We start from the raw sequence: 68,103 nt of genomic DNA on the forward strand, positions 1-68,103 counted from the left end.
CAAATAATCAATAAGAAATAATATCAGAATAACTAATCTCAACATAATTAATCTCATGATAACTTGTGTTCAAACCAAACACTATAAGAATTGAGTCAAATTTTATTGTCAAAATGAAAAATGCGGACAAATTTTAAGGGGCACTTATGACTTTAGCCATTAATGGGCATGTAGATGTTACATTGGAATTATAAAATTTGCCCTTCAATCTGGCGTCAGCTACGCATCTAGTCTCCTATATTGTCACCGCAATCTTGTTCTTGTGGTCACCTCCCCTAAGTTCAAATTCTGAGGTCCATTTTATTATCACATTATTTTTTAATAATATACGCAATATAATACTGGGTGAACTCTCCCTTTACTGCTATAGCACTACTACTCTACTAGTCTTACTACTGCGCTCTCTTGTGTGTGTATATATATATATATTCATGCCCGTTGAACCCCAAAAATTATGGTTCAGCTTCCCTTTTCTCAGATCTGCTACTAAAAGGTACACCTGCTTTCTTTCTTTTAGATTATTTTCAAATTTGTCAGATCTGACTCTTTCTCTGTTTAGTTGTGCAATTCTTTAGCTACTTCTCTTGTGCAATCAATTTTTATTTTTAGATTTGCTCAAGATCTGAATCACTTTTACCCTTAAAGATTGTTGCTTTGCATCACTTTTCCGTCCCATATAGATCTCCCGAATTAACAAATTGATTCTTTTGTTGTATTATTGTTTCCTTTAAGATCTACTGGTGATATCAATCCTTCTAATACTCTGAGTAAAAGCAAGATAATAATTAATGACTATTTAGAGTTCCCTACATAGTAATTCCCTTACTAAATATAAGGTCATAGATTTGATTTTAAAAGTATCAATGTTCAACCTCCACTGTTTTAAGTGGACACAAAATTCAATGATTTACTAACATGTTAAGTTGCCAGAATTGCGTGAGAGTGATTCAAAGATTTTACTCTTATTATTTTCATTTTGTACCACAGGTGGTGAATAAAGGAAAATTGTCAAGGACTGATAGAATTTACCGGAGAAAAGAATGGCATTAGGAAAGTATTCTAGAGTAGATGGCAGAAAGTCGTCGAGTTATTGCTCCACTGTGACTATAGTGGTATTTGTAGCTCTCTGTTTAGTTGGGGTGTGGATGATGACATCATCATCTATTATTCCAGAACAAAATTCAGATTTGTCCTCACAGGGGAAAAAGAATGACGTGTCAACACACGTAACAGAAAGTAAAGAGAATAACAACAACGCTGGTGATGAGAGTAATCCAACTGATGAGGGAAAATCAAAACAATTTGAGGATAACCCAGGTGATTTACCTGAGGATGCAACAAAAGGAGATGCCGCAGTTAGTCAAGAAGAAAATCGTTCTAATCCACAAGAAACAGAATCAACCTCAGAGGTGAAACAGGAAGAGAAATCGATAGAACAGAAAGAGGATACTGGAGACTCTAAGTCGGAAACTCAGTCTGAGAGGGGGACAGATAATTCAGATGACAAAAAGGAAGATGGGCAATACAAAGTAGATGATAAGGATTCCGAGGCTGGGGAGAAAAACAAAAATAAATCTGTTGGAGAAGAGATCGAAGAGGGTGCTGATGAGAAAGAATCAGTCGAAAACTCAGCTGAACTGAATGATAAAAAGGATCAGGAGGTAGACCAAGGTTCTGATGAGAAGGCTGATGGTCAGAAGAAGGACCAGTCTTCAAGTGAGGTATTTACTTCAGGGGTTCAGTCAGACCTTTTGAATGAAACCACAACTCAAAATGGAGCATTTGGAACTCAGGCATCAGAATCAAAGAATGAAAAGGAAATGCAGAAGTCTTTGGGATCAGATAAAGAAAGTAGTTACACTTGGAAACTCTGCAATGCCACTGCTGGGCCAGATTATATCCCTTGCCTTGATAATTTGGAAGCAATTAGGAACCTCAGAAGTACAAAACATTATGAACACCGAGAGAGACACTGCCCAGATAATCCTCCGACTTGTCTTGTTCCACTTCCTGAAGGATATCAACGTTCAGTTGAGTGGCCTACGAGTAGGGAAAAGGTGATACGTTATTTCTGGAATGCTGTTTGAAGTTGATTCTATCATTTTTATTGTCCTTGAAGTTAAAAGTATTGCCTTCCTGCAGATATGGTACCACAATGTTCCCCATACAAAGCTTGCAGAAGTTAAAGGACATCAAAATTGGGTAAAAGTTAGTGGTGAATACCTTACCTTCCCAGGTGGGGGAACCCAGTTTAAGCATGGTGCTCTGCACTATATTGATTTCATACAGCAGGTTAGCACTTGCACTTATTCTTTGCTCTGCATTTGCATGTATGTTTGTATTTCTTAAAATCATCAGAGGACAGGCATGTACTATCTGTCAGTTCTTGCTGCTGTTTCTGATTTGTGCATGTGCTCTTTAGTAGATTGTTCAATGTCTATTCTTTATATATTTTCTTGCCTCTTTCTACTTACCTAAACTAACATGTATTGTCTCCATTATTTTTACTCATTACTCGAAGTACTGTCGCCTTTTTTAGAACATAAAACCTTAAAGAAGTTCTTGGTGATTTTTCACCCAGGTTAACCTTAACATGAAACAAGCTTGGAGTATCAAACAAATTTATAAAGTTTTTTAATGTTCTTGCATGGCGTTCGATGCTTTAGCTGTTAGAATGTTGAGTGTTAGTTTTAGAGCTGTAGAATGAGAATATTAGACTGGTAATTTCCTAATTAGGTATTCCACATTGTCAAATATCAGTATTAGGATGGTAAAGTCTCAAATAGGATAGTGTCCCACATTGCAAAATATATCATGTTTATTTGATACTTATAAACAGTTGTGTCATGTATCCATCAAATATCAAGTTATCTTATTATTTTCACACAATTTTTACATTATTTTTGCAGTCTGTTCCAGAAATTGCCTGGGGCAAGCGAACTCGGGTTATATTAGATGTTGGATGTGGGGTTGCCAGCTTTGGGGGTTATCTTTTCGAAAGAGATGTTTTAGCAATGTCTTTTGCTCCTAAAGATGAACATGAAGCTCAGGTTCAGTTTGCTCTTGAGAGGGGTATTCCTGCTATATCTGCTGTCATGGGTACAAAGAGGCTTCCCTTTCCCGGTCGAGTCTTTGACGTTGTTCATTGTGCACGTTGCAGAGTGCCCTGGCATATTGAAGGTTTTTTTTTTTCGCATTCTACCTATTCCTGATGTCTTTTCATTGCTATGAGTATTGAGGTGTCAAGTGTAAAGTTCTTCTATTCGGTAGGTGAACCTTTGAGAAGAACATAGGTATCGGTGTGTGGACTTCCAGCTCCGGAAATATTTCTATATCCGCAATCAGTTTATCTCCATTATTTTGTCTTACAACTGATGAAATTGTGAAACTTGATTTAAGATTTAACTATTTTGATCTAAAAAATGTAGGGGGGAAACTTCTCCTGGAGCTCAATCGTGTACTTCGACCTGGTGGATTATTTGTGTGGTCTGCTACTCCTGTCTACCAAAAGCTTCCTGAAGATGTTGGGATCTGGGAAGGTACTTCACTTTAACCAATTCAATTGATCCATAACTTGGTTAACTAGTCTTGCTGAATGATGGTCCCTTTTTTGGCATTTTGACAGCCATGAAGAAGTTGACAAACGCAATGTGCTGGGAACTTATTTCAAAAACCAAAGATAGAGTTAATGGAGTAGGGATTGCTGTATATCGCAAGCCTACTTCCAATGAGTGCTATGAACAAAGATCAAAAGACGATCCCCCGCTTTGTCAAGGATCTGATGATCCAAACGCAGCCTGGTATTATTCTAAGAGTGATGGGAACTTCATTTTTGGAATTAATGTCAATTATTTGGCTGTCTAGAACAAATATTCTTATCTAGTACAAATGCTGGAAACTATTTTCCATCTTATCTATGGGAAATTGTGTTTTTTTTTTGTTTTTTTTTTGTTTTTTTTTATGGAGAATTGCAGTGAGATTTTGCATCTATGCTTAAACATGATCTAATGACTGGATGCTTTCCTTCAGGAATGTGCCTTTACAAGCTTGCATGCATAAAGCTCCTGTTGCGACATCAGAACGTGGATCTCAATGGCCAGAATCATGGCCAGCCAGGGTATCGAAATCACCTTACTGGTTATTGAGTTCCGAGGTTGGAGTATATGGGAAACCAGCTCCAGAAGATTTTACCGCAGATTATGAACACTGGAAACATGTGGTTAAGAATTCATATCTTACTGGAATGGGGATAAACTGGTCTACTGTGCGGAATGTTATGGACATGCGTGCTATCTATGGAGGGTAAGTACAGTGCTATGTTACTCGCGTCCTACCTGTAGATCTTCTATCTCTCTGCCTATTATATCTAGCAAAGAAGTTTCGGTTGAAGCTTGTTGCTGACCTAGGTTTTATGAGTTGGAACATTTTTGGTTTGTTTTCAGAAACTGTTGGAACTTTTTTGGTCAGATTGTAGTACGCGGGTGGTGCTAAAATGATTCTCTCAGATTTCTTTACAAGTCCCTGTGTTCTCTCAGAAAAGATTATACCAGTTGTGACTAATTCTATAACATCTTTTCATTGTATTCAATGGCTTGTGATGTTAAACTTGTGTCACCTTGCAGATTTGCAGCTGCTTTAAGAGACTTGAATGTGTGGGTTATGAACATTGTCTCAATAGATGCTCCAGATACGCTCCCACTTATTTATGAGAGAGGTCTTTTTGGAATTTATCATGACTGGTGTGAATCCTTCAGCACTTATCCCAGATCTTATGATCTTCTCCATGCTGACCATCTCTTCTCCAAGATTAAAACAAAGTAAATATTTCACCTTTAAAAATATGGACCCGTTCATTTTCTATTTCTCTATGTTGGCTGATAGTGCTTTGGTTTTTAAAACTCGTAGGTGTGGTTTACCGGCAATAGTTGCTGAAGTTGACCGCATTTTGAGACCAGAAGGGAAGCTCATCGTGCGTGACAAGGCAGACACCATAACCGAGTTAGAGAGTATGCTCAAGTCTATGCATTATGAAATCCGTATGACCTATACCAAGGACAAGGAAGGGCTGTTGTGTTGCCAGAAAACAATGTGGCGCCCCAAGGACGTCGAGACACTAACTTATGCCATTGCTTAGCATGCGCAGGAGTTGTGTTGGCTTTCATGCCACGGTGACTATATAGTTTTCTGATTAAATTCTTGTAACTGTATTCTTGTCAGTCTATCACGTTCCATCCCTTAGTAATTAGTAGTATCATTATAATATTTGTAATATTATGTCATTAGTTTTGGAGAAGGTGAACATTCTTGCAAGTGTAAATGCCATTGGTTTAGAACGATGGTAAAACTCAAAAGCACCACAACGAAATTCAAGTTTTTGCGCTGAGTGCCCTCCAAAAGGAGTGGTCTTTAATATTGACCCTTCATTTTTAAAATATTTAACTTCTGCTGTTACCTTCATTTAATCAAAATTTTGTGACGCAAATACCCTTCCATTCCAAATAACGTAGCTTTCTTCTTCAACTCCTTTTCTTCTCTTCCTCTGCAACTTCATCCTCCTTTTTATTCTGTCTTAAGGTATTACTCTCCCATTTGAAGGTTCTATTGACAAGATGTACGAGTCTGCCTCCTCTATTCCGAGAAACATCTAATGCTACCCAAGAGTTGACAATTGCTACTAATATATTCCACCATTGTTTATGTAATTTTCTTAAATATTTTCTCTAATCGCTTCTGAAGATCCACCTTTTGGTTGTTAATTGCAAATCTTCAGTTGTTGTGGGCATTATTTTGGAGAAAACGTACAGTTTTATGCTTGTATGTTAAATGTTTTAAAAGTAGGGGTATACAAAAATCGGTTTAACCGAATCAATAAAAATGTTGTTGGTTTATCATTATCGGGTTATTGGGTTAACGGTTTGTAAACGGTTTTGCAATTTTTTTTTATCGGGTTATCGGTTCGGTTTTCGGTTTTAAGGATTTAGTTAATGGTTAAACCGATAAGCCAATAAGCTTATATTAAAATTATTTTTTTATCCTTAATTATATAATAGTGACTTTAAATTCTAATTTTTAAATAAAACTTATATTTCTAAATTCTTAACCCAACGCCTATTCCCTGACTCTCATTCTCATACAAAATTAGGGCTTGCATGCTTCTCTGCCTATCTCCCTCACTTTTATAGTAGTCTCGGTGCTGCTATTTTCTATAATATGAAGTTGTTGGTTTCTTTTTCTTTTTGAGAGATTGCTACAGTGATACAACATTCAAGTTTGCTACTTAACGGGAAAGAAAACAAGTTTGTTTTAGCAAATAGCAATAACGTATTTGAATTTGCTTCTACAACATCCAAGTTTGCTACTTAACGTGAAAGAAAAGAAGTTTGTTTTAGCAAATAGCAACAACGTATTTGAATTTGCTTCTGCTTGTAATTTGTGCAAACTTTTAATCTTTTATATATGAAGGCAGTGTATATATGAACAAATGAAAACAAGAGAAAGCAAAAAATATTAGAGGAGCATTTTCTTATCTGTTAAACCGAAAATTGAACCGTTAAGGACCAAAAATCGATAAACCGAAATCAATAACAAATATCTTATTGATTTGGTTATCGGTATAGTATATTTAAAAATTAAAAATCAATAAACCGAACTGATAATACACAAAATCGAGTCAAACCGACTGATAAGCACCCTTAAATCTAAAGTAGATTTTAGATAGGTTAAAGCATAAAGGTGAGGTTTATCCCACCCATTTCAAGGGGAGACGTGCCTTTCCCCTTTTTAGATAATATTTCCTTATATTTTATTTTTTATTGTTTTTAAAAAGAATTATTCTCATACTTTGTTTAAGCGTGAAAACGTGTAAAATTGTAGGTTATTTAGTATCAAACTAAGTTGTAAGTGTATATATTAGTTGGACAAAACGTGTAAAAAATAAATTGAACAATCATCAAACTAAGTAGGCGTTTGGCCATAGAAACCAAATAACTTTTTCACTTTTTTTGGAATTTTGGAGTTGTGTTTGGTCATAGTCTTTGCAAATAGTATTTTTTTTAGTTGTAATGCACTTGTTTTGGTAGTGAAAAACTTGAAAAATAAGTTTTTCTTGTTTTTCAAATTCCAAATGTGAAGTTGTATTTGAAATTTTCATGGCCAGACACTAATTTTTGAAAAAAGTGAAAAAAAATTCAAAAAAAAGTGAGTAATTCTTATGGCCAAACGGGTCCTAAGTTTGCCTTATTGGGCAAAACTTGTAAGTGTATATAATAGGAAGTTTTGCCTTAAAAAGCTTAGTTTTATATGGGCAATTCGCAGAATTGCCCTTCTTTTGGGGTGGTCTTTAAATTTTGCCCCTCATATTTGAAATCTTTAAGTTTTGCCCTTCGGCTAAACCCCATGGGTTCCAGGTTCGAATCCCCACACAGTCAAAAATTTAAAAATAATTCGCAAGGCAAAGTTTAAATTCGCTATGCCCCCACCGGCATACACTTGTGAAGGAATTACCAAAGTTATGCTGGACCCGGCATACTTATGCCTTATGGGCAAACTTGGCATAAGTATGCCGGGTCCGACATAACTTTGGTGATTCCTTCACAAGTTTATGCCGGATCCGGCATAAAAGTTTACCCATTAAAAGTATGCCCCCAACGGCATAAACTTGTTAAGGAATTACCAAACTTATGCCGGTCCCGGCATACTTATGCCTTATGGGCAGACTTGGCATAAGTATGCCTGGTCCGGCATAACTTTGGTAATTCCTTCACAAGTTTATGTCTGGTCCGGCATAAAAGTTTGCCCATTAAAAGTATGCCCCACCGGATGAGGATTTACATATCCAGAAATATTTTTGCAAGAGAATATTGGTTGATTTAATATTTCACCATGAACAAAAAGCTGCAGAATAAAGTAAATATGAGTCAGTAGAAACTTTTAACGGTTCTAAAAATTGTTTCCTATTCCACTCCTCACGAACATCCATGAATTGATATCAATATAATGCATAGAACTACAGAATTCACGTAGATATGTGTGTGTGTTTGTATGCATTAGAACACACCTCCTTTGAACCGACTAACTCTTAATGCCGGATCCACCTGCTCCTATTCAACTACTTCGACTAGTTTTTAAATCAATCCTAAAAAATATAGCAAAATCTAGGCCATATGCTACAGCAACAACAAGAGAGATATAACCAAGTAGTGAAGCACAATTTGACTAAGAAAAGATTGAACTGAACTAAATGTTTGAACTATCTCACATCACCTCACGATATCCAGCTTTATCAAACGTGAATAGTGGGAAAAAATACCGAAGCTTATTAGGTTGTTATGCCGGATCCGGCATAAACTTATAAAGAAATTATCAAAGTTATGCCGGATTTGGCATACTTATGCCAAGTCTGCCCATAAGGCATGAGTATGCCGGGTCCGGCATAACTTTGATAATTCCTTCATAAGTTTATGCCGGGTCTGGCATACATGCGACCCAAATCTTGCCTTCCAGTTTTCTTTTTTAGTTTATGCTTGAGCGGAGATTCGAACTCACAACCTCATGATTTCTGCGTAAACGCTCAGTGTTGCAATGCGAAGGGCAAAAATTAAAGACCAGCAATATGAGGGGCATAATTTAAAGACCTCAAATATGAGGGACAAAATTTAAAGACCACCCCAAAAGAAGGGCAATCCGCGCAAAAAAATGGTTTTATATTCCAAAGTTAGTCAAGTCAGGCCTTATGACATAAGCATAACTTTATATTCCAAAGTTAATCAAGTCAGGCCTTAAGACATAACTTTAAGGCAGACCTTAAAGCATAACTTTAGATTTCAAAGTTAGTCAAGGCAGGCCTTGTCACACCCCGACCTCGCTGGGGTGTGATGGGCACCCGACCCTTACTTAGGGCCGAGCGAACCCTCAGACTCTCACTGCACATAAAATCACGTCAACTCTTTTTTTTACTTTAAAACAAATAATAAAGTACATAGCAAAACTTTTCTTTCAGAAATATTCTTTCTCGTGGCTTTCAAGCCGAACAAACTTGTGATCATACAAAATTCATTACGTACACAGACCGACAACCAATACCCACGACACTATCTGCAAAGTCTCTAATAAGATCCCAAAAGCATAACATACAGAATCTGACTCGGCAGAACTCCGGGAACAAATGGAGCTTGCCATCTGCACTGGAACATCTTCCATCTGTCCTCAACTCAACTGGGAGTACCTGCGCGGCATGAAACGCAGCCCCCGAATAACAGGGGGTCAGTACGGAAATGTACCGAGTATGTAAAGTGGAAATATAACAATATAAGCAAAACCGAGCCAGAAGTATAGAAATAGAACAGGTAGTATCAGATCCAAGTCCGAAACGGAAATACAGAGTGTGTGGCCAAGACCACGATATATATCATAAGCACGGGGTGTAGCCGTCTGAATCGTGATATGAAACAGAGGTACAAAGCCTAACTGGCAGGATCATCGTGCGGATCGGGGCACAGAGTGCTACTGACATACCCGCAACCGAAGCTAGGGGTGTAGAACTATAGCCGACTGAAGCATAGTCCGACTCAATCATGCAGAAGCAACACCAACAGAATCATTCTCCGAATCCGCTGTCCAGAAATGTAACAGGCAGAACCATGCATGCAGAATCATAAACTTACACAAGCACAGGTAGTATATATATTTACCTCAGGTTTCAGCCCTTTAGTGAGGGGCGCAATGGACAGTGCACTGGGGTGTGCACGAATAACCAGGTCGCCACAGGGTCGCCTCTAGTGCACAAGTCATACCCAAGAGGTTCCAGCAGGCAAATACGGCAGTTAGAATGTCAAAATGCTTTACTTTCTTTTGAAAAACATTTTTGTTTCACACATATAAAGGAATCAACGCATAATTTCCGCGGCCATAAGTCCAGCGGTCGCTACCACGCATACCGCGGCCAAGTACCCAGCAGTCACTATCACACGTACCGCGGCCAAGGGTCCAGCGGTTATAATCACACATACCGCGACCAAAAGTCCAGCGGTTACAATCACACATACCGCGGTCGAGGGTCCAGCGGTCACAATCACACATTTGACATACCGCGGTCAAGGGTCCAGCAGTCTATGTCAGGCACAATCACAAGTGCGGCAGACGCGGTCAAGGGTCCAGCAGTCAATGCCACACGTCCGGCAAGACGCGGTCAAGGGTCCAGCTGTCAATGTCGGACACGCCGCGGTCGAGGGTCCAGCGGCCAATATTACATATGCGCATATTCACATAACCGGCCCAGGACTCGGTAAAACAGAAAACAACCATACAGAATGCCAAATTATCACTTTCCCAACATAATCACACATGCCAGGATCATACATCACACAAGATTCAGGTATCCCAAAATCGTATATCAGTAAGTACGGGAGGTAAGTAGTTTATCCAAAATATCAGGGTAATATTTTCAAAACGTTTTAGATGTCAAAAAAATATTTTATAAAGCTCATAAAGGTGGTCATAGAACCTATCGTATAGTAAACAACATAATAACCAGGAGCTACCTGCGAGCTCCGGACACGAGTACATTGGCTAAAGCCATACAAAATATATATCAGGGTTTCTGTCCCCGTAATTGTTTCCATGAACATTAAATCAATTCAGGTTCGTTAAAATAACTCCTGTTTAGTAGTCGGAACAATAGCCATAAGTTTCCTCGACTTATCGTATGGGAATAAGACAGACAGAACAATAAGAGAGGCATCAGGGAATAGCGGGCCAAGTCGAGGCGACGGACAAGAATCACGCCCATTAGACTCTACGGAGTCATCCAGGAAGGTCTCATAGTGATCGGGTTACATTTGTACAAGTTATGGAGGTTTAACCACTTTTCTAGCAAAATGCGCCTTTTGAAATTCAATTGAATTGAATGAATAGTATCAAAAATCAATCTCGAGTTTCTATGAGCAGAATCGCCCCCGAGGCTCCGATTTTGACCTAGTACATCTAGGACATGCCAAAGAACAAAGGAGAAGACTTTACATACCTCGATTGCGCCTTACGCTCGCTTGGCTTCAATTCCAATTTCGTCCAGAATCTACAAATGGTCATGTTTACCAATTGTCAATTTCAAGCTTTTCGAGAATCTAAGCTTAATCACATAATTGCCTACCGAAATTTCGGCAGCATTTCCCCTATATATATGACATCCCCGAGACTTAGCTCGGCTTAATATATCAACACAGCAACCCAACAACAACATCACTAACAACAACAAGCATTACAAAACACATAGTATGGCATAACTAGCCTTGTTTTCCACATGGTCCAACAACTTCCACTTCAACTTCACAAACCCAAACTAGTATCAACATTTCCATATTCATCATTAATCAAGACCATTACAATGTGATTTGGAAGTATTTCATATCATTTCTATACAATATTCACATGATATACAAAATATACAAATTTTCCACCAAACCATAATCCATCCAAAACTTCAAATCTTCAACATACATATTCATAACATATTTCCACCTTCCAATTTCATCAACCATAATCATAATTATCTTAACAACTTCATTTCCATAATATCATAAAATCATATTAAAATGACATAATCTTCTACAATCAATTTCAATGCCAACGGACGAATTTATATCGCTATTTTCCCGTTCTATTCCGTTGAAACTTTAAATAAACTTGTTGGCAATGAAAAAGAGCCTTAATCATACCTTAAGTGCACAGCTACCACGTTCACCCTCTTATTTTTAGTTGATTTTTAGTTCAAATCGAAGGCAACGCGACGTAGAACACTTTTCTCTTCATGGGCTTCGGGATTCGGGGCTCAGATTTTGATCAAACTTTATTTATCTCTCTAAGTCTTTCCTCCCTCTCTCTCTCTATAGAATTTTCTGGATCTTTTCTGATATGAAAATGTGGAGGAGAAGGCTGAAACCTCCCTTAAATAACAAGGAAATGGGCCTGACCCGGATTGGAATCGGGTTGGGCCCATTTCACTGCCCAGCTTGACCTTTCCGCCTTAAAATGTTCATATCTCCTTATCCCGATGTCACCTATAGGCCCACGACCTACCGTTGGAAAGCTATTTCAATTATCTACAACCTTTACCTCTGGGAGTTTTCCCAAATTCCAGACTTATAATGCCGTTTTTGCCCCTCCAAGTCAGGTCATCCGAAAACGTTTTCTTAAAAAATTCGTTTGGAGGGCTTCCACTTTGATTTGGCCCCAAGGCCCTTCACAAGTTGTGTTTTACTTTACACATGCAATTCATATAACTTGTCACGTGTCCCAAAAACATATATTGACGTGTGGGCCCCATCTCAGTTAATAATATGACGTTCAAAAATACTGGATATAACAGGCCTTAAGGCATAACTTTAGATATCAAAGTTAGTCAAGTCAGGCCTTAAGGCATAACTTTAGATATCAAAGTTAATCAAGTCAGGCCTTAAGGCATAACTTTAGATATCAAAGTTAGTCAAGTCAAGCCTTAAGGCATAACTTTAAATATCAAAGTTAATCAAGTCAGGCCTTAAGGCATAACTTTATATATCATAGTTAGTCAAGTCAGGCCTTAAGGCCTATCTTTAGATTCCAAAGTTAGTCAATTAAGACCTTAAGACATAACTTTAGATTCCAAAGTTAGTCAAGTTAGGTCTTAAGGAATAACTTTAGATTCCAAAGTTAGTCAAGTTAGGCCTTAATGCCTAACTTTATATTTTAAAGTTAGTCAAGTTAGGCCTTAAGGCATAACTTTAGATTCCGAAGTTAGTCAAGTTAGGCCTTAAGGCATAACTTTAGTTTCCGAAATTAGTCAAGTATAAGGCCTAACTTTAGATTCCGAAGTTAGTCAAGTTAGGATTTAAGGCATAACTTTAGTTTCCGAAATTAGTCAAGTATAAGGCCTAACTTTAAATTCCGAAGTTAGTCAAGTTAGGCCTTAAGGCATAATTTTAGTTTCCGAAATTAGTCAAGTTAGGTCTTAAGGCATAACTTTAGTTTCCGAAATTAGTCAAGTTAGGTCTTAAGGTCTATCTTTATATTCCTAAGTTAGTCAAGTCACAAGCTTATTATTTTTTGAACAAAAAAAAAAAATTCATGGCTGATTCAGTCAGAGTCTTTGTTCACCGAAACAAATGAACCCATTTGCTAAAAACGCAAACACCTTTTTGTTATAAATAAAAAATTAATCCATCTATTTCTATTTCTCTGGTGGCTCTACAGAGAACAAAATTTGATAGGAAGTAAAGATTTCGCACATCAAATTGATGAACAACAAGTGGTGATATTCATCTCCACTTGAATAATATTTTATGTACACTTTGAGGCACTTCAAACCAAAAAGTCTTGGGGTTATTTAGTTATTGGCCTCCAAGTGCACGGTAAAATGACAATTGCTATGACTTTTACGCTAGTTTCTTTTGTCATTTTGAACTGGAAAAAAACTCTAAAATTAATGTAATAACTTTAAAAGCAATAAAAAAGTCGATTCCTGACAAAAGGAAGTATAGTATTTTTATCTTTTGGTAGGCTCACAAAAGAAAGTATTAAAGGAGTATAATATAGTTAGTTATCAAAATTAACCTTAGAGCGAGTAAACAGGTGGGAGTCCATGAAAATTCCTATTATCAGGCCTAACTTAATGCTTCTCACGCCATTTACGTTAAAAACCATCCTCACTATTGTCTCAAAAACGCTGTGATGATATTTAGAGAAAGTCATGCACCACTCTGATATTAGTGATGTGAAATTTCAATAATAATAAAAAAAAAAACTATTGTCTGAAAAACATGGAAGACGGAAGGCAGGGAAATGGGCCAATTAGTCCAGAAAGCACTTCAAAAATCACCATCCAGCAGACAACCCCTCCTACATTCAATACAATTACTACTAGTAAAGAACAAGATCGGTTCCTTCCAATAGCAAATGTGGGGAGAATCATGAAGAAAGTCATCCCGGGCAATGGGAAGATGTCGAAAGATGCAAAAGAGACGATGCAAGAATGCGTGTCGGAGTTCATTAGTTTCGTGACTGGAGAAGCATCAGAAAAATGCCAGCGCGAGAAGAGGAAGACCATCAATGGGGATGACATTATTGGGGCAATCCAAATCCTGGGGTTCGAGGATTATGTGAACCCACTGAAGCAATATCTTAACAAGTACAGAGAACTTGACGAAGGTGAAAAGCTAAATATGCCTATTAGTAGTAATAATAAGCAGCAACACTATGATCCTAGTTACGACAACGTCTATATTGATTCTCCCAGCTCAGCTCAGGCTTCATTTCTATCAACAACAGACCAATCGTTTCGGTTGCCAACATTTTCACAGAACTCAATACAATCCCACTTATCTCAACAAGAGCAGATTGACTCTACGGGGCATTGGTAAACTGATCGATATACATGATCGAATTGTTGAATGATCAGCAGATAGTACGTGTTACGATATCTTACACCATCTGCTTAGGATTTGGCACGTTGTAATATCTATCTCGTGCATATAAAATCACACACACAGAAGCATATTTTGTTTAGCTAGAAGCATACAATACCTAATTTGGTTGATCTAATTTTTTTTAAATGTAGTCACAAATCTGTTCACCAAATTCTTAGGTGCACTTTGAAGTTGGTAAAAAGGGAATTCAAAGACAAAATAGAAGAAGAAATATATACTTGATTGCCTTGAAAAGAAAGTGAGGGAAACTTCACCTTTCTCTTGAGGTGCATCTTTACAACTTTATATTTAATAACACGAGTACGTAAGCAATTAATGTCGTTCTTGTTAGCAATTTTATCTATAATTTGTCTCCTTGGGCATGTTTTCATACTTGAGCTCGTGCATGATAGCTATTGAGTCTCTTATGTTTGTGATAAAATCTTGCAAATACACGACGTGTCTCGGAGGAATGAAAGGTTATTAGAGTGACAGATCTACAAAAAAGAAATTGTACTCCAAATGCAAAAAAGATGGTTATCATTTCTTCTATATGGGGACAAAATAATTAAACATGTTTGAGCATGAGTATTAGTGATGGAAACACTAAGTGGTCATTTGGTAGCTGGTTAGAGTTATGTAGAAATTAGTTATGAGGGAATATATGTATTATTTTATGCAGTGATTAGTTATGCATGATTTAGTTATTCATGTATTAGTTATTTCATATTCTATCCAGAATAAAATTATACACAGATTTCCTCATAACTTATTTATGTATTAGTTATTCGGGTTTCAAAATTGCAAACCAAACACTGTATTAATTTTATACATGAATAACTTAGCTCCTGACAGCTACCAAACATGGTAACTTATGCAAGATTTAATACATGAATAACTTGTCTCCTAACTAGCTACCAAACTGCAAACTATCTTACGTTTCGACAACAAACTAGCTAGACACGATAATTTAACAATAAAAGATACTCCCTCCGGATCAAAAAAAGTGTCCACTTAGCCTTTTTTTCTTGGGTCAAAAAAATGTTCACTTATTAAATCAAGAAACAATTAACTTTATCTTTCCAGATTTGCTCATATTAAGTGTTATGTGATCAAATCCTAATGCCTATTTAATTAGGGGTAATTTAGTCAATTTTATATTTTTTTTCTTGAAGTGAATAGTTTCTTAAGGAGTGTGCAAATGGTTAAGCAGAGTCTTGTTTTGATCCGGAGGGAGTGGTAAGTAAAGAGTTTGAATGGGAAAGTTGCCTCCAAAAGTAATTTTTATAGCGATGATAGTCACACGAGTAAGGAAAACAGTTGCCACCTTTTATGAGTTTCTAAAGATAAATGTTTCAAAAAATACTAATTTGTCAAATCAATTACATGAATAAATTTTTTTGTTAAATTCTTTATCTTCGTTTTAAAATTTCATAAAAATATTTTACTTATAATATTAGTATTAGTTGTCATTTAATAATTATATTTAAAGATACTAGTTACGGATAAATTTCATGGGGGTGTAAGTGGTAGAGTTTTATAGTACAAGGACGGTAAGTATTTGGTTTTAAAATAAATATACAGGGGATGCATCTAAAACTAAATCATATTACAAGTGTGTTTAGTGAAATCAGCCCTATTTTTTATTTATTAAAATGAAAAGTCTTTATACTATATATTGTCTTTATTGTTGTTATAATATTTATTTCAAACGTTCAACCTCCCCCCACACCCAAAAAAAAAATAAGGGCAAAATTAATCATTTTTCTCTTATTTTGTAGCAATTGTTAGTAGCAAAGATATTATTTAACTAGTTTACTAATGGTGAGGATATTTTTCTGTAAGAATATATTTACCCCTTTTTCCCATGTTTAAAATTTAGGCTTAGAGCATATGCAGCCCCCTAAATTTGTTTATTTTTTTCATTTTGACACCTCAATTAAACGTTGTTCCTATTGAATCTCTGAACTCGTCTTCAAGTGTGTATCAAAACTTCTGATTTTTATTAGAAGCAGAGATTAAATTGGAGAAATGAAGGTGGAGTAATATTTTAGACATGTGATAAGCTATTATTTAAGTCATTTGATGTGTCAGTTTCTGCTAGTTGTGCTTTTCCATTGCCACCTTAATTAAGAACTATTCTTTTTTCCTTCTCAATTGCTGCTAATCTTAGCTAAAAAAAGAATAATTAAATTAGAATATATATATATATATTGCTAAATTGAAGACATATTATGTTTGATAAATACATTTAAAAATGAGTTCAAAAATTTAATATAAATAATACTTAATTGAGGTGTCAAAATAAAAAAAGGTGGACTCTTATGGGCCGCATACGCATCAAGCCTAAAATTTATTCAACTTTTAGATCACAGTAAACAAACAGAGTGGAAAAAATTGGAGAATCATAGACGTGGGGGCATCATAAAATAAGGGTGGGGAAAGGAAATTGAGATGGGGAAAATGGATGATGTGAAGAAATGGTTGGAGAAGGAAGGAGGGGATTATGAAAGGGGAGTGGATTCGATGCCTTGGAGATTCGTTGAACCGTTTGTGTCACATGGGCTGAAGGTGGACCTTGTTGAGCCGGGTCGGGTCGTGTGCTCTTTCAAAGTGCCAGCTCGTCTAGTGAATTCGGGTAATTTCCTACATGGGGGAGCGACGGCGACACTGGTGGATATATTGGGTTCAGCTGTAATTCATACAGTTGGCGCCCCACTCACCGGTGTCTCTCTTGAGATCAATGTTTCCTACTTGGATGCTGCTTTTCTCGGTGTCAGTTCTTCTTTCTCAAATTAATTTCGCTTTTCTCTTCATCATTTGCTACCTCTCCCTAAAACCTTCTCCCTGAAGAAAAACTAACCTGTAAAAGAGAGAGCCATATAGGAAAATGAGTTACCCATATTATGATTATCTTTAACAGGAATAAACTGTTTCATGGCATTGTATTGTTGATCTGATGGATGTATGGTCATATGTAGGTCACTTTTACTTGCACAGCTTCATTAAGTATACTTGGCAGAATCAGCAAAACTTAATTAATCTCAATGCTGTTGAAGGTCACTTTCAAGTCTTAACCAATAAGTGTGTTCTGGTTTTAGCAATGCCACAAACTTTACTTCATAAATGCTACTCTAGCATGTCACACCAACATAGGCCTTCTTCATTCACCAATGCAACATTGCGTTTTGATTTAGAAGCCTTGGCTTTAATCGACTTGTAGAATGTTAATGATATCTTCAAGGGAAGAACCTCATGGTGATCAAAAAATGAGGAATTAGAATAAAATGTAATTTCATTCACAACCAGTGTTTTAAAAGGCGTTTTTGGGGCGAGCCTCGGGGCGAGCCCTGAGGCGGGGCGTACCAAAAATGCCCCGGGGCGATGGGTCGGGGCGAAAGTCTCCAAAGGCATACGCCCAGCAATTTGATACGCCCAGCAATTTGGGGCGTACGCCCGGGCGTTTGGGGCGTACACCCGGGCATTTGGGGCGAACGCCCGGGCGTTTGGGGCGAGTTTTTTTTTGTTGGGGCGTGTTGGGGCGTAAGCCCAGAAAACTTCTTCAAACTAAAACGAAATTTGTTAAATAAGTCCTTAATATAATGCCCAAATTCTCAAAAGTCAACATGTAATTACTCAAATGTTTTAAAAAGGAACTGAAACATTAAATTTAAAAGTCAAGACCTTTTTTATTGCTAGAAATTAGAATGTCTAATGTATATTCTTTTCCAACTATTTATCTTGTCTTCTACTATCTCAAAAAAGTAACGAGCAGTCACTTGTACTTGTAAGTAGCATATAATAGATTGCTCTAATTAGTTTTTTTGTGGGGGTGGAGCATATATATATATATATATCACTTATTTATAGTTTTCTTCAATTTTTTACGCTATTTCACCTATTTAAAAGTATTTATTATAATTATATCATTTTATAAAATACTAAAAATTAAAACCCCATGGGGCTTACGCCCCGTGCCTCGGGGCTTACGCCTCACTGAGGCAGACGTAAAACGCCCCGCCTTACGCCTTCGCCTTTTAAAACACTGTTCACAACTAGACAATATATGGATTTTTATCTTGTTATATCGGGCATCTAATATACAATTTAACGCTTTGAACAGAAGTGATAGTCGAGTAGGCTTCAAGAGACTATTATTCACCCTAATATCGTGAATGTAAAGCATCAGTGGCGGATATAGGATTTTCACTAAGGGGGTTCGAAAAATAAAAATATAGTGTCTGGGATTTGAACTTGGAACCTCAATGTAAATTTTGAACCCCCTTAGCCACTGAGCCAACCTCTAGTGTTTAGGGGATTCAAAATCTATATATGTACATAAAAAAAAAATTACCTTATATATATAGTGTAATTTCTTCCGAGTGGGTTCGGGTGAACACTCTCACCCCGTTCACCCTCACCCCCTCCTAGATCCGCCCCTGTAAAGCAGTACTATGAGCTGAAACTACCAGCAACTTAAAGCACCTAATCTTAGTGCTATCAGTTGCAACATAAATATAAGTAAAAACTTATAATTTGTGATGGGTTGTCAATTACTTTGTTGAAAAGAAAGAAATAGGAGGTACTTTGTTCATTGTAGCAGCAAAAAGTTGCACCAAGCAGAGGACTTTCATTGGCGACGGACTTTATTTCTTGTATTAATGTGCTTGCTGAATCTCATCCTTCTATTTGTTTTCGGTTGATTGGTTATAGACCTAAAATTTTGTTTCTTTTATTTGCTAAAACTCCTAAGATGACTTGTTATAGCCAAATTTAGTAGTTGCTATGCGTTTTCGCATATATTATTCGATTTTAAGGGTTGTATGCAGTGGCGGAGCGACATAGAGCCGAGGGTGTTCATCCGAACCCCCTCGGCGGAAAAAAATACTATTATTACAAGGTTAAAATTATTTTTTATGTATATATAGTAGACGTCGAACCCCCTTAGACCTCTTTGTATTGTATGAGTCAATATTCTCTAATTTTCAAAAGGATACAATGCAATATCCTCATTCAACCATTGTTTATCTTACATAATCAGGAGGAAATCGAAGTTGAAGCCAAAGTATTACGTGTTGGGAAGGCAATCGCTGCTGTCACTGTTGACTTGAGGAAGAAAGAGACGGGGAAGATAGTTGCACATGGTCGCCATACCAAGTATTTGCCTGTCAATAGTAAGCTTTGAGCTACATATACTTTTGCAGCTCACAGACATATGCTGGCCTTTCCAGTAGGCTGCCACCAATGATTCCCATAGAAGGGACGTGCATCCATAAGTAATTTCGGCATGTATTGTGCAAACTGACATTCAAGTACAGAATCATTTTTATCACGACGTGAAGTTAATTACAAATCAAACCCTTTACCGCTTTTGTGAGTAAGTTCAGTTACATTAATGTGACAAATGACATTTTACCTTGTATTACAAAAGTTTGTTTTTTTGCTTTTACTACGAATTGCGCTACGTCCTGAATGGATATTTGCTCTGCTGAAGAGGTCTCTTGACAACATATCCCTTCTATCTAGAAAGCCCTTTCCTCATTTGGAGCCTATAATAAAAATTCCGTGCATTCAAATCCTAAACAGGCTATGTACTGCGACGTACATGAAAATGGATAATATGGTTGAGACTGATACTTCTTTTTCTTTTCTTTTTTTGTTTTGTTTGTGAAACTGGTGACTTTATCTGATGCTCTTTTTCTTGAGGCGTGAATTTCTATAGCAGTGTAGGTTCACGGTATTGTAGGTATTCAAAAATTTCCGTCCAATGAAATTTTGCACAATCGGAAAATTAAAATCAGCACAAAGGCTAACATCTGGAAGGAAGAAGAAGCAGATTTAGAAGAAAATTGTTCTTCGTTACTGTACCAAAATCTAAAGTTCTAAGCTTGAACAAATAAACCAGCCATCATCCATAAAGCAGGGGAAGGGATCAAGTTCAACACCTAATCCTTGTAGCAGTAAATGTCATATAGTTGGACAGGAACTCGTTTAGATTAGTGGATGGTTTATACATTTTCTCCCCTCTGTACGAGTCCAAGTGCTTCTCCTAAATTCAAAGCGTTTCTAATGGTCCTCCTTCCAACGCCTCCACCAGTGCCTTTCCTCATCATTGCAGAAAATTCCCCGTAGTCTATCTGTCCATCCTGCAATTTGTAAGTGTGGAAAACATAGAAACAGATATTAAGAATCAACACCAGTCTATTAACATCAACAGAGGATGGAAGGACAAGTTGCACGCAAATTGAACTGAAAATTGATAAATAAACCGAACTCATGTAATCATTGAAAAACTAAGTTAGCCAGTTGTGCTGATAGCAGCAACTCAAACAAAAAACTAAACCTTTAACGAGAGAGAGAGAGAGAGAGAGAGAGAGAGAACTACAGCTCTATTTAGCTGAACATAACCAATGGAAAGACCATTGCATGGACTGGTACATGACAGTGTAAATCAGTAAACTCGTCTTCAGCATTGGTAAAGGCAGCAAAGATGAGACTCACCGTTGACTATTTCAGCATATATTGCACAAATTTCCTTCTCTTAGTTGGCTAAAAGGGAGAGAAAAAGGACAAAAAGCAACTCTCCAAGTCTTAAATCACAACATGGTCAATTTATATATTTTAATATATTCTAGTGTTCCTATGGTAAACTTCTTTTATTTTTATTTTATGAGAAAGGTAAAGTTTCTACGGTAAACTAACGTATGACGGAAGAACTGAGCATTCAACTAAAAACCTTAGGGCAATCGATTAAGTGAATCAAGACCTTTATTAACTCTCTCGGACACCATATAACTGGATCTGTGTGGATTTGGGGCTCAAGCGCGGACTTTAATGTTTATTTATGGGTGTGCGAATGAGCTCGGAAAAGATTGACTCTAATATGATGTGAAAGGTTGAGAGCATCCGACCCTCAAGACAATCGGCAGTGTTGCTCGAGATCTTCATAAGCCCCTTTGGATGTCTTTTAATACGTTGGTGGACATTATGTAACTCAATCAATATATATGTGCATGATTAAAACCATAAGAGAATAGAACTTACATTATCTTGATCAATGTCTTTAATTATTTCATCAAGATTGAGCTCGCTTAGACCAAATTCTTTGCAGGCTTGCTCAAGTTCCTCGATAGTTATGTATCCACTACCATCTTTGTCAAAGAAAGCGAAGGCTGATACTAGATTCTCTTCTCTTTCCAGTTTGTTTAAATGAACAGTAGCAGCAATAAACTCCCCATAGTCTATTGTTCCATTGTTGTCAATGTCTGCCTGTTAAATAAAACATGGTTGGATCTATGAGCGGAAAATTATACTGCACATAAACATGAGTGGGTGGATAAAAGACAAGGTGGACATATCTCTAAGACACAAAAACATGATGAGGAAACTTCTTACCGCATCCATAAGATCCTTGATCTCAGACTCCATTAGTTCAGAACCTACTCGCCTCAATCCCTCTTTTAGTTCCTCAAAAGTTATCGTTCCACTATTGTCTGTGTCTAACATTTTGAATAGCTCCTTGAGGCCACCAATTTCTTCTTCTGATAGCCGTTCGGCAATCACCTACGAGTAATAAGAGAATGAGTAAAACAAGAATCAAAGATATAACTCAATAAGACATTGAACATTGACTTAGATCGACAGTGACTGGACTTTTCAAAATAAATATCATTTAAATAGCAAAGAGAAGCACCACGATCTTAATTATAACTTCCATCCAGAAAGAAAAATCTTGAGGCCCGTTCAACAACAATGTCAGCAAAAAAAAAAAAAAAAGATTAAATAAGTACAAAAACCAACTACACTAAGGAAAGGGACCACTATAGTGTTAATAGGTTTTTGATCTTGCAATTTGGTATCTATATTTTGGAAAGACAGAAAGTACAAAGTCAGAACTTGATAAAAACAATCCAAGAAACCAAGATAAACCTTAGAGATTTGTATGTCAGTACTGTGAGGTTTAGATAATCCCTACCATTACTAATTTGTCTTAAAAGACATTATTTAGTAATGGAATGAGATGAGCTCAACTAGAGTGGGATGTATATAAGTTCCTTTGGGGACATCCGATAAAATCAGAATGATACAGAGACTGGAATGTATATAAGATTCAAATAGAGAACCCGACTAGAGTATCATCATGGCATGGTAGTAGTTATTGTTCATTTACTTACATTTTTAGTAGTGAATTTGCTACAGGCAGTTGCTTTCTTTATGCAGTAGCACTAGCAATAATTCCATCCTTCAATGTTTTTATAATTGATCAAATGTAAAATGTGATTCTATTCGTCTTTTAATAATCCAGTTAAGTGATCATTCCACTATTTTGTGAAGTGTGAGGAATACCACTTCTCCACATTCACTGTATTCAAAATGCTATCCTAACTATTCTGCGAGAACTATAAAATAAAGCAAGATATCCATCCATGATCATCAGCCCTCAGAAAGCAAGTCAGCGCTTTTAAGGGACATTAGCATAGAAATTGTAGTCACTTTGGACTTGATATGGCAGCATGATACAGAATCTTATTCACAGAGTATTCACGGTCTAAAATCCGGTGATTCATCATCCAGCTTTTTAAAGCTACAACAGTTAAACAAAGGAGCTTGTTCATTCCAAACTTAACATTTAAGGAGGAAGCTTCAGTGTCTTTTTTCCTTCATGCTCTTAACTTTTAGATAAAGAAACGGGAACACTTTAAACTTTTGCATAACTATGTTACGCCACAGAAATACACTTGTTAATAGTTTCAAGAAATGCTATTTCAGAAATTTAGTATTTCAAGAAGCAGCAATGAGTTCTTGAGCTTTATCTTATGTTCACAGGGGCAAAAGTCCACTGGACGTCATAATTCAAATAGTTTCACTTTTTAGATGCCATTAAGTGCCTAGTTAAAACTTTTTCAACAGACCAGAGTAATAAGGCAGACAGCCTCAAGAAATCTATCCAAGCATCTTTAACTCACTTACTTCAGTTTTAGGGCTTTCCCTTTACACCTAATCTACAAAAATGAAACAAAATAAGGCAGCAACGTTTTATCAACTCTGTGCAATTTATATCATAGGTAAAAACCTATAAAATGCATGATCTTCTCTTCCAGCACTCCACATGAGAAGTGTCCAAAGTTTGACTTGGCTCTCAGGGGGGTCATAACTGTAGGTACCCTTGTTCTTATGAAGGATTTGTTATAACATTATGCAGAAATGACAATAAACATGGAGGTAAGAATCTTATTTCTACTCTTCTTTACTACTTTTCTGCATTTTTCTTTTTCTTTTAAAACTGCATCTAGATCCGATTTCAGTTTCTTTACTACTGAAGTTCTTGGAATCCTCCTGCAACCCCTCAATTAATCTCTCTGCCCTTCACACTAGAAAACTTTGTGCCAAAAGTTGTTCCAGGCATGGAGGGTTTTCACGATACAGACACATGTAGCCTGTTTGGATGGGCTTATGCCTATAAGCTGCAAACAGCTTATAAGCTAAAAAAAAATAAGTTGGGGTAGTCTAACTTATTTTTTTTGGCTTATAAGCTGTTTTCAGCTTATAAGCTGCTTTAGATAAGCTAAGTCAAATGGACCCAATTATTTTTTTGAGCTTATTTTAAGCACAAAATGACTTTAAGCTGGCCAGCCAAACACTCAAAAAAGCTGAAAACAGCTTATAAGCAACTTATAAGCCAATCCAAACGGGCTCTAAGTAGATAACAAACTTTTCAAGATCTTACACGCAAAGCCATTTTCTTTAGTTTGTTCATTGCTGAGAATTGCTTGAGGCGTGAAAGAACTGCAGAGTCAAGAGGTTTATCAGGGGTCATTGAGTCATCCACGATCCACGGATGGCCTGAAAGTCACAGGAAACAAAAATGTAAACTCATTGTAAAAGCAATTTGTTTCAACATATAAGGAGGTAACAGCATTTTCCAGAGCTAAATAAGTCTCAGTTTTCACAACTCCAAGGACTTACACAAAACTTCATGGGCAGTTAACCTCCTCTTTGGATTTCTATCAAGAATTTTGCGTAACAAGTCCTTTGCACTATCTGAAATTCCAGGCCAGGGTTCAGATTCAAAATCTAGTTTGCCTCGCAGAATCTGACGAAAGATTCCCATATCAGTTTCTGGAATCAGGAAACAATAAGAATGATAAGCTAATATGAGCATGAAAGACGAACTTTATAACAGACTTTACTTCCTCTTGAACGCACATAGAGATATGAACCTGGCAATTACAATACCTGCCCAAAAAGGTGGAACACCACTAAGTAATATGTACAAGATAACTCCTGCACTCCATACATCTGATTCAGGTCCATAATGCTTGCATAAAACCTCTGGGGCAACGTAGTAAGGACTTCCAACAACATCCGAAAATGTTTCACCTGATAATAATAAAAACATCAAGGAACAGAACCGCTTACTATTAAAAGGTCAGTACTCCTAAGTTAAGTAGAACAAAAATCAGCAATTCTCAGTAGGGCAAATTCAATGACTAACAACATTTGAAAACATCATATCAGCAAGTGAAAGCAGAAGCTAAGTGTTAGAGACAGTGAAATAAAACAGAACCTCACCAGAAACATACAGCAGTAGGAACTAAAGAAGTAAAGTCAACAGAAACTTTTCATTCAGCAAGACCAAGTTGAATAGAACAATAGCATCCAAAAGGAAAATGACACGGGACAATTTGAAGAGATACTCATAACAAGACTAGAAGGACCAGTAAACAAATCGAAGTTACAAAAGTCATCACCAGATCGAAGATACGGCTATCATTTTCATGTTCAAGAACACTACCTCAAATGTCTGGCATCGACCAACTGGTAAGCTATATATCATTAAATCGGAACACTAGTAATAAAGCAATAAAAAAAGGACAATTTTAACAAACACTTTTGCTTCTGTAAAGTGCTTCTTAGAATTGCACATACACAAATCGTGTTATAATGTAATCAATAAATCTCAACATTTGCCCTGTTGACCCAAATGTTCAGGAGAAATGAGAAGTGGGAATTACCAATTTAAAATAACAGATTAAGACTTTACCCACTCCCAAATACCTATTCTTCTGTCATTGTATATCCATATAAATTCAAACCATGAACAAAGAAAAACTCTAGCTCGTTCTTAAAAAGATAGAAGCAATAAAATAAAACCTTATTAGTCAAATTAGAGCCTTGGCGTAACTGGTAAAGTTGCTGCCATGTGACTAGGAGGTCACGGGTTCCAGCTGTGGAAACAGCCTCTTGCAGAAATGAAGGGTAAGGTTGCGTACAATGAGGGAGCTTAGTGCACCGGGATGCCCCTTTTTTTATTTGTCAAATTAGAGAAGTGTCTCACTTATCAAAATAATTAGAGAAGTAGCTCTCAGATAGTAATCCCTGTGTAACTGTCCACATGAAAAGAAGTATTTCTCCATCATGAGCATTACCTCAAAGTAAAGAGAATCATAGTTTGTAAATCCAGCTGCAAACTTAAAAGGCATTATACTCAACATCTTCTCAGCAATTATCAATGATCAAGGTACCACTGATTTGATATCTAATTCGTTTGTGAAAATCATGAATTCCTATGCTTACAATCTAGTGAACCAACACTTAAAAGTAAAGACATGCTTTCCTCTCCCGGCCTAGAGAACATCGACAACAGCAAAATGTAAAAACACCCAAAGTATCCCTTGTTTGATAAAAGGGAAAGGAAAGCAAACCTGGCTTGTAGAAAACAGAAAGGCCAAAATCAGTGGCCTTGAGAGCAGCATCCTCTTCAGAACTGAGAAACAAGAAATTCTCTGGCTTGAGATCTCTATGCATGACTCCTAATGAGTGGCAAGCCTCGACCACCCCAACAATTGTTTTGATCAACTTAGCTGCTTCTTTTTCACTATACAGCCCCTTTTCAACAATCCTATCAAAGAGCTCCCCACCAGCACAAAGTTCCATAACTATATGCACATATAAAGCATCTTCATAAGTACCCTTTATTCTTACAACATTTGGGTGCTCAGACAAATGGTGCATTATCTGAATCTCTCTCCAAACATCCTCGTAATCTTCCTTACAGATCAGCTTCTTCTTTGGTATAGTCTTGCAAGCATAAAGATCGCCAGTGGATTTTTCAGTACAAAGATAGGTAGTTCCAAACTGACCTTGGCCCAACTTTTTGCCTATAGTGTAAACAGTGTCAAGGCTTTGGGTTTTGTAAGGAAGAACCCAAGAATGCTTAGGTGGGGTTGATAAAGATGATTTCTTTGGCTTGGGAGGGTCTTGTGAAGCTGAGGAGGAATCCATATCAATGGAGATGTGGTCCTCTGAATCTTGATTGAACAAACTACAAAGTTAATAGGAGTACTAATTAAATTATAGGGGAGGATTTTTCCTCTTTCAAGATTTTTTACCACTCTAGATTCGCTCTCTTACTGTGTGCTGACACTTCGGTCGGAAATATGAGTGGACATCTACGTTTACTCTCATTTCTCCTTTTTCTTTTATTTTCCATTGACTTTAATAAGTGAAATACCCCTCAATGGCTCAATCTAACAATTTTTCAACAAATTAAATTTTCTTTTATTTTATTGCTTTGTCCCACACTATTTCTTTTTTAGTCTGTCCTAAAAAAAAATGGCACCTTTCATATTTAATTAATGAGATGATTTCTAACCACACAAATATCTTATAACTTATTTTGGACCAAAAATTTCAAAAATTCCTTTAAACTTTGTAACCCATCAGATACCTTGACATAAATTCGGACGGAGGGAGTAATATATTTTTTTAAAACAAAATAGTCACTCAACTATTAATTTCAAAAAAGATATTAGTTTCAAAAAAGTCACTCAACTACAGATAATTAGTGTTTTGACATGAAATGGGGAATATTTGGATGAAATTTTATAATAAGAGTCACGGGTTAATTTCATGGCTCATTATGACACATTATGGAGTAGTAATATATTTTGGTGTAGTAATTTGAATCCTTTGTTTATGAAATGGGACAAAACAAACAAGCAGTTTAGTTTCTTCTGGGAGATTTATCTACTCCCTTAGCATATTTTGACTGAAACTGCTCATGTATCAGTGTGCCAAATGCAGCTTTAGTTGCATCCACTAATGGGATAATTCAGAATATTTTGGGTTGCGAATCCTTGTCATCAACTTTTGTTGTTTTATACGACTCTGTTTGTTTGATCAAGTCGCAGTGGATAAAACATGTTTTTCTTGTGTATAATAATACTGTAGTATAATGCATAACCAGGGAAGTTGATAAGAATTATATCATCCAACACAACAGGAAGGCATATAACAGAGTTTTTCAAAATTATTGCATTAGAATGTAAAACGTTTTTCTTGGTCTAATAATAACACAAACTGCATGTGAAGTAATGTTATCACCATTCTTTCCCTTGTCAACCATCAAAACAGAGCTATTCCTGTAGTAATTACATCTCCAGTGACCAGTCCCGCAGCTTCTTTATTTGTCCGACACCTTAAAAAATGTGTATGATAGGATTATATTGTTGATGCCATCCATTTTGGGGTCAGTTTCAAACTCGGGATCAATGTAAAAAAACACCTACAGATGCAAATTGATTACAGTATCAATATTGGTAGGAAAAGAGGGATTGACGTAATAAAGAAAGTGGATGGGTTACTTACAGGCATGTCAATCTGCTCTCCTGGAAGCAATCGCTGTTCCTCAAAGCAAAAACACTGTATTTTATTGAAATACACTGCAGCCTGAAGACACAGATTTTGTTTCGCATTAGAAACTTCGATGCAACTGCCCAAAATGGATACATAATACTTCCGCACCTACTTATCGAAGTAAACAAGCATATGCCAACGTTTAGTGGAAGCAACTAGATTAAAGAAAAAAAAATTACTTTTTAAATAGCTTCATTTTGTACACAACGAGTAGACGATTAAAATGAAAATACAGAAAAGACGGTGACTATGTTCCTCCAAGGCATGCAACCAACATCGAAAGGATTTCAATACCATATACTGACTTAAAAAAGTGATATCGTGAGACTAAAACCTAGACTTAGGAGTAAGGTAAAAGAAATGAACATGCCTTAAATGATCTAGGTCTTTTTTTTTTTTTTTTTTTTTTTGATGAAGTAAGGTGTTTCATAGATAGGCATCAAGTAGATGCAGAATTACAAGAGAAACAAAAGGGCTCACAGAGTGCACAAGCAATAGTTGTTAGCTTCTTTACAATACGCCATACAGTCAATCACCTGCTCCTTCACTGTGCAGTGGCAAGGGACCTATGGAATATGTTCTGCTGTATTTTTGGCTTACAATGGGCCATGCCACAAAATGTGAAAGAGGCTTAAGCAGGCTGGAATTCATGGAGTTGATAAGTCCATCAAGAAAGTTGGGTGATGATCCCTGGAGTTATTTTTTGGAGTTTATGGACTGAAAGGAACCGTAGATGTTTTGATGGGATTTCAACTCCAAACCGCTCTCTTGAAGCTAGTTGTCTATTTCTTCTGTTCAGTTGGGTTAATCTAACCCCTGTATTTAGCACTGAATTATCTTCCAGTTCGAGGCCTTTTTTGTTCAGATTATCTATTGTTAACCATGATTCCTGGACGGCAATCCAACAAAAGCAGATGATCTTGGTAGGCATTTTGGTCTTCCAAATAAGTTTCCAGGGCCAAACCTCAGTGATCTGATTCTGGCAGCATATATGATGATAACAATCTTTCACAGTGAAAGAGTTATTTGTTCCCCATAACAATGTATCAGCACATGTGTCATTCATATTATATTTCTCCACATTAGCAAGTAGTTCAAGCAGACTCCCCATCTCCCAATCCTGCACATATCTCCTGAGCACTACACTCCAGCTTAATGATCTAGGTCTTTCATCATATAATACATCTTTCCAGAATACAAGGATGAGAAACTTTCAATTGCGGAAGAAGAAATTGCAAGTTGTATCTCACATTAATCATCTCTGTTTTGGGGCCACTAGGAGGAGATGACAATGTCCCTTGAATGGGCAACCCCATTTCGGATCGACAGCTCTTAATTGTCTCTTGTAATTCAAAAGGACTAGTTGAAACAGTGTTCCTAGGTGCTGCAAAAATTGCATCCTCAATAAGAGGAGGACCAGGCGGTAATGGACTCAATAAGCATGATTATAAATAAAATCTAATGTTGGGATAGAGCTGTTTCTTTAGAAATTGTGACTGATTTTCTGATGACGAGACTAAGACAGGTATCATTCCAATTATACAAGAAACCAATATATAAATTATCTGGACAGTTATTGAGAAGCCACACACATGCTGAAAATTATTTTGCAGTGACCAAACTACAAAGTTTAATGGCACATCATCATTTTTTATGCCATTTTATGCTAAGCTATTCAGAGCAATGTGATTTTGAGCAAAGCAACAGAACAACAAAATATATGAAATTCAATCATATGACATCATAGCTCAATGTTTTTTGAGATTTTTTTTTTTTTTTTTTTTTTAGTCTTATAATATGTTCTTTTGACAGGAGTAGACTCGAAATAGAAAACCCTGCTTAATAGAAAAACTATTAATATGATACGGAATATCCAAAGTTTTGAGATGTACCAAAGAGGAAAGCATTGGAAATATATAACAACAGGTGGAAGGAGTGAGGAGTTCTTTCTTCAAGTTCACATAAGCTGCATAAAGTTTGTATTGGGCGGTTGAGAACTAGGACGGGGTGGGAAAATACATTGATGTAAAAACATATACCTTCATGGGGGTTACATTGTATGTTGATACGCCTGTAATAGGAGCCGAGCTTCGATTTTCAGCAGTGTAAAAGGCAAGAGCGCTCTCCCCTGGTTTTACCTTTACCTGTATCACAAGGCAAGGAGAATGACATCTAGTGGAACATAAGAAGTATGCTAAACCTTAAGTAGGTTGACTAACTATTTATGAGCATAACACATGCCTATAACAGAAAAGGCACCTCTCGCTGTGTTGGAATAAACTTCCAAGGCATTCCATCCGCTACATCAGCATTGAATTGTACAGCAATCTCCCTAATGCCACATACAAGAGTTGAAAAAAAAAAAAAGTGATATGGAACAGCAAAAAGGAATCTTCATTCACACATACCACATTAGAAATTCCACTAGCCTCAAATATTGATCCCAAAAGAAAAGATAAATCGAGATTAGGAACTTAATTTGCTTATATATTCTGGTGTTTCAACTTCAAAACCACACTCTTTAATGGTAAGACTGCAGTTTTCCATTGCTGAAAATTGGAATAAATAATAAGATAGCGAAAAAGTATCAAAATTTAATCTGACAGTTTCACAAGTTCTCTGTAGTATTTGCTTCAAGTAACACCATCTTTTTCACTGTTTATCTCTTATGCAAGTCGAAATAAAGAACTTGCTGAGGAAACACTTTAAGATGTTTTCGTAAACCAAAAATAGTTGCAAGATACAATAAGGACTTAAGAAGTATCTTCAATCAAGCAACATCTGAAATTACCTAGAAGCAACTCTTCCATCTTTTGCATGCCGCGCAATCTTTTCTTCAACGCTCTGTAAGGTGGTGATTTTTCATCACTTTAAGAGGACTCCAACAACCTATCTATAATCAGGTCAACGAAGAATTATAACTTACCTCACGACGTTGAACTGTACCTCCATATCCTGTGGCTTGACAGAATCTCCTGTACAGAGGAACTGCAGCATAACTAGCCCCTACCATAGCAAATACCAAACCCGTCAAGTAATAGAGCATCTTCTTTGATTTCTTCTCCGTTGCAGTAGCAGCCTGAGATGCATAATGATGACGAAGATTCAACATTTGCCAAGACCTAGCTGTATTCTGCCCTCTCAAAAGGGACAACCCTTTGCAGTTATCAATTGTAGACTTGTTAAGATCACACCTTGATGTGAAACCTCGACATCCAAAATCAAAGAGTTGTCCATATCTGATGTCAAGTGCCCCAAGGTTTCTATCTTTTGACACTACAATTTCAAGCTGGTTCCTGAATCAACGAAGAGCAACATGGGGGACACACTCAACAACCATTCTTAACTCATGCTATAGCAATATGCAGAGAACAATTAAGTGAAAGCTGAATAATCACCTGGATGTGGGAAGCGGATAATGATAATTCCTGTTTAAAGAAAGGAAAAGATTGAGTCTTCCAGAAAGCCTGGAAAGTGACATCTTCTGTGGAATTGGAAGCTACCCGGTAATCAGCACACATCCGAGAGCGTCTGTAGTAAGAATATATTACAAATCAATGAAATACACCAGCATTGTACTGTTACTTTAGACGAAATAACATAAAGTAGCTACACATAAAACCAAGTATTAGAACATACATTAATCTAAACAGACTTGACTCATTTACATAACACAGGAAAAGAGCTATCTTTACACCTTGTTAGTCCAAATTTTAAGCCAAACAAAGCCTCCAGTTAACAAAAAACTTGAAAGACAAGAAAAAATGGATCTTGAGGCTTGTTCTGAATGCTAACATAAATTGTTAAGATATGTGGCAGGTAACTTACAACACAAATTCGCGGATCGCCGATGAGTTTGCCGGAGAAGGAGATAGAGAGAGAGATTGAGAGGAGAGGACTATTGGGAGTCGTGGAGGTTCAATACACCAGACCACATTTGGGCTCAATTTAACACCTTATTTAACACACAGCCTAAATTTGTAAATTTTTCCAACTCTAATCGCTTCACCCAACTTTAAATATGTACACCATTAAAAAATTATAAAAGTCGTCTTCCAAGTTACAATTTTTAGAGAAAATTACACTCCACGTTAATTGGGGCAATAATATTATTAAAATTCCAAGTTATAAGGCTTAACTAAAAATTTGTCCATAAGTATGTCGGACCCGGCATATACTTATTAAGGAATAACCAAAGGTATGTCGGATCTAGCATACTTATGCCAAGTCTGCCCATAAGGCATGAGTACGTCGGGTCTGACATAACTTTGGTTATTCCTTAACAAGTGTATGCCAGGTCCGACATACACTTGACCCAAACCTTGCATTGTGATTTTTTTTTTAATTCATACTTGAGCGAGGGTTCGAACCCAGAACCTCATGATTTCTGCGCGAAGCTCAGGATTACAATGCGAAGGGAAAAAATTAAAGACCAGCAATATGGGAATAAAATTTAAAGACCACAAATATAAGGGGTAAAATTTAAAGACAGCCCCAAAGAAGGGCAATCCACGCAAAAAAATGTTTATTTCTTTTCCTTTGATGCATTAATACGGTGACCCAATGTCGCATCTATTTTTGGGCCAGTAGAATGCAAATGTTCTGGACCTTTCTAGACTTGTGTGTGTACTCTCACCTCCCCTCATTTCTTCCACATCTAAAAATAAAAATAAAAATGGATGCAAATAGTAGTTAGTGATGATTACAGATTCCGTGCTCCACTTTTGTTCACCTTCAATCTTTCCTTGCTCCCTTTTCTCCGCTCTGCCAAAACCCTAAACCCTTTAATTAATCTTAAAAAGGAAACAACAAAAGTGGTACGACCGCCCGTTTACACCTTACAACTCTCCATTTGCAAGCCCCTGCTCCCTCGCTGGGTACGCTCACATACTCTTTTTGTTATTACTATCATTATTTTGCATTTATTTACTGTTGTATGCTAGTGTCAGCAATAACTGCCTAATTTAGTCAAGAACATGTCTTAAAGATCAAACCTTTTTTAAGTGTTTGGAATAATAATGACCAACTGATTTGGGATTGAGGGGCTGTACTTGATTGATTTATTCGGATATGTTGGAAATTTTGGGGACTTTGTCTTTATCTGCTATAGAGGGAATGTTTCCCTGCCTAGTTTAGCTTCCAGATTATATAAAAGTGGTCAATGAAGTGGGTGTAGACCAGGGCAAATAAAGCTAGGTGATTGCTTCCAATCTGCCTAAGCCGGCATAGTTACCCGGTACCTGTGTTGGTGGGAAGTGGGAACTAGCAGGTACCTGGTGGAGTAATCAAGATACCCAAAATTAAAGGGCTTGACTTGCTTAAGAGATTTTACTCGGAAGACTGAAGAGTTTGCATGTTTTCTTACTATTCCCTGGAATCCAGCTTGTCAAGAAAAACTTTATGTCGATCCAGGAGTCCCCTTTTCAGTACTCTGTGTGTTATTTGCATGTTTGCGCATTTAAACTTCTATGTCCTAGTTCCATATACTTTTATGTTTTTGGTGTTGAAAACTGATCAAGGGTCAATATTACTATTAATGATTGTAAATTGAACTGTATTTGTATACTATCATGTGGCTTTTATTTGCAATCTGATTATGCATGCTAGAAAAAAGGAGGCATTTTGTCACCCTTTTGGGCTTTTTAGTGTTATAGAGTTGGTGTCGGAGGACCTCTCGAAGTGATTTCCCTTGATGATTCATTTTGCTTTCTGATTGCTTAGCATTATTGGTCTTAGATTGCTCGCCGATTTCCCTTTCTGGCATTCTTTGATTTAAGTTTTGGAAGTATGTTTAGGCCATTAAGCAGTATCTGATGCTATTTCGTGGGGTTGTTTTGCAAGAATATATTAGATTTTCTCTTTTCATTGTGCATTTTGCAAAAAATGATTTCAAGGTTGGCAGGTAGGACGTAACTTTGTTCAGTGTTTTTGTGTTGAACACAAAGTAAGCAACCTTAAACTAATTTATAATCTTTACCTAAGACTACAATCTAGGCAAATTCAAACTTCTTATGGCTGTTTGAGTGAATTAATTTGAAATGACTTCTTGTTAGATGCTACGGAAATCTAGTTTCTAACTGTGATTCCTTTCTTCTTCTCCTTAGAAAAAACAAGGTAATCAACAATGTTTGGAGTGGTGTTCCCGAACCGAAGCTTCCCTATGGATATCTCCACCTTTACTCAAATAGACACCACCCATTGGGTCCTTGACATGAACACCTTTGTTGGTGAGTTCCAAAACCAAAACTCAAAGATAGTTTTAAACCTTTTTCACTGATCAAAAAAACAGTGTACTTTTTCACTTGACAGTTGTACCATTACATGTGCAGGGGAAGCATATGATTCAATTCGAGAAGTCTGCATATTCCTCATCAACAACCTCACGCTACCACCAGACAAGGCCCTGGCTGTGTATATCCAATCCCCTGGCTCACCTTTCCTCTTTTGTGGTGCAGTCACGGTGACTCGACCCTCTGCTGTGCTGTCGCTTCCTTGGCCAGAGCCAGGTGGCCCACTGCAGCTCACTGCTGATGCAACTCCAATCTCTGCCAAGATAGGTGTTTCAGTTGAGGATCTTGCAACACTTCCCTCCCTGGATGTGGCTGCAGAGCAGAAAATTGAGAGGTTGGCACTGAAAGTTGGTGAGAATTTATTCAATTTCATGCAGTCATTTTGTGGGGTGGATGGCAGTAAGCTGGTGGTGCCTATGGATATATTGGATCGCTGGTTCAAGAAATTCCAGGAACGAGCAAAGCGAGATCCAGAATATTTGAAGGGCTTCGCTTTGTAGTACATTTTCATGTATGAAGGTTCCTCTCTTTTCTCTTTGGAGGATTGTGATGAGAATGTAATAGTATGAGTTAATTGTTGTAGGATTGGGCTATGTCATTGTCAGTATTTAGTTAAAACTTTGAGTGGCAACCATTGTCTAGTGTTGATTTTTAGAGAAGAGAGTCTCAATCTTATCATTTAAGTTTCATCAGAAAGGTGTAAAGCAGCTTCTTCTCTTTGTTGTGCTGATTATGTTCAGAGCTTGAGTTTAAAAGGAAAGAAAAGGAAAAAGGAGCAGCAAAAATTTGGGAAAACCCCTTTTCTGGTGAAGTGTAATATCTTCTTAGAAAGAAGTATCCTTCCATAAGGCTTCAGATAGAAGCAGTTGACCCTGCAATCTCCATACAAGTAGAGTACCAAGGAATAGTATTAATATTTAGTATATTTGAGAAGTTCGTTGATGTAGGAAATAGGGTGCTGTTATTAGTTCTACAAATGGTAAACTTAAGCATCATGATCATGTGTGATATGAAACTCTCCACTTGCATGGACTTGCTTGACTTGTTTTTCATACTCGTCTTCTTCATCTTCTTCTTCTTCTTCTTTGGTCTCGTCGTCTTCTTCTTCTTCTGATCCCCAGCCAAAGCCCGGAACAGGCCTTGATGTAGGTGGTGGATTTCTTGCCTCTGTTACAATTTTCATGATCTCCTCAACGGTCTGAAGGGAAAATGTTGGGTTGTCTCTTTTGTAATATACTGCTTGAGCTGTTTCTGTTAGTTCTTTTGGCAAGCTCTTCAAGAACCATGGGTGGTTCTTTATCTCTTTTAGTGTGATTCTCTGCACAACACATTTATATATATTAGTGCACAGTTGCGTTCGAAGGAATTTTATTAGTATAGTAAGCTCTGTCAATATTTAAAGAAGTGAACAAATGAAAACGACTTTGTTATTTGCTTTCTTATCTTAAAATTTCATGGTGAATTTATCAATACTGTAGGACTAATTATAAGATTATTAATTGCAAATTTAAATGAATCATACCCTGGCGGGACTGGCGGTAAATATGCGAGAAAGAAGGTGCTTGCAATCCTGAGATATGTGCACGTAGTCTGGGATTTTGTATTGAACACCCATTATTCTCTGCAGAATATTTTAAAGAAAATTAGAGAAAAAGAAAAACACCATTTATTGGTAGGAAATGGTAGTTAATAGACTAATTATTAAGTGCGTCAATTGATAAAGGGGGAAAAAACTCACGGAAATAGTTTTTCTGAAATTCTTGGGATCATCTGGATCTTCAAAAGGATATGCTCCCACCAACATGACATATAGAGTCACTCCACACGACCATACATCCGCCGACTAATAAAAGGGTAAGCATTATTTTCTTGTTTTTTTTTTTAAAAGGTAAGAGTAAATAACTAAAATATAGGAGAATTAATAGATGTAATTTAAACGAGCTAGGTAAAAGGAGAGTAGGTATACTTTACCAATAAAATGAGATAAGATGTTGAATTAACAATTACTTAATTGCAAAGTAGGATGATGAAAGGGAGGGGAGAAAGGCAACCAATTATAACTTCAAGGATAAGGTCCAATAATGCTATATAGTGCATTTGTTATCTGGATTATTTTATAAGTCACCATCACATGAAGATATTGTAATTACACTTCAATCACAAGAACTTTATAATTTTTTAAAAGAAAAAAGTTAAAAAGATGTAGAATTCCAAACCGAAACGAACATGGCGCCACATGGTCACTTGCATACTTTATGCTAGTTTATGCCATGCTCAAAGGGAGATTTTATGTACAAAATAATGCATTAACACTTGCATTTGACAACTTGCACTGCTTCAACATACATAATACATTTCCTTATTGTAACGAAAAAAGAAAAAACTTCATATGATTTTAGCGCTTTTGGATTTCATCAATTGATGCTGTTTATATACCTTTGTATTTCAATTATCATAATTTAACAAATTGTTTGAGAGATAGAAAAGAGAATATCTTTAATAGCAAGCTTTCTTTGTTTCAAATTCGAGTTAATGGATTTACAAAATGTCTGAAAAAACAAAAACATGTTACCTTGCCATCATATTCTCTACGAGAGAGAACCTCTGGAGCAATATAAGCTGGAGTTCCAACAGTTGATTTGGGTCGTGAATGCAGCACGGAGGACTGTTATGATTAAATGTTATTATGTTAATATTTACAATTAATATTAATTAGAAGCTGATAATCACATTCTAGTATATTCTTTGAACTGTCAAGACTACAAATATCAATTCTTCGTAATCACAAGAAAATAATAATCGTAAATAATAATATTTTAAAGGATATAGAAAGTGTACGTATATACCTTGGAGTAACCAAAGTCACAAATTTTAAGGCGAGGTGCTGGACTGCCATCTAACAGTGTGTTTTCCAACTTCAGATCTCTATGGCATATTTGCTGTACAATCCCCAGTTAATTCTCAATTAAAATTTACAAAACAGAATTCACTTTTCCCAAGAAGGATTTCAGAGACAAAAACAAATAATTAAGGTATAGCTCATATTGTTGCTAAATTGTATATTATTACCATCTAAAATAAATATGACTAATGACACACGTCTAGACAATTAAATCTTACCAGGTTGTGGCAGTAGTGGACTCCAGAGATCAACTGTTGAAAAAAGTACCGGGCCTGAAATGCAAAATTTAAGAAAAAAGATGTAGTTAGTGGAACATGTATAAGGTGAATATATTTTCATATATATATATATTAATATATATCCATGGTGAAAAGGGTATGAATTAATTAATTTTTCATGATATTGTTTAATGAAAAATTAGTACCTCAGGCTCACTGAATCGACCAGCTTGACAGATGCGATCAAAGAGCTCACCACCAGCTGCATACTCCATTACTATCGCCAAGTGTGTTGGTGTTAAAACCACCTAATTAACACCATTCTATATCATTATATGCAAATTAAGGAAAAAATATGCAAATGAAAATGATCAGCTCAACATATATACCTCTTTGAAACGAATAATGTTAGGATGGCGGAGTGATCTGTGATTTATGATTTCTCTTGCCACATTCTCATCAATCTACAAACCATAATATTCATGAAGAAAGGAAAAATTAATAAGCAGTAGTACTAGTAGAAAACTAATGAAAAAACAAAGTAGGTACCTTGCGACCACGCTCAATGTATTTCATGGCAACAAGCTGTTTAGTTTCTTTGTGGCGCATGAGCCTGGCCACCCCAAAATTCCCAGATCCCAACTCCTTCACCACCTCGTACTTCTGCATCGTAGCTAATTCTGCTTCTACACTCGCTTACGCTGATATACGTATATATAGATGATGGATGAAGCTAAGCGATCTGCATACAGTATTATAATTTCTCGTACAAGCTAAATGGTTGATGAGATGACTGATCAGGTGTATTTATAGCTAGTTACAGAGTGGGATGAGTTTATGACTTAATTAGATACAGTGGACGACAGAAGTGATAAACTGGCAACTGGCGTATGAAAGGCAACAGTGATGAATGAATGATTGATTAACACACTCGAGAGGAAAGTACTGTGTAGCACGTGGGGAAAGAGTAGAAGAGAAATGGCCCTTGGTATGGGATTCCACTGCATATGCTTTCCCCCTTGGAATTGCAACTTTTAAATCCCACTACCCCACCCACCACACTTCCCACAATTACTTTTATTTTATAGTAGTCATTTACGCCAAATCGAATTAAATAATTTAACATTAGCGGTTAGAAATTAGAGTGAGATTAATATTATAGTATCACCTAACTTTGGTTAAGTGATGATAAATGTAGGTATAAAAGACAGTTATCTTGTATTCATTAATTTGTTATAAACAATAGGTGATAGTAAGTTTCTACTCATCCTCCTAACTACAACATATGCAAAATAAAAGGAACTACGCGTTTGTACGATAATTGGTTAAACAACACCTTCCGTTGAGTTGGTAACCTACCCGGAGGACCATCAACCTGTCTATTAGGACCTGCGGGCATGAAACACAGTGTCCTTAGGAAAAAGGATGTCAGTACGAATAAAGTACCAAGTATGCGAATAACAACATAAGAAGAGACATCAATGTAATAAAGGAATAAAAAATTCAACCCTGGCTCTGTATTGTCATTGGGGGCCATGATATATGCTCATATAGCGCCATGAAGCCTCCGTGGGCTATATAACACCTAGATAATTGGTTAAAGCTAAAAAAATATAAATATTTGAAATTAAAGGTGAACAAAAAAATTCACAAATATTTTAGAGCTGAAGTTCAAAATTCGCAAACAGTACTATAGATCAGAATTCACACATCAAGTTGAAGAGCTTTGGATCTCCAAAAACGCCGCTCTCCAAGGAGGATATAGCTAGCGCAGATGTGGGTGGGTTGTCATCTGTTTGACTTTTAACATTTTTCTGCTAAGCTACGTATGTATGCACGACTCCCTTATAATAAAGAGTCTTACTATTTGGTCGGTTCTTTAAGCTTCAATTCTTGAACTATACTATATGACTGAACATTTTCAACTGTTGCCAAACTCATTATTCAAGCACTTTTTCTTATGTTTCTTAAACAGGTAGGAAATCTAGTATAGAAATTTTACTAAGATATCTTTAAGCATGATGAATTAACTCGTAATGTTTTACTAATGATTAGCTAATTAATATCTGTATTATTGTCTAATTGTACTCTGAGTCAGAGGTATAAAGGTTAGAAACTTTTGAGCTGATCATTTAATCCAGATGCTTAATTTTCTCACTTATGTCCGTGGCAAAGTTAGGACTTAGGAGACAGATGGCCGCCTCTACCTTCTTTTCATGCTTATGTTTTAAGTCTTAAACTAGCCTTTTATGATAATATGCTTCTAACTTCTCACTTTTTGTTTTCCTTTAAAACCAAAATTTAAGTTAATTACTCCTCCTTCTACATCATTTGCTCTGCCTAATTATGTTTTATTATGATATATACTAACCATTCTGTTTACATTAAGATCTGTGCTTCTGTACTTGGCACTGATCTTAATGTAATTTGTCACCTAATTAACCTACTCATTAACTATGAATCCCCGAATTTCATTGGTTGAGGATCAAACGCGTTTTCATCGGTCTGCATTCCAAACAAAGGCAAACATCTCCATTTGTGTGATTGTAACTGCATGCTATTCGTTACAGTCATGTTTCTCTTGGAAGACTTAAGAAGAAGAAAAGATATATAGGCACATATCAATTGGTACAAGATCCATTAAAAAGGAGTATAATAGGCACTTACAAGCCTCTTTCTGCATAGGCAGAGCTAGAGAAATTAAGAATGTGCTTTGGTGACTGGTTTATACATGGAGCATTTTCTTGAAAGTACAAGCTTCATGGCAAACTAGAAACAGTTGATTGCTTCTAGCTGGATATTTTACAACATGATCTTCTCTAGCTTTTATCAAATTGATTTACAACTGATCAAACTCTTCCATATCATTTGGTACATGCAACCCCTCAATCTGCCACTATAGGTTTTTTTTTTTTTTTTTTTACATCAGAAAATAATGGTGGGCAGCTGCACTGGAACTATTGCCCTTTTACACTTTCTGGTGTTGTGTTATAAGCAGAATATCAGAAACAAATGCTTGCAGTTGCAGTCCCTATGCTGTGACTTTTGATTTCAGATAAGGAAAAAGAACAAAAAGAGGTGAAAATAGAGTTTAATACAGACAACATGAAATAGGCTAATCACCTTTATGATTTCAACATTTGTTGCAAATGGTTTCAAATCCAATGCCACACTATACTGCTAAATGCTAATGAAAACAAAGTAGAACTGGGCTAGCTCACTTCCTTTTCTGAATCAACTTGTCCTAGCGTAGCAGCTGCATAAAAGCCAATACTGCGCCTTAGCGAATTGTTTTCTTTTCGTAAGCGTTGTTCTACGAAAGGAGGAGTGAAGCTTGAAGAAGCAAAGCAGGCCTAGAAGTGAAGGGTAAAGGTAAGAAAAGAAGGAAACAACGAGATTCTCTTTAGGACTGCCTCCCCCATTTAGCATGAAACAGGAGGACAGAAAAACTTAAAAACCTTTAGAGCATGTAAAGCTCAGTGTCAAGATATGATAAGGTGATAGAACAAACTGGTTTATTTGTGTTAGCGCAGAAACGATAAAACACAGTAATTAATGTGGTTCGGATTGATGTGATCCTAGTCCATGGAGAACGGCCGGCACTTTTATTAATATCAAGGGAGAAAGTAAGTTAAAAGATGGAATACTCTTAGGTTCTACTTTATGTTCACCATAATAAGCCCTTGCTAGCATGTATTTATACTACTAGGTCTAAGTCTTTCCTACAAAAGATCTAAATCCCAATAACACTCGAAAACCAACAAAGAAAAAATTTCCTTTTACTTCTTTCCGCTTTTGAGTAGGAATTGGCTTGAATATCTTCTCAACTTCACAATTTGCAGAGCCAATACAAAGAGATGATCTGAGAGTTCAAACTTGGATGTACGCCATGCGTTGACATTGTAAGGCCAGGCTGGCCAGCGATATATAACATCTCTCGAGAACTTTTAAGACAAGAGATCTGAAAGGCAAATACACAGTGGCAAATCGTCATCATACAATAAAATAACCCTGCCAGAAAAGAGCTCAAGTGTTTCATTCTCATCAACATTGAGTGTGTGCCTATATACAAATGTTGGATTTAGTTCTACAGTGTAGCTGTAAGCTTTTCAGAACAATCTCATGATCTTTCTGTAAACTATAAGAATTCCCACAGCAAATTAGTCTGGACTTTCTGTTTAGTTTCCAAAACTTGATGAAGGCTGAGAGTCATCACAAATATAAATTTTCTTCAGGCGAAGAAACTAATTTGTAATAGATATTAGATTACTTACGCTCTCCTCTAAGTAACAACTCATGCTCATCATGGACAACTAATAATAATTGACTTTCTAATAGATAGTGTAATACGAATATTAAGAACATAACTCAAAATTGCTGTAAACAAGTTATACTTTGCTACTCCTATTTTTTTTCACATCTACTCACTATATGTAATATTTGAGTTTATCTGACAATATAAAGAAAATTTTCTATTATTAGATCACCCAAAACATATTTTCATTGACTATGTATGAAAAGTAAAAGTATTATGTTACCGTAAAGAAGTCGGAGTTTTAATATTGAAAAAAGGTAGTTACGTGTCCTGCTGATAGAAATGCCGAAATGTTTATCCATTAGGATTATCTCGTACTAATAATAAGTCGTCCCTTTCAATCTTGGGTAAACATGTAAGAAAAGACACACTCTTGCAGCACTGTCCAAAGGCGATCGATCAAGCTATGTCTTTCCGTCAGCTTATGCGCAGATCATCAAAGCTTGCCCTTTCAGCTAGATCAACACTCTTGGCTCGTTCCACTCGATCCTTTTGTTCTGATTCGGAGAAGAGTAGGAGTACAGCAGCATCAGCGGCATCGTACTACCATCTGAGCGGTGGGCCTTCTCACATGCGAGCTGCTGTGTTTTGGGAACCGGGGAAACCCCTCACCTTTGAAGACTTCCATATGCCCCGCCCTAAAGCTAATGAAGTTCTCATCAAAACTAAAGGTTCTCTTCCCTTCTCCACATTGCTTTTCTGCCTTCAAATTGTTCTTTTTTTTTGCAAATTGCCCAGATAAAATTAGTTGCTTTGTTGATTTGGATAGTGACTACTTAAACGTTTACACCCACATAAAAATGGTTGCTTTTGATGCCAATTCCTGCACCCAGCAATATCTCCCTGCCAAAATAATTCCATGCTGACAGTAAAATGATCCTCTTTATGCAAATTGCCCAAGAAGAAGTTTTGTTTTTGGGACTTGCACAAAAAGACCTATCTTTTGAGCCAATGGCTTTGGTCTAGTGGTAAGAACGCAACGAGCTACGTGTGGGTTAGGCGCACGGCTCAACGCTTGCTGCAAACAAAAGCTAGGTATTTAAGTGAAGATAGTTAGAGGGGCGGGTCCATCATCCATCGAGTTTCAAACCATGCGCAAATGTTTTCATCTTCGGAAATCCAGACAAAGAGTTTTCTCTTGGAAATTGCCTAGGAAGGTCTAGAGAAATATATATTATTGACTAATGTATGTCATAGGCCCTTTGGTAGGTCAACAAGCAAGCGCTTTTTTTTTCTTTTGATCCTGGCTCTTAACACTGATAAGCTTGCATTGTATGTCTTTGCTTGTATGGTTCGTTTCACATGCTAATGCAAATGGTATCTATATAAGAAGGATATGATAGCTAAATTATTGTTGATGTGTTCGCTACAGCCTGTGGGGTCTGCCACTCTGACCTGCATGTAATAAAAGGTGAACTTCCATTCGCTAGTCCTTGTGTTGTGGGGCACGAGATTACTGGTGAAGTGGTTGAACATGGACAGCTCTCAGACAGTAAAATCATTGAAAGGTAACAATTACATTTTCTTCAAACATACTACAGTTTTCCCTTGATGTAGTTGTCCTTGGCGGTTCAATGATAATCAGCTTTTGTTATATTTTTCAGACTTCCTGTGGGATCTCATGTTGTTGGAGCTTTCATCATGCCTTGTGGTAGCTGCCTCTTCTGCTCTAAGGTGATAATAGTTAGATTTGTTTCTTACAAAACTGAAGATATTTGCTTATCATGATGCAGTCATGGCAAATCTTTGATGCCATCGTTATCTAATAAACACAGGGTCAAGATGACTTATGTGAGGCTTTCTTTGCTTACAACCGAGCGAAGGGAACTCTTTATGATGGGGAAACGCGACTGTTCCTCCGCAGTAATGGTAAGCAGGCTTTTATTACTTGCAAATGTTTCTTGTTTCTATCTGAGTTTCAAAATTGAACGTATGGTCGTCTCAAGCATTCAGGTCAAGAATTATTCTTTAATGGAATATGCATCAAATGCTCAATTTGCTACCATTTTTGCTTATGCTAGTGGTTTCTCTAAGCTACTAAACAGATAGCTTGGCATGTTCCTGAAATCAGTAGACAAAGGTCTTTGTTGCAATTTTTCTGTAGAAAAGTCTCACTTATTTTAGGATAAAACTGATTCTTTCATTGTAACTACCAAGGTTGAACACACTTGGTTTGGGTGTAAGATTTCCTCCCATTCTTGTTGTATTACTAGTTCTGGTGGATACTACTTGTTGCATGAGAAGGAAGGCACAGAGTTGTCACCTGTTCGGAAAAAAAAAAAAAAAAAAAAAGAGAGAAGGAAGGCACAGATAGGTGGTCAAGGAGATTTTGAAACCATATTACCAAGTTAAAATAAGAAAAAGGGGGTTCAAAAAATGTTACTTGGAGTTTACTTTTATTGAAGAATTTAGGACTCAGGAAAGCAGTATGTTAACATTGTTAGAACCTTTATAACATATGCACAAGTGCTCTTCTTCAGCATTATAGGATGTACGTGAATGTTTCACACCAGAAATGTTTGTTTTAATAGCACTCCGACATGCTTTGTATCAACATTTTCAATATAATTGTATTCTTCTGTTTTATAAAAGGTACCTGTTACCAGTCTCAAAAAAAAAAAAAGTATAAAAGTTATAAGGGTTCAAAAATTCCACACGGTGGTCCCAACTATTTTGGCATTGAGGCATAATTGATTAACTGATATGTATGATGAGTATGTCCTTTATGGACTATTTGAACGGCTAAGCTGGCACATGTTCAGATTGGCTATTGGGCTGTCTATGACTGCTGTGGACTAGTTATATATGAATGGAAACTTTCTCGTGTTATTCGTCAACTCCTTTTTCTTCTCTTCTAATGTGGTTGTAATCTATGATGCTCGGACTCTTCAAAAATATCGATGTACGTGTTGGATCCTTCAAAAGTAGTGCATTTTTTAAGGATCCGACACAGGTGTTGCAGCATTTTCTGAGAGTCCGAGCAACATAGGTTCTAATTGCCTAATTTAGTTAACATTACCTTATCCAAAAAAAAATGTGGTTAGCATTAAGATTTGGTCCATATTTTGATCTTTCAGATAAGCCGGTGTATATGTATAGCATGGGAGGTCTAGCTGAGTACTGTGTAGTTCCAGCACATGCATTGGCTGTTCTGCCAAATTCATTGCCATACACAGAATCAGCCATTTTAGGATGTGCAGTTTTTACTGCCTATGGCGCCATGGCTCATGCTGCTCAGGTGCGTCCAGGTGATGCTATTGCCGTGATTGGTATAGGAGGTGTTGGCTCAAGGTAAAAGTTGGATCATCTTAATTTGATTAATTTTTAAAATGAATAAAACGAAATGCTTTAGTGTTTCTAAAATGTGTACATTACGCCTGTAGTCTGACCACTGGTGCAACAGTCTATATGTCTAACTAGTAACCTCCATTTTAATTCAACAATTTATTCAATGTCAAGTTCCGTTCTTCATTTCTATGCATTCATAATTGATTGCCTTAGTAGACCATGTCATACTTTATCTTTATTCATTCTTACCTCTACTCCTATGGTTGGGCGTTCTGAATTAAGCTAGCTACTTTTATTCTGACTTGCTTCTGTGATTTATTACCTGAAAACACGATACAGCTGTCTGCAAATAGCAAGAGCATTTGGGGCGTCAGAGATTATTGCAGTAGATGTTCAAGATGAGAAATTGCAGAAAGCTAAATTCCTTGGAGCCACTCATTGTGTAAATGCAGCAAAGGAGGATGCGGTGAAGAGAATAAAGGTATAGATTCTTCCCTTAACCTATTATGTATATACTATCAAATTAACTGTCAAACAGCATAAAGTTTTTACTCATTCTGATTTCTAGATAAAAGAGGTGGGTTGGTATGCTAATATACATTAAGGCCAAGGCCCACGAGTACATCTGTATGCGCTCTGCTGTAGATAATTATAGGAAAATGCTTGTGCAACTGGACCGTGAAATTCTTCCAAGTGAGATCTATAGATTCTGAATTCATTGGCCAACTTGTGTATTCAAGAGGACTGTTTCTGCACTAAGTTCCTGTCTAGCTTATACATTTTTCTGTGGATTTTGTTAAATCCAGGCGTCAAATCTAGTTTAAGTTAAATCTCATAACTTAGATTAGTTGTTATTGGCAAGATGGGTTCTGCCCGAGCTTTTTCCTTTCACTGCTATTCTAACAAGTTTAGCTCCTTATGTTTATGATGTTTTATTTTCTGTTTTGGTATTTCCATTCTGGTTAATCTATTTCTATAATAATGCTCCTGTTTTAATGTTGGATTAAGGTGTCACACTTATGGGTTAAACCGGTATAATAGAGAATGCAGACTTTCAGGTGATTAATGGCGAGGCCATGCTAATTAATTAGTACATTACTAATTATGTTTTCTTTTGTTTTCATTAACCAGATATTATATTTTTCATCCTAAACTGCTGAACAATAATTGTGTTGCCCCTATCAAAGGTCCAATAATAAAGAAAAGCTTGTGCTTATAATACTTGCCATTTGGAATTTTGTTTATTAGCATCTGAATTTTCCCTCTAGCATTCTGAAATGTCTTAAATCTGCATTTGTTGGGAGATTTTTCCCCTAGTCTTTTGCTTTTTTGGTTGTGGGATTACACTTGGTATGTTGTTGTTGTTGTTAGGTTGTTAAATACATCCTCCTTCTGTAACATTTGTTCCCTTTGCATCTGAGAATATACCGATTGCTTAAACTAATGTTATCAGCTATTCGGCTGGTATAGGACATCACAGGAGGCTTGGGTGTTGACATAGCTGTTGAAGCTTTGGGAAGACCACAAACATTCTCGCAATGTGTGCAGAGCGTTCGCGATGGAGGCAAGGCTGTGATGATTGGACTTACACTATCTGGTGCTAAGGGGGAGGTGGATATAAACCACCTGGTGCGACGACAGGTCTGTGCTATTGTGTGCAGGAGGTCTTTTATTTCTTGTCCCTCTCAATTCCAAAATCTGCTACTCCCTCCATCTCAAATTGTCTGTCGTGATTCTCTTTTACACGCCCCTTAAGAACATTAATTAGAAGGTTTTCTTTAACTATTTTACCCTTCAATGGTATTTGAATAATCATAACATCACCCCATAATTGAGGTGTTTGAAGTCTTGAAGAACAATTACGACTAAGGATAAAATGGAAAAAAACAATTAATTTTGTCTTGGACTTCTAAAACAACAAATTGAGACAACTAATTTTAGAATTGCAACAGATAATTTGAGACGGAGGAAGTAACACTGAAGATCCATTCCCTCTTTTGATATGTCATAAACTGTTATGCCTTCAACGAGAAGTATGTATATATGCACATACTTTTAAAAACACAAAATTCTGTAAGATGAAGATATTAAGGAGTAAATATGTATGGATTGACATTGGCCTAGTCTACTCTGTGGTCTGTTAGTAAATGGCATACTAGTGTATTTTAGTAAAGCTTTTAACTCGCTATAAAGGTTAAAATAGTCCTCATTTATTGGGTATTTATTACTCTTATTTTGGAACATGAAGTTCCATATTATGTTTATGTAAGGGCATACAACTATCAGATATTTTTCTGAGCACTATTGTGTTTTCTTAAAGAGTTTAAGCAGCTCTTTCTCACTGTTGATATTTGTGATTCTAGATAAAAGTAATTGGCTCTTATGGGGCCAGAGCAAGACAAGATCTCCCTAAGCTGATTAAGCTCGCCGAAAGTGGCATATTCAATCTAACTGCAGCTGTTTCAAGGACCTGCAAATTTGAGGAAGCTCCACAGGCATACAAAGATCTGGATAAGGGAGCCATTGCTGGACGAGCCGTCGTTGAGATAATGTAATTTTGTTATCTACAGCAAGCTCATCTCCCATTTGACATTTATGTAAACGTCAGTTTGTGCTAGCAAATGTTACTGGTTGGTGTTTATTTAGCAAAACTGTACTTACATGTCAAAAGAAATAAAATGAATTTTGAAACAAGACTGTTCTCAGAAATCTTGCTGGTGGAGTGGTTTTTATTTCCAATTATCTTCCAATCTGTTATGCTTCATGGTGATTACTGTAAAACTGTAAGGTTAAACATGTTAAAGAGGTCGGAGTGAGTTAACTTGAATGGGAAGTGCCCAAACTATAACACCCTTCCTCCAGAATATTGCTCATAACATCAACAAGTCTTTAATCTGAAAGGTAGCGGCAAAAAGAAAATGACAGCAGAGGCCTCTGGATTATTTTCTAAACATCACCTGTCATTGTTTGAACAGAAATTTCTTTGGTCCACCAAGTGCAAAGTAAACATCTTATTATGACTTTTCAATTACTGAGAACCATACCGAAAGACAAAAGCTAATATTATCACTAACGAACAAAACTATACTGAGATCTATAATGCTATTTGCTCTGGTAGAAACCAGTGTTTCAAACCTTTTACCCCAACGTTTCAAAAGCCAACAACAACCCAGTGAAATCCCACATCGTAGGGTCTGGGGAGGGTAGAGTGTACGCAGACCTGACTCCTACCAAGGTAGGACGGCTGTTTCCGAAAGACCCCCGACTCAATAAAAGCATAAAAAGAAGTAAGATACGGTTAGATAAGGTTAAGAGATTCGGATAAGAGATTTAAAGCGATATGGAAATGAAATAATGCAAGCGACACAGATAATACAGGATAATCAGAGCACAAAAAATAACCGATAATAGTAGAAATCAGAGCAGATGACACAGGATAACCAAAGCACAGGAAATAACTTAAAATGATACTTTCATGTATAAATGACATGTCTTCCACTCCATATCACAATATCGTCAAATGTTAGATACCCAAAATTATTAGAGGAACAACATACTGATGTTAGCAACTACATTAATAAAACTTTAACCAGCCGATGAACATCATATACAAAATTGGAATGGTAACCTTACATCTGTACCATAATCACAGGAATGGAAAAGAACAAAATTTCATCCCTATCATGGCCAGCATTCAATGGCGGAAAAAAAATGAACCGTCATTTCAACAAAATGCAGTACGTACGAATTTCTTTAACCCTATATTCATCTCGGCTTGATGGTTAGCTGCGACTATAATACCAATTCTGAACAGCAGAGTATGTTGGCATAGTCTAACTTTCCAGGTTAGTCTACCTTCCACTTGTTAACGTACTTCAAGAAGGCAAGAGCAGGATTATCCCTTGGTGGAGCACGGACACGTGTTGATCTCCGAACCTCAGCATCGTCTGTTGCTGCCTTCTGAGCCACATCCTTCGATCTCTTTTGAAGTTCCGCGCTGTAATAAGTTAAACCAAAGACATTCAGAGATGGAGAGGAAACCACTCAGCACTTTCCAGATACGCAATATCAAAAGGGTCAAGCATATAACGCTAATTTGATTCTTTTCTCAAACTACAAATCGATAGTGTCAACTTTTTTTCCAAACTGAGAGCATGCACAACTCACTTTATTTTTATTTTGATAAGTTCAGTTCACTTAGAGTGTTATCTTCAAAAAATCGAGACTAATACCAATCATCAAGTTACATTACATGATTCTTTTTTTTTTCTTTTTCCGGAACTGCGGTCTCCTTCTAAGTCACATCAGAGATTCCAATTTAAGGATATAAGCAGATGAAAGTATTTCATCCGAAGTTCAACTCACCTTATTTTGGCGTAGAGTTTTTCCAGTTGTTTTTTAAGAGCCCTCTCTCTTTCACCCTTGACATTCAGTGATCCGATCAGAGCATCAAGCTGTAACAAGGAAAAGTTGAACATCATCACAGTGTAAGAGAAGACGACCATAAGAGAAAATGAGTTCTAGTATCAATACCTCTTCCTTGGAAGAGTAATAGCCCCACTGGACAGAATCTGAACTCTCAACAAATATTCTTCCATCACGGCGGAAAAACCAATACCTATTATAATCTCTGTCCTTTCCCAATGGATTGGTGCGTATTACTCTCTTCTCGATTTCCCGTTCAAGATATTCTTTCTGCAATTCGCAGACACATAAGGAACATCTTTAACAAATACAAGTAAAAAGCATTTATGTTGAGTCACGTTTTGCACTGTGCAAATTGCGTACAACGAAGCCATTTCAACCGACATCTAGGTAAGAAAAGTTCAGTATGTCCACTTGTCTGTTTAACACGAGACCACATGTTTGTGTGTCGATAAAGAGAACCAGAGAACTAGATAGAGAGAGGAGAGGTGCTCACCCTTTGCTCCTTACTCCTGTTTTCAAGATGCTCCTTTATCTCATTCTTCCGCATTCTGTGAGCAGCTCTTTGGTCCATACTCCTGTTTTCGAATGTTTCCTTCCCTTCTTCCTTTATCAATTTGTTAGAAGCAATCTTAGAGGAAGCATTCATCTTTGCTGTAGCATTTTGGACGTCAACCTTTCTCTTCTTAGCATTTTTAAATGAGACTAATAGCTCATTGTCACTATCAGACATCAGACAGGAAGCAACAGGAGACAGAGAAAAAGGGAAAATAAGAAACCGATATCATGAAGTTACCATCCAAGTTCCAGAAAAACTAACAAAAAAATAAACCTGTTTTCTAATGAATGTTTTGATTGAGATGTTTGTTTGCCATTGCTACTTGGTATATCTCCATTCTCACCAAGGTGGTTGTCGCTCCCAGTATCTGAGGAGTTGCCACACCCTTTTGTTGCTTCCTTCCCATTAGACTGTATTTTCAAATGATCCTCTCGCTTCTTTCTAGATTCTTCCAAAATCTCCTCTCTCCTTGTTGCTGCAAGTGCATACTGCTTTTCAATATCCTCATCCAACTTCTCCTTAAAATACTCTGTCTCAAGGACTCGACAAACCAATTCACGCAAGATTGCCAATTTGGCCTGAATGTCCAGAAGACCATAGTGACCTCTCTTAATTGTTGCAATATGATTAGACAATTCAACAAAACCAGTCAATTCCAAAAAATCGGACAAATACTCCGTCCAGGTGATTAAAGTAATCTGGAAGCAAAAAAAGAAAAGTTTAGGTAAGACAATTATCAATGTTCAACAAAGAATGTATAGGTAATATCATCAGGTGTAAACAAGAATGCATGGCTAATAGTTTGCATTGTAAGAGAGAAAATATCCCATTGGTGAAATATGTCAAACATATTCTGATTTATGAGTCAATTTGCAAATATTTACATTGATAAAATATCTTAATATTAAAAGTGAACTCGTAAATTCAAATTTCAACCATGATCTTTAATTTCTTCTTCTTCTTTTTTTGGGTTACAAAGTAGGGTATGCGAGCTTCAATATATTCTTTTCAGGTCATGGGCATTTTGCCTATAATGGCAAGAGGCTATCCATGAGAAACATTTTTATATAATTAATTATATCAAAAGTAGCAAAAATCATTAGTGGGAAATACATTCAACGGTATAAAATTCAAACATTTTAAATTCCTAATAAAATAACATAGATACGCAATAGTATACAAGAAGGGGAGCCTTGGCGTAACTGGTAAAGTTGCTGCCATGTGACGAGGAGGTCACGGGTTCGAGCCGTGGAAACAGCCTCTTGCAGAAATGCAAGGTAAGGCTGCGTACAATTGACCCTTGTGGTCCGGGACTTCCCGGACCCCGCGCATAGCGGGAGCTTAGTGCACCGGGCTGCCCTTTTTACGCAATAGTATACAAATTACCAAATTTCAAGGAAGAGGACACAAACGGAGTATACAAGATATAGTCAACAACAACAACAACCCAGTGAAATCCCACAACGTGGGGTCTGGGGAGGGTAGAGTGTACGCAGACCTTACTCCTACCAAGGTAGGATGGCTGTTTCCGAGAGACCCTCGACTCAATAAAAACATAAAAAGAGGTCAGATACGGCAAACACCTTAAAAAGTTAAAAGAAAGAAAATGCTCCGACCACGGCAAACATCTAAGACACGAAGCATGTAGGGGGTGAACGCCCCCCACCCACTCACCCAACATAGGTCCATAGGCCATTAGCCTTTGAGACTCTTCCCCTCCAAATAGTCCCCTCGGGATTTTTGGAGCTTGCCTCGCATCATGACAAGTTCCAACTTCGCTTTTTAAGGATATTAATATCATCAGAGGAGATGTGTGGATGCCCCAGTTCGGAGGTGTGAGAGGTTGGCTATGGATGGTTTCAGGAGGGGTAGAGGTAGGCAAAAGAAGCATTGGGGAGAAGTGATTAGACAGGATATGGCGCAGTTTCAGCTCACCGAGGACATGCCCTTAGATAGGAAGTTATGGAGGACAAGGATTAGGGTAGTAGGCTAGTAGGTAGTTGTGTGTGTCCCACTTCGTATTACTCTTGTAGTTTCTTGTCCTCTGATTCTTGTTATTATCTGTTGTGCCTTGTACCTCGATTGACATATGATTCTGTGTTAGTTACATTTTTTTTTCTTGTTCCAGATTGCTTTGTCATGCTTTATTTAGTATTTTTCCATGGCTTGGGGACTGTTGTTATTTCTTTTTCCGGACTGATGTGGTTGTTTTTCTTTGAACTGAGGGTCTTTCGGAAATAGCCTCTCTACCTCCAAGGTTAGGGGTAAGGTCTGCGTACACTCTACCCTCCATAGACCCCACTTGGTGGGATTACACTGGTATGTTGTTGTTTACAAATATGGTACTTGATCAGATTGTGTTACACAAGAAGGCTGATCAATCATATGTCCGGAAAAAAAAAAAAAAAAAAACATAAGTTGAGAATACATCTGTTTTTTTAACACTTCGAGAGTTTTTTTAACACAAGAAGGTTAATCAAGCATATGTCTGGAAAAAACATAAATCCTTTGAGTAGACAAGAAGGTTAATCAAGCATATGTCTGGAAAAAACATAAATCCTTTGAGTTGAGAATTCATGACCTTCGATAACATGATTCAACTATTACCTTCAGCTTTGGCCTTTTCTTCTGTACAGCTATGAAATACTCACTGTTATCTTTCCAAAGAAAGCGAAGAAGGGCTGAATGACATTCAGATATGACAACAATGTTGCTTCCTTTGTGACAGACAGCCCTTTCAAAATCTTCAAGGGAGAATGGCAACAGGTGGAATAACCTGCCAAATGAAGTACAAAAGTCCCAGACCATCAAAAGATCCCCCACACATTCCATTGGGACGTTGAATTCCCTACATGGAGGAGGGCGTTCAGTCAACTGTTTATCGGACTCTGTATATTGCACCAAAAGATCATCGATTGGATATCTAATGGATTGTGCCTTCAGTTTGTCTTCTGCATTGTCAATGCAGTGAAGTCAAAGCATTAATATGGTGCATGAGAAAATAGACAGCAAGAAGTACTGCTTCATATAATACTACTATCAGTTCCAAAATGTAAAGCACAAAGGTGGAATAAAAGGCATCTTTATTTAAATAAAAGATTCTGTTAAATTATATAAAAAAAATGTGTAACACTTCCAAGTAAACATGATATTTCTAAGCCAATAGAATACTTTCCAAGTAAACATGTTCAAGATGGTGCATAACAATTTGAATCTGGGAAAAGTAAGTGATGTCCAATTTGCGTGATTTTTCTTTTCAAGTTTTTCCGTATAAACAATTACCTAAATTTCGTGTTTTAGTAAAAATTATAAATGTGTGGCTGAACAATGTGTCACAGCACCTAATATCCCTAAGATGCTAAACTTCAAGTACGCATGTAACATTTACAAGATGTGTAACAATTTGAAGATCTGATGCAACCTAGCCAAGTAAATATTCATATATACGAAGTAGTATCCTTGATCCGACTTGACTATGTAAGTAACAATAAGTAGAAGAAAACTCTTTACAATAGAAAGTAAATAATAACAAGCCAACATTCAGCAGCACTACCTCTTCCTATCTCGTCGGGATCTCGGAAACCATTCTCTTTTGCCTCCTGAGTAAACAAGACTATTATTAGTGCATGAAAGCGACAAAACTAACAGGACAGTATGTACACAGTTACTAGAGTACTTACATCTTCACTTTTCTTTCTCTTCCTATTTATAACAACCACTCCATCCTGCATAAAGAATCGGTCTTTAAGCTCATCTGGAGGATCAGTTGGAATCCCATGCTTCTTTGCCAATTTTTCATGCAAGACCCAGGGAATGCTTCGATATGTAGATTCTCTGATAAAAGACCTCAGAAAAGCTCTACTAAATCGCACTTTGCACCTAATCAGATCTTCTTCATCGATGGCTGTATTCTCAGGCAGTCTTTCATATTTGTCTAGCCATGCAACCTCATAACGAGTTTTCTCACCATCCTTCACAACTCTCTCAATTTTGCAGGAGTATACATGATTGTTTTTCCTCCCATATAATTCACTACCTTCTGAAAGACCGCCCTGCAGCTTTTGAGCAACAGCATCCCCAAGATCTTTTAAGCTGAGCATACCTGCAATTCAGTCATTACCAAGGACCGTAAATACAAAAAACTACTACAGAATGAACGTGTAAAACAACACCAGAATTGTAACACAAAAGCAAATCTAATCACATCTATATCCACATTTGTTTGAAACGGTAGCTTGCAGAATCCTTAAACCTAATAATACTGAACCAAAAGTTCATCTATGGGTAATGCTGAGCTGAACTAAATTGAAAATGAGGACATAAACGAGCTCGCTGGATCATTTAAGAAAGAGAATATTGCTGGAAAGATTTGCATGTACACAAGTGGCAAAACCATCAGTTAACAACAAAATGTAATATTGTTCTGAGCAAGAACATGTATAACACAATTACACTAGCAAGTGTTGAGATCATTGACAGGTGAATCTTGAACTTTCAAGATCTAGATCGCGGAAGTGTAACTCTAGCAATTTGAAGTTATTCCTTGTTTTTCAACTATGTTCAATAAGCGTTCTCTCTTTACGTACTGCTTAGGAGTTGGGAGTGCTCAATGATAAGCCTGATATTGGCATTTTATCTAAATTGGAAAAACTAGTTCTAGTTTGATTAGCTTTGCACTTAATCCTTCGATGGCTGGAACAAGTTGCATGTATTCAAGCAGCAAAACCATAAGGTAAACATTGCAATGAGGTAGCGTTCACCACTCTCAGACACAAGGCTAAAGCATGAACATGATTATATAACTACGTCAATGAAGTGCTTTGCAATTTCTTTTTCTTTTTTTAATCAAGTGAAGTGCACCCGCTCTACTTGGGGAACGTTGATATAAGTCTTATCTTGCATACTTCAGACTTGGAAAGTATAATTCTAACAATCTGCTGCTACTCCTAGTACTGCATACACGTTCAATGAAGCGTTCTCCACTCACTCCACCTAAATTCTGGTTGAACTGTTCATTGATCTTGATATTTCATCTAAAATTGGAAAAACTTTAATTCTAATTTGATCTATCATGCACATAACCCTTGTTATGCTAGACTTAATGCCAAATGGTTTGATAAATCTATTTATCCGTCGTTAAAATATACAAAAGATAGATCATAACAGACAGTTTATCTGCATTAAAAAAGGTTCCACATTCACATGTAAACTACCTTCTAGGATAGAATTGCATACAAGGAAAACATATGTGATGTCCATGTGAGCGGGAAGAAAACAAATTGTGAAAATAGGAAGACCCAAAACAAGGATGTTCTATCTTTATTCTAAATCAATTAATCGTACAGAATATATCCCATTGTCCAAGTCTTTGGAGCTTATAAGACAAAAATTGTGATTCCTTTCTGTTTCTTGTTAAACGGGTCTGCATTACAACAACATATCTTCTTCAGAAAATGCAGTGATACCAAACCTTAAGAATTAAATTCTAGGAGATCTAGGTGATCAAGTAATTCAACTGAAACACAAGACAGCAAAATTAAGATCATCTCTAGTACTAAAAACACCAACAGAATTAAAACACCAACAGATCTCAATAAAGCTAAGAAAATGTATTGACGTACTGAATTGCACATCACGGAGAACTGGAGCCACTAGTTCCTCGGGGAACTTCTGAACTTCTTCTGCAGCCTTCTTCTCCGAAACCAAAGCCTCCTCATATGTCAAGTAATTCTTTCCTGTCAATTTGCATGTCCACACCCTATGGCGATACAGGTTTATCCGTTTCAAATACTCACTACATTTTTCAGCAAAGTAATTTTATCAGAATAAAACCACAAATAAAAAGAAAAGATCATAAATTTCAATAAAAATCATGACTTTTGAAGGGTTACCCATAATCCCTAAATATCTCTTTAGTAAAACGAACTTGGAACACGAGCTCATTAGGCTTCAAATCCTTTGGTTTTTCCACCAAAGCAAATGGCTTTCTTTTATATAACGGCATTTCCAATCCCTGTAATACCAAAACAAAAAAACCCCACATGACATAAACCCTATAAAATCAAGACATAACAATTCCAAAAACAGCGAAGAAAACATTCACACGGCTCCTACGTGCAAATATTCCAAGACACAACATTTCTGGCACAAATACTACTGTACATAAACAAGGATGGATGGAAATCCCACAGTAGACAAACCCTATTAAGATAAAGCTACAAGAATCCCAAAATAGCAGCAACAAATAAATCCACTACTGTATTCCAATAAAGATACAACCTTTATAGCATTCATACTAGGGTAGTAAACAAGAATTACACTACAAAGCATAGGCATGACAAAAACCCTACAAAATAAGAAAAATGGAACCCCAAAAAAACAGCATCGAATAAATCTCACTGTTCCTACGTGCATATACACCAAAGACACTACATTTCTGGTACTAACACTGATGTAAACAAACAAGCATTACATTAAAATGATTAAATCAAAAAACCCCAGTTCAGATTTTGACATATTCATCTCATTACACAAACAAAAAAAGCGAAGAAACGCATTTCCCGCCAGTGTAGTATTCAAGATTTTATAGGAATTATGAAGGAAAAAAAGAGAGGTTACCGGATGTAGAAGAAGGTTATGGATTTGTGTATTTTGAGATTTGGGGTTAAGAAGTATTGTTTAAAGAGTGTTGGGAAGTTTGATAGAGGAAGGCGGTGGTGGTACACGCTTTGCTTCGACAGACTCTCTCTCTGTTCTTCAATTCCCTCGTTTTAGGAAGACAATTTATAGTAGTGGCTATTTTTCTCACTTTACAACAATACCCCTGTCATTTTTATTTTTTTGACTTCTCCACATTTGTTTTGTTGTGTTTTTATATGATTTATGAAAAGCATAGAAAACCTGACATTTTCTGAAACACAATAGTTTAATTTAATTTGTTGTGTAAGTATGTATATGGTCAATATATCTAGAAAGGAATGCACACATTCTTTTAGATTCATTCCGTCTCAATCATGTGTGGCGCCTTTTGATCGAAAATAAAAAATATATAAAAAAAATAGACTTTGTGATGTTACAAATTAGCCCTACTACTACTAATAATAAAAATTTTAGAAAGAAAAAGGTAAAAGCAACCTTGAGTACTCTTTTATGGGCCAAGCTATTTTTCATGTTATTGAGGATATTTGTGCAAAAGGATCTGTTGATATTGCGTTTGATCCGCATAAGACAGACTTTAGTTATGCCTTAAGGCAAATTTTACCGCATAGGGCAAACTTTTGCGTTGTAATTTTTTATTTTTATAACTAAGCCAGGGTTCGAACCCAGAATCTCGGGGTATTTTAGGCGAAGGAAAAAAAATAAAAATCAGCAACCCCAAAAGAAGGGAAATCGTGCAAATTTTATAGCCTTTTTTTTTTGTGTGTGTGTGTGTGTGTTTTTTTTTCCAACTTTTGCTTTTTATTATGTTTTTGTTACACTGTATTAGTTGTAAAGGTAGTTCGACAATTTCTCAATGTTTCTAAAATATTGAATCGTATAAAAGTTTTTGTAAGTTAGAAAATAACATTTTTTTAGAGTATATTTAGACTGCATTTTTATTTTCAAACAAATGCATGCACCAAAGTTCTTCTCCTCTTTATTATACTGAATTTTTTTGGGGTTAAAGTCTTTAATGATTCAAATTGAGTTTTACCTTATATTGGATTAACCTATTAATTTTTTTTCTCAATGAAGCTTATATTGGCTAACACATTTTTGGGGGAAAATAAAATATTTACATTAATAAAAAAAAATGTATGATGCTACAAATTATTGTATGATGATGTCAATGAAGTTAACTAATAAATAAAATTAGAATTTAAAATTAAACAAATAAAAGTCTTGATGTGATGAAATACTTTTGTAGAAGTTCTTTCAAATTAAATTAACAAAAGGAACTAAAAGTTTATAAAATTATTATTTTTCTTATTTAATCTTTCCTTTTCCTTTTAAAAAAAACATGCTAAGAAATGATATGTGTTTTATTTTTTCTTAATTTAATTTCCTTTTTAAAGAAATTTATATTGTAATTTCTTAAACGTGTATGTAAGCAACACTTACATTCTTTAAAAATAATTTTTAATTTAATAATTGAGCATGTACTGAGTTACAAAGAGAATGCCATGATATTCTTTTACTTGTCTATAATAAATTTTATAGGAATAAAATAATTTGAAACAAGTTTAATAATCATTTTTTAAAAAAAAGGACAACAAACTTTTTGATCAATTTTAAATTTGATTGAGTAAATAGATTTTTTGTAGTGTCACTATCACCTTTTCCACATGACCACTCCTTGTAGCATTAAAAAAGCTCCTATAGGTTTTCATATTTACCAAAATTGAAGCTCCAATTTGGCATAAAAAATATTTAAATTTGGTTGAATAAATAGATTTTTTATAGTATGACTATACCTTTTACACATCATCACTCTTTATAGTATTAAAAAGCCCAAAAAGTTATTCAAATTTACCAAAATATGTGATAACTTTTAAGACAATTCATTTAACAATTCACATATGAAAAAATGGCAAAAAAGAAAGCATTCACTCCTCTTTTCTATCTTGCAACTATAGTATTTTTGCCCTGATGAATTTCTTTCTCAATTAATAAATGTCTGGATTCTTAGGTTATTAATCGAAAATTTCTTTCAATAATATTCAAGAAAAGAGTCTTCGGCCAAAAAAAAATCAACTGCGGACCACAAAACTTGGAATTCTCCCTGTATTACTAGAGAGTCAATTGTCGGAGGCAAAAGTGCACACATTTTGGGAAAAGAATTGATCGGGTCCGGCAATGTCGCACATGGAGCGTCGGAAGATGGAAGAAGCCCTAGAAGTTAAATCCCTCCGCCGTATCATCAGCGCTTACCTCAAGTATAAATTCCTCTTTTACTATAAATTAATCTTATATTGCACCTCAATACATATATGGAGCCTGTCTTTGCTATGAAGCAATATTATCTCAAAACCATTTCATATTAATCTACCAAAACACTATGGGGGTGGGGAGGAGACTATCGCCTATGGAACTTGTTTTCCCTCAGGGAAGTCATTTTTCTCACTTTTAAACAACTTGTTTTCCTCCAAACCAAACACACCCTAAGCCTCAGTAGTTTGTAAACCAATGTCTGAGAGCTACTATTTTCTTCGGTTGCGTTTACTTTGGCAATACATAAATATGACCAAAATAACAACTTATGTGCGCGGAATAATACTATTTGAAAAAATACCTTCTCTTTACTTGTCTACAGTTATCCTGAAGCTGCAGAAGAGGATGTGAAAAGATGGGAAAGGTCTTTTAAAAAACTACCGCCACATCATAAGGTATTCTTTGTCCCTGATAGATATTTTGTTTCATGATACTTACATTTCTGCCAGATCCCACATTGTGGGATTTCACTGGGTATGTTGTTGTTGTTGTATACTTACATTCCTGAAGCAACCTTGTTGACTTTGCAATTTATTATTTCCCTTTTCGGGCCATGTCTTTCTTATGCGCTGACGTAGTTGACTTAGCTAGTCCTTGATGTCCTTAGATCCCTTTGTATGTACTTCTGCTGACTTGTGCTACGTGCTCTGCAGGCCCTACTATCTCACCTTCCCTTGAAGTTTCAGAAGCTTAGATGGTACATTTATCTGATCAACTGACTATACTGCTGATTAGGATTAGTTGTAACCTTACATCCAATGAAATTGATTCCATTTCCTTCGGAACATTTGAAAAATTTGTGCTTGCTGAATTCTTAGAATCTGCTGTTATTATTGTAAAAAATGTGATAAGTGTAACCTAACATTGCTAACCTGGGCTTAGCTGTGAGACTAGCTATGCATATAGCTGTTTATGATGTGAGCAGAACTACTTAGAAATGTAATTTTGCATGTCTTCCAGCCGTCCTACCTTGGTAGGAGTAAAGTCTGCGTACACTCTACCCTCCCCAGACCCCACGTTGTGGGATTTCACTGGGTTGTTGTTGTTGTGTTCCAGAGAAACCTTTTCCTCTTTCATTTGGCGGATCAACTAGCGGGAAATAAGCTGCTGATGAGAACTACTAGATACCCATTGAAGGAAAATGATGAATATGATAACGTAATGGAATTATTTTTTATCGTTAAAGTAATGGAATTATTTGTAATTCTTAGACACTTTCTGAAAACTAGTTAAATGATAAGATGGGCTTTGCAAAGGTGAGGCTGCTTTCATTAAAAAAAAAAAAAAGAATAAAAAAAAAGGGGGAAGAATGTGAGGTGGTTGCCTGAAGGAACCTGAATTGGGCTGAAGTTTTCATGGTTGAATCCCAGTGATAAACTAAGGTCGCAATGGCGTGGTGTATTTGCTAATAAAGCGCACTGCTACTGTATTCCAAGATAAAAGTTTGCATCTAGCTTAGTTTGGGAAAGGAAAAATCAGCAATTTTTTGAGCGTTCATTCTTTCCATACCTTTTGATGTCTTCTCCTCTTTCATATTCTTTATGTGCTTTTACATATACTATATTTTCTCATAAGAAGAAAACTGAGGTTGAATAGTGGACGGTAAGGTACTTGCGTTCTCCTTGTTTCATTTTGTTTGGCAGTAGTATTATTGTTTAAGTCGTTTGATTGGGGTTCTCGTTAGTGGATCCTCTCTTCTCAACATGAAATAAGGATATATCACAAACCATTCTTATTTTAGCACAAGAGTGAAATTATATGACAACATACTCTAATCATGTGCCTCAATTTAAGTTCAGCCCTATTATATTGATAACTATTCCACTCCAAAAACCATGAACCGGAAAATCTGATCTCAAAATATGAGCACGTTAGTGGCGTGGGGCTGATAAGGTAGCAAGAAGTTTGTTTCCCTACTTAAACATATTTTGTGGTGTTGATGGAAAATCAGTTTTGTGATGTTCTCAAAAACCATGTTGGCTTTTTCTTTTGGAATTTCAGTTTTATGATGCTATCAAAAACCATGTCGGTGTTTTCTTTTTCATTTTGATGACAATGGTGTCCGGATTAATTTGCATTCACCTACTAGCGCGACGAACCTCCTATTCCCCTCAAGCACAAGTGTGGGGTTAAACCTGCCCACGAGGGCCAGAATAGATGGACTGACACTACGTATTATAGTTGGAAATTCAACCAGGGATGTTGTTACGTTAAATGCCTCAACCACCAATATCCCCTCATGGACAAGCCATGTCTACTTTTAAACGTGCATGTCTGCCAAGAACCCCTTTGCCTTTTAGCTAAATTATGCTCTCTCTATTATTCTAATAATATCATATGGTGCTACATGAACAACTTTGTCTTCTAATATGTAAGAATTGCAATGGTTGAAACACTAGTCCTTACTCTCTAGCATTGTCTTTTTGTGATCCAAACCAATCATACTTTTTGTGGTGCAGGTGCATCACTCAGAATTCATATTTCATATTTGAGATGCTAAAGGTGATGCGGGGCTCTTTATCAAATTTTCATCTTCTTTTTCTATTTGTTCATTCCATCCTATTGGTTTATCATAAATTTTTGCCCTTTCATGGTCTTAAACCTAGTAAAAACTAGTTGTTTGTATGATACAATAAGTTGAGGTCCAATTGTTCATGTGTTAACTTGTAGATGTTTGAGCCGCCACTTGATATGAGCCAGGATGTTGATATTTGTGAAAACCAACATCTAGATGATTCGTCAGGTAGTCATCACTTTTCTAGATCAAGGAACCTTTGCTTGTGTGAGTCAACCTCAACTAGTGGTGGAGTAGATTGCGACTGCTTGGCTGAACCGAGCTCTGAAGAAACCTGCAATGGGAAGTGCCCGGCACCAACAAAATTTAATGAGGTCCTTGCTTCTATGCAGTTGTTGGAAATTTCTGATATCTGGTGATTACTGTGTTACTCTTATTTTAATTTTACTATGGAGTTGACCTTTGTAGATGATAACAGGAGCAAGGCATTGATGGTTGCAAGAGCCTTCCAGACCGGGACACATATGCTTCTGCTTGTTGCAATGGAAATGTAAAGCACCTACCTGAAACCTCCAATCCCTCCCCCCTCACACACACATATCTTCTAAGGAAGGTTGAAATTTCATTTGTATAGCTTTTCCACCACTTGGTCATTAAAGAAAATAGAGTTCAAAGATATGTTATCTATGAGTTTGAGTAGTAGAATTAAAAGATCAGGTGGTACCTTTTAAAATAATCAGGTGGATGATTTAAAAAAATATAAATCTAATCACAATGGTCAACCAATTCCCATTTTTTAATGGGAAGGGATGGTTGTCTTAGTGATAACTTTATAACTGTAGTGAACGGAGTTTCTTTTTATCTTTTTATCCCTGATGGACCATAGGATCAACGTAAATAAGTGCTAAATCCTTTCAAGTCAAGAAAATAATCACAAATGAGCATGATGACCATTTGAAACAAGATACATTTAGAGGTGAGCAAGGAATGCCTTTTTTCTCGTGCCCGTTGGTGTTCTTATTCTATCCTATTACACTAATTGGTCTAAGTGGTTTCTTGGGAAAAGACCCACGCTGTAAGAAAAAATAACTCATATATAGTTTGTAAAGGTTCTGAATTGATGTTTGGTAATTTGATTGGAAAGAGTAAGCACCATGATTGTCTCTCTTTCTTATTGCACATGATGAACCGCCTAAAGGAGAGAGAAATAATATTATACCTCTTTCCCATGTCTTGTATAACTTTGTCATTTGACTTCCTTCTAATAATTACCTACTCTTGAGGTAGTTAATTTGATCTGCTAATACTTATTTCCTTACCATCTGCGGTTTCAGTTATCTTCATCATCTCCGGACTGGTTGGACCCATCTATGCAGCTGCATGTTCCACTTGTTGATGTGGATAAGGTATCTTGTTGTTTTTGGTTGTGCTGATTGAAATATGTTAGTACCTGTCTTAGAGAGTGCATACAGGAGAGTGAGCTATTAAACTAGTTTTTTCCATGCAGTAAGTTGCACCTGTCCAGGATGACAGTTTCCTGTTTTTTAAGTTACGTGGAATATTTCCCGTCTTCGCTTGAATAGGATATTGTTCAGCGTATCCAGATTGGTCTTTTCCATCCCACTTTAAAAAGTCAGAGTAACTAGAAGTCAGTGAATTTCCATTCTCATGTTGATGTACTGTAAAAATGTTACATAATTTTCGTCAAAATTATTATTGGACAGAATGGATATATAGGAAGGATTCATATTGCTGTCAAGTGTCAACTAGTTTGGTATTGAGGAAAAGTTGTTTTGTTGCTCATCGTTTTAGCTAAATTGTCTTTTTCTTTGTTATGTCGTTATACATATGCGACTTCTGTGCTTCATGAATAGTTTTTTTTTTCCAGGTTCGTTGTATCATCAGAAACATTGTAAGAGACTGGGCCAAGGAGGTAGACATGGTTCTTTATTGGTTTCTTCTTTACTATCAAGTGAACTATCTAAGAATATCCTCAGACAGAGGCAAAAGGGGAAAAAGAAAACAAGAAAATGAAGATCAACTTTTTATTGTCTTTATTGTACAGGGTGAAAAAGAACGTGATCAGTGTTATAGGCCCATTCTGGAAGAGCTTGAACGCCTATTTCCTAATCGATCTAAAGAAAAGTTCGTCACTTCCTTTTGCAGTTTCCATTGCCTTTAATCTTAGGCTATTTGTTATTTCTGTTGTCAACTGGAAAATTCTAAAATCTTAGTTCTTCTTGAGTAGTCCTCCAGCCTGTTTGGTTCCTGGCGCTGGACTTGGAAGACTTGCTCTAGAAATTTCATGTCTTGGTAGGTTTTCCTGGAGTTGGAACCTTTCCATAATCTGGTTAATAGCTTTGCTTAACCCAATACTGAACCTTGACAACAGGTTTTGCTAGCCAGGGAAACGAGTTCTCATACTACATGATGATCTGCTCCAGTTTTATTCTTAATCAGTAAGTTCTTAGGTCAGTCATTTCCTAAAAAAATGTGGATCCATGGTTCTGACCTTGCTACCTTTGTAACATATATAGTACCCAAGCTGCTGGTGAATGGACAATCTTTCCATGGATACACAGCAATTGCAATTCGGTGTCAGACAATGATCAGCTTCGTCCTGTTCCTATTCCAGATATCCATCCGGCTAGGTATGCTCAACGTGTTTGTAGCGTCTTATGTGTTCTACTGCTCTCATGCATGTCATGCTTATCAAATGAATTTTTCTTTCTTGATAATGATATGAATACTTGGTAGTTTAAAAAAAAAAATGATATGAATACTTGGTGTAACCATTGTGGGTCAACTTGTGAAATTATCTGACATTGGATATTATTAGATCTGTGAATGTGGTGGGATGGTGAAGGCTAACTTATGACACCGTCTTTAGTGGTCTGTCTTGCAAGTAGCAGGATGGAAATAATATGACGCAATAAAAAGTCAAGAAGATTAAATTTTCATTTTGTTTTACATGAGTTTTAAATTCCAAAACTGTTGAGGCATATCCGGGGTCCAAACTGGATATTTAGGAGCCAGAATAGGCTTTTCTCTAATCAGGGGTGGAATTTGAGTTTTAGAAGACTACTAAATGACTGGGAGATTCAGAGACTAGCAGATTTCTACAAGACCTTGGAGCAATTTAAGGGACCATCTGATGATGAAGACTGCCTAATCTGGCAGAATCACAAACTAGGCAAGTTTTCTGTAAAGGAGGCATACAAGACTTTTAACATTTTCAGAAACCAGATTGATCACTGGCCATGGAAATTGATATGGAAAGCTAAGATCCCTTTCAAAGTTTCTTGTTTTGTCTGGCTGCTAGCTAAGCAGGCAGTACTGACTCAAGAAAATCTCGTGAGAAGGGGTTTTAAGGTGTTTCTTTTGTGGTGAAGAAGCAGAGAGACTGTTAGTCACCTGTTAATTCATTGCAAGATTACCTTTCAGATATGTAGTTTATTCATCAATTTGAAAGGGTTATCATGGATAATGCTTGCGAAAATTGTACAAGTCCTGGAGATGTGGAATAGTTATGCCAACCTTTTTGGCCACAAAGAGAGATGGAGAATTATACCAGCTTGCATCTGGTGGTCTGTGTGGAGTGAAAGGAACCTTAGATGTTTTGAGAAAGGAACCTTAGATGTTTTGAAAATAAGTGTGATTCTTTACAGAAGATGAAAATGAACTGTCTTGCTTTATTCTACTTTTGGTGTAAACAGGAGTATATGGAAGATCTAGAATCATTTATGGATGTCTTAGGTTCTATATAAGTTTTTGTTATAGGATTGAATTCTGAATACTCCTGTGTAACTATGGAGACCTGTAACTGTTTGTGGCAGGTCGGATTTTTGGATAAATATACAAGTGTTACCTTTTCAAAAAAAAAAAAAAAAAAAGAGAATAGGTTTTTCTCTCCCTCTTTATAATCATTTTAATTTGTAAAATGAATTCTATGAGTCAACTTCTCTGCATTTAGTTGGTTATCTGCAGCTTCTTCTATAAACAATTCAAGTATGAGGTAATTAGAGCTTTTGAGTTGTTGTTTACCACTGCCAGCACCTTCGCGTCTTAGTCCCCATAATTGTGCAAAATGCAATGAGATGATACACAAGTCATATACCAAAAGGAGAGAACCTACACCAAAATATGGTTTTCCTTTAAAGAAACCCAATCTTCTAAACAAAAAGTGACCTCCTGGGTACACCAAAAAGAAACTAGGAATAAAAGACTATTTTGCAATTTAACAAATTCTCCATTGTACAAGAACAAGGGCGACATTCAAAGTTGCAACAACTACGGAGGGATCAAGCCGCTAAGCCACACTATGAAAGTGTGGGAAAGGGTGGTGGAGATGAGGGTGAGGAGAGGTGTGTCTATCTCAGAGAACCAGTTCGGATTCATGTCGGGGCGCTCAACTACAGAAGCTATTCATCTTGTACGGAGACTGGTGGAGCAGTATAGGGAGAGGAAGAGGGACTTGCACATGGTATTCATCGACCTAGAAAAGGCATACGACAAAGTGCCGAGAGGTTTTATAGAGATGGTTGGAGGCTAGAGGTGTACTTGTGGCGTACATTAGGGCGATCAAGGACATGTATGATGGGGCCAAGAACAGGGTAAGGACTATGGGAGGAGACTCAGAGCACTTTCCAATGGTGATGGGGTTGCACCGGGGATCAACTCTTAGCCCATTTTTATTTTCCTTGGTGATGGATGGATTGACGCGGCAAATTGAAGGTGAGGTGCCATGGTGTATGTTATTTGCGGATGACATAGTCCTGATTGATGAGTCTCGCAGCGAGGTTAACTAAGCTGGAGGTTTGGAGATAAACTCTGGAGTCTAAAGGGTTCAAGTTGAGTAGGACCAAGACAGAGTACTTGGAGTGCAAGTTCAGTGATATAATGCATGAGGCTGACGTGGAAGTGAAGCTTGGCACCCAGATCATATAGAAGAAAGATAGTTTCAAGTATCTTGGGTCTATTATACAAGGAAATGGGGAGATTGATGATGACGTCACACACCGTATTGGTGCAGGGTGGATGAAATGTAGGCTTGCCTCCGGAGTGTTGTGTGACAAGAAGGTGCCACCAAAACTTAAAGGTAAGTTCTACAAAGTGGTAGTTAGACCAACTATGTTGTATGGGGCGGAGTGTTGGCCAGTCAAGAAATCTCATGTTCAAAAGATGAAAGTGGCGGAAATGAGAATGCTGCGATGGATGTGTGGGCACATTAGGAGCGATAGGATTAGGAATGACGTCATCCGAGACAAGGTTAGAGTAGCCTCAGTGGAAGACAAGATGCGGGAAGCGAGGCTGAGATGGTTTGGGCATGTGATGCGGAGAGATGCAAATGCCCCAGTGCGGAGGTGTGAGAGGCTGGCTAGCGACGGTTTCAGAAGAGGTAGAGGTAGGCCGAAGAAGTATTGGGGAGAGGTGATTAGACAGGACATGGCGCATTTCCTGCTTACCGAGGACATGGCCTTAGATAGGAGGGTATAGAAGACTCATATTAGGGTAGAAGGCTAGTAGGTAGTCGCATTTATCCTTTCTTACGAGTAGTTATATTATTCTATATTTTCTTGTCTCTTGATTTCTGCGAGTATCTGTTGGTTTATAATGACTAATTTACTTTCATTGTTTTCATTTTCATAATTGCTTTGATTTGTTTGCCCGTACCTCACCTTTCCTATGCTTTTTCTTGAGCCGAGGGTTTTCCGGAAACAGCCTCCCTACCTAAGGTGGGGTAAAGTCTGCGTACATCCTACCCTCCCTAGACCCCACATTGTGGGATTCACTGGGTATGTTGTTGTTGTTGTTCAACCCCTGCAAGTGCTCTCTTATTTCTCTCTTTCCAAATACCGCTAATGGAGCAACATGCCTTGCCCTTGTGCATCTTTCCCCCCTCTTGATGGCCCAACTATGCAATGCCTCCGTCATTGTGTCCGGCATCAGCCATTTCTAATCCAATTAAGAACCACTGGCCACAAATGAGTAGCCATCTTGCAATGTAAAAGGAGATGACCTACATCTTCGCCCGAACACCTACATGTGAAGCACCAACTAACATACATGATCCTCCTCTTTTGTAGTTTTTTCGTTGTCAATATCACTCATCTTGCTGCCAGCCACACAAAGAAACACACATCTCTTGGCGTCATGGGGACCCAAATAGAGCGGTGTGGAAATATAAGCTCCTCTCCCTCTAACAAAGACTGATAATGCATACCCTCATGCAATCTCCATACATTAGCTATAGTGTGTGGTTTGTTCTACCCATACAATATCTCAACCAGATCGTGAAAATGACTTAACTCCAATCGTAGAAGTTCCACCTAAATCTCAAGTCCCAATGTGCTTCCCCGCATGTGATCTACTAATTTGTTGGACTGTCATCTTTCTCTGGCACGATACTTTGTATAAGTTGGGAAGAGCTTCCCTCAACTCGCCCCACACCACCTGTGCCCCAAAAGCTAACTCTACTTCCGTCCCCA

At 36.8% G+C, this 68,103-nt stretch overlaps 10 protein-coding genes across 12 annotated transcripts in view; 6 read left to right on the forward strand and 4 right to left on the reverse strand.

The window, feature by feature from the left end:
* The first annotated feature begins 232 nt into the window (after positions 1-232).
* Positions 233-5,416, forward strand: LOC132639961 (probable methyltransferase PMT26). Its single transcript, XM_060356337.1, has 9 exons — positions 233-493; positions 988-2,057; positions 2,143-2,292; positions 2,910-3,180; positions 3,429-3,539; positions 3,626-3,800; positions 4,030-4,302; positions 4,623-4,817; positions 4,906-5,416. Exons 2-9 carry the CDS (start codon positions 1,041-1,043, stop codon positions 5,132-5,134), a joined length of 2,421 nt encoding a protein of 806 aa, XP_060212320.1. The 5' UTR covers positions 233-493; positions 988-1,040; the 3' UTR covers positions 5,135-5,416.
* Positions 5,417-13,789: 8,373 nt separating this feature from the next.
* On the forward strand, positions 13,790-15,189 carry LOC132639965 (nuclear transcription factor Y subunit B-7-like). Its single transcript, XM_060356346.1, has one exon. It carries the CDS (start codon positions 13,791-13,793, stop codon positions 14,388-14,390), a length of 600 nt encoding a protein of 199 aa, XP_060212329.1. The 5' UTR covers position 13,790; the 3' UTR covers positions 14,391-15,189.
* Positions 15,190-16,805: 1,616 nt separating this feature from the next.
* LOC132639966 (uncharacterized) lies at positions 16,806-19,884 on the forward strand. The gene is made up of 2 exons (XM_060356348.1): positions 16,806-17,210; positions 19,477-19,884. The coding sequence occupies exons 1-2, from the start codon at positions 16,890-16,892 to the stop codon at positions 19,618-19,620; spliced, it is 465 nt and encodes a 154-aa protein (XP_060212331.1). The 5' UTR covers positions 16,806-16,889; the 3' UTR covers positions 19,621-19,884.
* A 368-nt stretch (positions 19,885-20,252) lies between these two features.
* On the reverse strand, positions 20,253-26,900 carry LOC132639963 (calcium-dependent protein kinase SK5-like). The gene is made up of 7 exons (XM_060356343.1): positions 26,141-26,900; positions 24,672-24,815; positions 24,402-24,554; positions 24,163-24,278; positions 21,831-21,998; positions 21,480-21,704; positions 20,253-20,581 (listed from the first exon to the last, which is right to left on the reverse strand). Exons 1-7 carry the CDS (start codon positions 26,718-26,720, stop codon positions 20,444-20,446), a joined length of 1,524 nt encoding a protein of 507 aa, XP_060212326.1. The 5' UTR covers positions 26,721-26,900; the 3' UTR covers positions 20,253-20,443.
* A 770-nt stretch (positions 26,901-27,670) lies between these two features.
* Positions 27,671-32,121, reverse strand: LOC132639964 (cytochrome c oxidase assembly protein COX11, mitochondrial). 3 transcript variants are annotated; one of them, XM_060356345.1, is made up of 8 exons: positions 31,962-32,121; positions 31,532-31,664; positions 31,060-31,429; positions 30,925-30,977; positions 30,393-30,465; positions 30,173-30,277; positions 28,086-28,166; positions 27,671-28,002 (listed from the first exon to the last, which is right to left on the reverse strand). In XM_060356345.1, the coding sequence occupies exons 2-8, from the start codon at positions 31,612-31,614 to the stop codon at positions 27,901-27,903; spliced, it is 867 nt and encodes a 288-aa protein (XP_060212328.1). In that variant the 5' UTR covers positions 31,615-31,664; positions 31,962-32,121; the 3' UTR covers positions 27,671-27,900. The 3 variants fall into 3 exon arrangements, 2 of the variants coding, with proteins under 2 accessions (XP_060212328.1, XP_060212327.1); XM_060356344.1 differs by having other exon boundaries at positions 28,086-28,241; XR_009582129.1 differs by lacking the exon at positions 27,671-28,002 and adding an exon at positions 28,670-29,517.
* Positions 32,122-32,715: 594 nt separating this feature from the next.
* Positions 32,716-35,082, forward strand: LOC132639968 (protein OPI10 homolog). The gene is made up of 3 exons (XM_060356350.1): positions 32,716-33,010; positions 34,238-34,360; positions 34,463-35,082. The coding sequence occupies exons 2-3, from the start codon at positions 34,258-34,260 to the stop codon at positions 34,921-34,923; spliced, it is 564 nt and encodes a 187-aa protein (XP_060212333.1). The 5' UTR covers positions 32,716-33,010; positions 34,238-34,257; the 3' UTR covers positions 34,924-35,082.
* Positions 35,083-35,313: 231 nt separating this feature from the next.
* On the reverse strand, positions 35,314-38,552 carry LOC132639967 (serine/threonine-protein kinase SAPK7-like). The gene is made up of 9 exons (XM_060356349.1): positions 38,093-38,552; positions 37,933-38,007; positions 37,750-37,851; positions 37,544-37,597; positions 37,270-37,362; positions 36,996-37,088; positions 36,162-36,266; positions 35,946-36,044; positions 35,314-35,741 (listed from the first exon to the last, which is right to left on the reverse strand). Exons 1-9 carry the CDS (start codon positions 38,210-38,212, stop codon positions 35,409-35,411), a joined length of 1,074 nt encoding a protein of 357 aa, XP_060212332.1. The 5' UTR covers positions 38,213-38,552; the 3' UTR covers positions 35,314-35,408.
* Positions 38,553-42,183: 3,631 nt separating this feature from the next.
* Positions 42,184-47,840, forward strand: LOC132639969 (uncharacterized). Its single transcript, XM_060356351.1, has 8 exons — positions 42,184-42,529; positions 43,231-43,366; positions 43,463-43,532; positions 43,634-43,727; positions 44,936-45,149; positions 45,486-45,627; positions 46,617-46,787; positions 47,510-47,840. The coding sequence occupies exons 1-8, from the start codon at positions 42,265-42,267 to the stop codon at positions 47,699-47,701; spliced, it is 1,284 nt and encodes a 427-aa protein (XP_060212334.1). The 5' UTR covers positions 42,184-42,264; the 3' UTR covers positions 47,702-47,840.
* Positions 47,841-48,601: 761 nt separating this feature from the next.
* On the reverse strand, positions 48,602-56,902 carry LOC132639970 (uncharacterized). Its single transcript, XM_060356352.1, has 11 exons — positions 56,749-56,902; positions 56,022-56,143; positions 55,752-55,924; positions 53,811-54,232; positions 53,684-53,729; positions 52,738-53,081; positions 50,404-50,828; positions 50,068-50,293; positions 49,680-49,841; positions 49,512-49,600; positions 48,602-49,143 (listed from the first exon to the last, which is right to left on the reverse strand). Exons 2-11 carry the CDS (start codon positions 56,132-56,134, stop codon positions 48,993-48,995), a joined length of 2,151 nt encoding a protein of 716 aa, XP_060212335.1. The 5' UTR covers positions 56,135-56,143; positions 56,749-56,902; the 3' UTR covers positions 48,602-48,992.
* Positions 56,903-58,703: 1,801 nt separating this feature from the next.
* The window catches only part of LOC132639971 (uncharacterized), a 26,112-nt gene continuing 16,712 nt past the window's right edge, over positions 58,704-68,103 (forward strand). The window contains exons 1-12 of the mRNA XM_060356353.1: positions 58,704-59,045; positions 59,423-59,495; positions 59,754-59,797; positions 61,560-61,602; positions 61,771-61,989; positions 62,094-62,165; positions 62,950-63,021; positions 63,504-63,548; positions 63,681-63,760; positions 63,864-63,928; positions 64,008-64,074; positions 64,153-64,266. Of these exons, the coding sequence (XP_060212336.1) occupies positions 58,966-59,045; positions 59,423-59,495; positions 59,754-59,797; positions 61,560-61,602; positions 61,771-61,989; positions 62,094-62,165; positions 62,950-63,021; positions 63,504-63,548; positions 63,681-63,760; positions 63,864-63,928; positions 64,008-64,074; positions 64,153-64,266 (974 nt within the window). The 5' untranslated portion in view covers positions 58,704-58,965. The remainder of the gene's footprint in view (positions 59,046-59,422; positions 59,496-59,753; positions 59,798-61,559; positions 61,603-61,770; positions 61,990-62,093; positions 62,166-62,949; positions 63,022-63,503; positions 63,549-63,680; positions 63,761-63,863; positions 63,929-64,007; positions 64,075-64,152; positions 64,267-68,103) is intronic.

Source organism: Lycium barbarum, chromosome 5 (genome assembly GCF_019175385.1).
Source record: "Lycium barbarum isolate Lr01 chromosome 5, ASM1917538v2, whole genome shotgun sequence".
NCBI classification, from domain to species: Eukaryota; Viridiplantae; Streptophyta; class Magnoliopsida; order Solanales; family Solanaceae; genus Lycium; species Lycium barbarum.

Excerpts from the sequence above, each read along its gene's own strand:
- LOC132639965 (XM_060356346.1), top strand. The coding sequence starts at position 13,791 with ATGGAAGACGGAAGGCAGGGAAATGGGCCAATTAGTCCAGAAAGCACT.
- LOC132639963 (XM_060356343.1), bottom strand. The coding sequence starts at position 26,720 with ATGGATTCCTCCTCAGCTTCACAAGACCCTCCCAAGCCAAAGAAATCA. Across the intron at positions 24,279-24,401 it reads AACTGCCCATGAAGTTTTGT|GCCATCCGTGGATCGTGGAT; the intron begins GTAAGTCCTTGG and ends TGTGACTTTCAG. Across the intron at positions 21,705-21,830 it reads TCAAGGATCTTATGGATGCG|GCAGACATTGACAACAATGG; the intron begins GTAAGAAGTTTC and ends TTTATTTAACAG.
- LOC132639970 (XM_060356352.1), bottom strand. The coding sequence starts at position 56,134 with ATGCCGTTATATAAAAGAAAGCCATTTGCTTTGGTGGAAAAACCAAAG. Across the intron at positions 54,233-55,751 it reads TCTCCGTGATGTGCAATTCA|GTATGCTCAGCTTAAAAGAT; the intron begins GTACGTCAATAC and ends ACTGAATTGCAG. Across the intron at positions 49,601-49,679 it reads ATTACTCTTCCAAGGAAGAG|CTTGATGCTCTGATCGGATC; the intron begins GTATTGATACTA and ends TCCTTGTTACAG.
- LOC132639966 (XM_060356348.1), top strand. The coding sequence starts at position 16,890 with ATGGGGAAAATGGATGATGTGAAGAAATGGTTGGAGAAGGAAGGAGGG. Across the intron at positions 17,211-19,476 it reads TGGATGCTGCTTTTCTCGGT|GAGGAAATCGAAGTTGAAGC; the intron begins GTCAGTTCTTCT and ends TTACATAATCAG.
- LOC132639961 (XM_060356337.1), top strand. The coding sequence starts at position 1,041 with ATGGCATTAGGAAAGTATTCTAGAGTAGATGGCAGAAAGTCGTCGAGT. Across the intron at positions 3,181-3,428 it reads AGTGCCCTGGCATATTGAAG|GGGGGAAACTTCTCCTGGAG; the intron begins GTTTTTTTTTTT and ends TAAAAAATGTAG. Across the intron at positions 4,818-4,905 it reads TTCTCCAAGATTAAAACAAA|GTGTGGTTTACCGGCAATAG; the intron begins GTAAATATTTCA and ends TAAAACTCGTAG.
- LOC132639969 (XM_060356351.1), top strand. The coding sequence starts at position 42,265 with ATGTCTTTCCGTCAGCTTATGCGCAGATCATCAAAGCTTGCCCTTTCA. Across the intron at positions 43,728-44,935 it reads ACTGTTCCTCCGCAGTAATG|ATAAGCCGGTGTATATGTAT; the intron begins GTAAGCAGGCTT and ends TTGATCTTTCAG. Across the intron at positions 46,788-47,509 it reads ACCACCTGGTGCGACGACAG|ATAAAAGTAATTGGCTCTTA; the intron begins GTCTGTGCTATT and ends TTGTGATTCTAG.
- LOC132639964 (XM_060356344.1), bottom strand. The coding sequence starts at position 31,614 with ATGTCACTTTCCAGGCTTTCTGGAAGACTCAATCTTTTCCTTTCTTTA. Across the intron at positions 30,978-31,059 it reads GTACAGTTCAACGTCGTGAG|AGCGTTGAAGAAAAGATTGC; the intron begins GTAAGTTATAAT and ends ACCACCTTACAG. Across the intron at positions 30,278-30,392 it reads TTATTCCAACACAGCGAGAG|GTAAAGGTAAAACCAGGGGA; the intron begins GTGCCTTTTCTG and ends CTTGTGATACAG.
- LOC132639968 (XM_060356350.1), top strand. The coding sequence starts at position 34,258 with ATGTTTGGAGTGGTGTTCCCGAACCGAAGCTTCCCTATGGATATCTCC. Across the intron at positions 34,361-34,462 it reads TGACATGAACACCTTTGTTG|GGGAAGCATATGATTCAATT; the intron begins GTGAGTTCCAAA and ends TTACATGTGCAG.
- LOC132639967 (XM_060356349.1), bottom strand. The coding sequence starts at position 38,212 with ATGCAGAAGTACGAGGTGGTGAAGGAGTTGGGATCTGGGAATTTTGGG. Across the intron at positions 37,363-37,543 it reads TCCACTACTGCCACAACCTG|CAAATATGCCATAGAGATCT; the intron begins GTAAGATTTAAT and ends GGGATTGTACAG. Across the intron at positions 37,089-37,269 it reads GTGACTTTGGTTACTCCAAG|TCCTCCGTGCTGCATTCACG; the intron begins GTATATACGTAC and ends TAATCATAACAG.